General features: G+C 36.3%; 6 protein-coding genes and 1 long non-coding RNA gene across 7 annotated transcripts; 3 read left to right on the forward strand and 4 right to left on the reverse strand.

Moving 5' to 3' along the window:
• The first annotated feature begins 18,770 nt into the window (after positions 1-18,770).
• Positions 18,771-23,199, forward strand: LOC137745293 (dnaJ protein P58IPK homolog). Its single transcript, XM_068485226.1, has 9 exons — positions 18,771-19,023; positions 19,851-20,016; positions 20,787-20,988; positions 21,164-21,321; positions 21,405-21,498; positions 21,703-21,915; positions 22,072-22,152; positions 22,271-22,489; positions 22,627-23,199. Exons 1-9 carry the CDS (start codon positions 18,897-18,899, stop codon positions 22,810-22,812), a joined length of 1,446 nt encoding a protein of 481 aa, XP_068341327.1. The 5' UTR covers positions 18,771-18,896; the 3' UTR covers positions 22,813-23,199.
• A 373-nt stretch (positions 23,200-23,572) lies between these two features.
• On the reverse strand, positions 23,573-24,583 carry LOC137745294 (fasciclin-like arabinogalactan protein 11). Its single transcript, XM_068485227.1, has one exon. It carries the CDS (start codon positions 24,486-24,488, stop codon positions 23,748-23,750), a length of 741 nt encoding a protein of 246 aa, XP_068341328.1. The 5' UTR covers positions 24,489-24,583; the 3' UTR covers positions 23,573-23,747.
• A 3,232-nt stretch (positions 24,584-27,815) lies between these two features.
• LOC137746044 (probable catabolite repression protein creC) lies at positions 27,816-32,741 on the forward strand. Its single transcript, XM_068486094.1, has 11 exons — positions 27,816-28,165; positions 28,551-28,865; positions 28,935-29,043; positions 29,139-29,232; positions 30,011-30,098; positions 30,202-30,285; positions 31,135-31,231; positions 31,349-31,436; positions 31,598-31,703; positions 31,788-31,880; positions 32,052-32,741. The coding sequence occupies exons 1-11, from the start codon at positions 27,965-27,967 to the stop codon at positions 32,445-32,447; spliced, it is 1,671 nt and encodes a 556-aa protein (XP_068342195.1). The 5' UTR covers positions 27,816-27,964; the 3' UTR covers positions 32,448-32,741.
• A 32-nt stretch (positions 32,742-32,773) lies between these two features.
• LOC137746045 (uncharacterized) lies at positions 32,774-36,544 on the reverse strand. The gene is made up of 8 exons (XM_068486095.1): positions 36,293-36,544; positions 35,300-35,788; positions 34,462-34,627; positions 33,983-34,280; positions 33,762-33,834; positions 33,602-33,692; positions 33,397-33,476; positions 32,774-33,203 (listed from the first exon to the last, which is right to left on the reverse strand). Exons 1-8 carry the CDS (start codon positions 36,368-36,370, stop codon positions 32,916-32,918), a joined length of 1,563 nt encoding a protein of 520 aa, XP_068342196.1. The 5' UTR covers positions 36,371-36,544; the 3' UTR covers positions 32,774-32,915.
• An 11,008-nt stretch (positions 36,545-47,552) lies between these two features.
• On the forward strand, positions 47,553-49,709 carry LOC137744940 (uncharacterized). The gene has a single exon (XM_068484761.1). The coding sequence runs from the start codon at positions 48,024-48,026 to the stop codon at positions 49,497-49,499; it is 1,476 nt and encodes a 491-aa protein (XP_068340862.1). The 5' UTR covers positions 47,553-48,023; the 3' UTR covers positions 49,500-49,709.
• A 1,688-nt stretch (positions 49,710-51,397) lies between these two features.
• On the reverse strand, positions 51,398-54,228 carry LOC137744943 (probable E3 ubiquitin-protein ligase LOG2). Its single transcript, XM_068484763.1, has 3 exons — positions 53,564-54,228; positions 51,965-52,460; positions 51,398-51,578 (listed from the first exon to the last, which is right to left on the reverse strand). The coding sequence occupies exons 1-3, from the start codon at positions 54,064-54,066 to the stop codon at positions 51,462-51,464; spliced, it is 1,116 nt and encodes a 371-aa protein (XP_068340864.1). The 5' UTR covers positions 54,067-54,228; the 3' UTR covers positions 51,398-51,461.
• A 10,637-nt stretch (positions 54,229-64,865) lies between these two features.
• Positions 64,866-65,741, reverse strand: LOC137744189 (uncharacterized). Its single transcript, XR_011069602.1, has 2 exons — positions 65,584-65,741; positions 64,866-65,273 (listed from the first exon to the last, which is right to left on the reverse strand). It is a non-coding gene; the product is annotated as an uncharacterized lncRNA (long non-coding RNA).
• Between the last annotated feature and the right edge of the window lie 5,848 nt (positions 65,742-71,589).

Consider the following 71,589-nt stretch of genomic DNA (forward strand, 5'->3'; position numbering starts at 1 on the left):
TTAATTACGCATTTCATATTTAGACGATTTCATTTTTTATTTTATTTTCGTTAATTGAGTGTTAATTATTTAGTTACAAAAATTTGAATTTTCATGAATAGTCATTTAAAATGTGGGGTCACACTTAGTGTTGCACATACCCAATAATACTGAAAGTGAGAGGCGCTTTGGCATCTTTAAGAAGAAATATGAGGCCGTCGATAATTTCAACAGTCAGGAAGAAGGGAGAAACTCGTTGAGGAAGGGCATAAACAAGTTTTCTGATATGACAAGCAGAGAATTCTCTGCAATGTATTTTGAAGGTTAGACTTACGCACCTTCAGTCTCTACCTCGTCATCACTAGGAAATTCTACGCCTTGGGAGTATCTTGTTGTGCATGTTCCTGACAACATTGTCTGGAGGCTTGATGGATTATCACTCCAGTGAGAGATCAAAGTCTTTAAGGTAAGATTTATTTACTTTTAGTTAGTTCAAATTTATTCTTTATTTTGTACTTGTATCTTTTTATTTTGGCCTTTATACATGGTTGGTCCTTGCGTTTAATAAACAACACACACACACACACACACACACACACACATAAATAGGTTCTTCTTGTTGAGAAGTAAGCTTGTTTCAGATCAAACCAAGCTCAAGCTTCTGCAATCTGTTCTTCTTTTTCTTCTTCTTTTTTTTTTTGAAGTTTAGTTCTAGTTGCGATATATGGCTAGGATTAGAACATCTCAATGGCTTGCATTATGTCAGTTGTCATATCAGCTATGTGTGTTTAAGTGAAAGCGTGATGTGCACGTGAGATCACCTCAGATGCTTGACTCGTGTGGGGCATGTGTAGCTCCAATTGTTATGTTATTCCTTTCCTTTTGTTTTGGATCTCAGTGTGAATGCTTAAAGTGTGTGAATGAATAAATAGGAGCTACGAACTCCATCTTCTTCCTTAAGCACAGATAGCAACTTCAATTTTCTTTCATTTAATTTGCACAAAACACTGAGTAATACAATTCAATTTAGTTAACAAACATTAACATGGTCTTAGAGCTTGGTTCGATTTGAATCAAGGGACGTGAACTTTGAATAAATCTTTTGGGTTTTCAACGAAGAACTCAATTGAATCAAAGAACGAGATGGGTTGGATCTTGAGCTGAGCCTCGAGCTCCAATCTTCAGCGGAGTTAACTACGACTTCTGGTGTATTGGAATGAGGGAGATTTTCAAGTCTCAAAACTTCTAAAAGTTCATGGATTAAGGTACCGAAGCAGCTTGGGGTGTCTTGAAGCAGTAGTATAAGGGTGACTTACAAGTTATGGCAGTGAAACTTTAAGGTATCCATCATGACTTTGAATATCCTAGAATGAGAAATGGTGAAGCATTGTCTGATCACTTGACTTTTAGATTATTTGGATTTGATTAATCAAATGAAAATGTATGGTGAAAATTTTCCAAACAAGAGAATTTAGAAATTATTGATTAGTTTTACTCCAACATATGAATGCATCATATCTGTGATTGAGGGAACTAAGAAGTTAAGTGAGATTAGTCTAGTTAGGTGGTTGCTACATTCAAAGGATGTGAACAAAAGCTTATTAGGCATGTTGAGGATGAAGATGTGACTGAGTGACATTCAGTAGCCTTAGTATGCAGGCTAGAAATAGTTCCCAACTTAGTAATTTCAAGAATAAGAAGTTTTGGAAGCATGAGAGATATTTGGGACAATTTTGAAATGTAATGGCAACAAGAAAATACAAAGGAAGGTTGTAAAACTTGTGGAAACTTAAACTATAGTGAATGTTGGTTCAATGGAAAACAAAAGTGCCACAAGTGGGACAAATTTGGTCACATTGCCACGGATTGCAAACGTAAAATGGTTCAACAAGTTCATTATGCCAAGCAAGTTGAGGAGGAAACTTTAATGTTCTTTGCATGCGATTATGCAACCATGGTTAAGAATGAGCATAAATGTTTCATTGATAGTGGTTATAGTAACCACTTGATTTCACATGAGTCATTACTCATAAATGTGAACATGACTGTGAATACTATGATCAAAATGGGTAATGGTCAGACTGTACAAGCCACATGGAAAGGTACTTTACTGATTAAGACTAAGAATGAAATAACATAAATTAAGGAAGTGATGTTGGTTCCCGGTTTATATGAAAATTTGCTTAGTGTGGGTCAAATGATCCCACACGGATATTGTAAAGTTTAGTCTTAAGTATTTGGCTTTACTTGTCAAATATTGTATTTGTGTACCACATGCTCAATTTAGTTTTAGACTACATTATCTAATTATGGGCTATTGCTACTGGGATTAAACATTCAAGAATGTGGCTCACTTCACTTCAAAAGGTTTGGTCATGCATGTGCATTTCATGTCTGTATTCTTGGTGCATTCTGTTTAGTTTTGTTGTTTAGTCAGAATTACTCGCTGCTTTCCAGCTGGTTGGGCACACAAATTAAGAGTTGCCCATATGGGCTTCCTAATAGCTTTTTGCTGATGGTCAAATCTCAGCCCTTAATCTCTTTTGATTAGTTTGTCATACGACAAGTGTCCTTGGTAGGTGAAAAACAATTTGATGCTTTTGGGGTTAACATCCTCGAGCTAAGGTTCTTTGTTTTTTTTTTTTTTTTTTTTTTTTTTTTTTTTTTTTTTTTTTTTTGGTTTTTCTAGTTCAGAATTTTTTTTTAGAAAGAGAGAGAATGTGCCTTCAAAAATTTGAGCTTACCTCTTCTTCATTTATGGAACCCTAGCTGTAAAACTAAGTTCATGCATTAAACACCCAATCATTGTATATTAGGGTTGCATTGTTTTAAGGTTTTGCGTTAAGTTCTTGGTCTAGTTTTAAGCTTTAAATCCATTTTTAGACCAAGCTTTTAGATTCAAGTTAAAATCTTCCTTCAATTGTTTGACTGGAGAATCTAACTAGCTGTTTGAATCCAGATTTTATATGCACATCATAACAACATATCATTTCATTGATCGTGTTGATATCAGTGCCATAAGGTGAAGAGCTCATAAGGAGTTGCCACTTAATGAAGACCAAGGGAGTTCATCTCGTGTAAAGCAAGGTTGCACAAAGGTAAAGCTGCTTAGTAGATAGGGATCTAGGAATTGAGCTTATGTGGTCTTTATATGAACCTTGTTTACACTAATGGATTGGACTCAGTGGAGAATCCCTAATTTTTTAACCCAGAGGTGGGTTTTTCCGACCAAAAACATCTCATGCAATTTATCACTACTTTTTGCTTGTGATATATATTCATCATTATTGGCAAATAGATAAGTCCATGCAACTAAGATTATCAGAGTTAAAAGGTGCACTGAACTGGATCTTAGTTAGTTAGGAACACTTTAGTAAACTGAGCCTTGAATTGACTACTTCCGCTGTGAGTAAACTGACATATCTGATCTTAGTTGATGAGTGTTGCTGACTTGTCAGACAAGCACATATATAGATTTTAAATTGCAGGTTATTCCACCTGGTATCAATTTCAATTAGCATCAGAGCTTTGCTCTAGATATATATAGAGTGATCTCTGAGAGCTACTGGTAATGGGTGGAATCTCACCATGGATCGTGATCGTGCTGCAAGATGTTGCGGGATCTCGCAACTCTTCTCTGTTCTTTGATGGTACAAATTATGCTGCTTAAAATGAAAAGTTTCAAATCTTTCTTGAGGCTTAAGATTGTATTGTTGTTGATTATCTCACCCTTGAATGGAAGGCTTCATCGAGGCTGATGGAGAGTCTATGATTAAGCCAAAAGGTGAATGGACTCAAGGAGAAATTACTTTGGCCATGGCTACTAGGAAAGCAAAAAATGCTATTGTTTATGCCATTCCGTCTAATCAGTTTGCTCATGTTTGATATTGCACAACTGCCAAGAAAGTTTGGGATAAACTCTGAATTCTTCATAAAGGTGATAAACAAGTGAGAGAACTAAAGCTCTAAATGACTATTTCAAAATTTGAGGATTTAAGAATGCTCGAGTCTGAAACCTTATCTGCCTTCTATGAGAATGTTGAAACGTTGACAAATGAAGCCTTAGGGTTAGGGAAACCTATTGATGAAACTACCATTGTTCAAAAGATTTTGAGATATTTACCCAAGAAATTTCAAGCAAAGAAGGCTGTCATTCAAGAGTTTCAGGACCTAAATAAGATCAAGCTTAGAAAATTGGTTGTGAAACTCATCACCTATGAGATGGAGCTTAATATGGATGAAAATGACTCCAAGAAGAGAAAAGAAGTGGCCCTTCAAAGTGTTGTGAACAGTGAGGGTATAACTGGACAAACCTCAGAAGATGATATTGCCCTACTTGTCAAAGAATTTAGAAGGATTCTCAACAATAAAGGAAGAGAGTTCAAAAAGATTGAGGAGTCCTCTAGAACTCAAATCACCAATCACATGGAAAGTTCACTTTTGGTAGAAAACAAGGAAAATTTACAAGTAGAAATGACAAATCTCCCTCAAGAGAATCTGGTCTCTGCTTTTCCTGTGATGTTAGTGGACATCGTGCTGCTGAGTATGCAAACAACAGGGAATCAAGTCAAAAAAAGGATAAAGCAATGATGGGTACTTAGAGTGAAAGTGAAGGTGAAGGGTCTATGCATTTTGATGAGTCGTCAAAAGATAAAGAAAAAATTATTGCTTTTGTTGCTCCAATGAAAGAAATATCTCCAAGTGATGATGATCTTGTGTTGAATGATAATGAGGAGATGAGTTATGATAAGTTATGTATTAAGTATGATATTCTCTTTGATGAGACTTGTGCTACAAAAGTGGAGAAGATTGAGCTGATCAAGAAAGTTGCTAAGTTACATAAAGAAAACAAGTTTGCTCATCTAGTCAGACCTGAACTAGATGAAAAAATTGGTTATCTTGAGGCACATATCGAGGAGATAAATGAGAAGGATTTTCATTACAATGACAAAGAGGAAAAAGATGATACTATTGCTGCTCTTGAAACTCAAGTTCAAAAATTGATGGAATCTCAAGAAAACTTGATGAATCAAATTCTTGTGTTGAAAGCAAATAATATTTTGTATCATGAGGCTAATTGAAAACAGCTACTTGAGCTAAATGAGGCAAATGACAAGGTTATTCGTCTTACCATTGAGGCTAAAAAAATTCACAAGATGCTAAGTCTTGGGAAACTTCATGGTGACAAAAGTGGCCTTGGCTATGTGGAAAACGACTCAAGTTCAACGGGTACCAAATCAAGATTTGTAAGAGAACCTTTTCCTATGACACCTAAAATCAATCCAAGCTAGAAGTCTAGATTTATTCCCACATGTCATCATCGTGGTGAATTGGGCCACATTCGTCCTATGTGTAGGAAACTTCACTCTGGGAAGAATGATACTTTGAAGAAACAGGTAGAATTGCTCAACTTGTGTGGTCATCCAGTATGAAAAGTGTGAAGCCTTGCTTGAATTAGGTTCAAAAAGTCTCCAACAGATGCCTTGTTGTTCTTAATGCTCTCTCTGCCACCAAACCAAATATATGGTATCTTGACAGTGGGTGCTCTCGTCACATGTCTGGGGACAATGATGCCTTTCTATCTCTTTCACCTTTCAATGGTGGTGGCATTGTTTTTTGTAGTGAAGACAAGTCTCAAATCACTAGAAAGGGTATTGTTAATATTCTCGATCTTCCTCAGCTCATGAATGTTAGTAATGTAGAAGGTTGAAGTCCAGTCTTATTAGCATTAGCCAGTTATGTGATAAAGTGGCAAATGAAGTTTGCTTTTCCAAGAAAAGTTGTCGAATTATGGACGAACATGCAAACAATATTCTGGTTCTTCCTAGATCTGGAGACAATTATTACATTCTTGTTGCTTCAAAGGTTGGTGATCCCCCGAAGTGCAACAAAGCTTTTGATGATGTTAGTGTGTTGTGGCATAGAAGACTTAATCATGTTAACTTCAAAGATCTTCAGAAAATGTCTAATCGTGAGGCTGTTAGAGGCTTACCTCATTCTTCAATTTTTGACTCCTATGTTTGTGGATCTTGTCAACTGGGAAAGCAAACCAAAGTGACTCATAAGAGACTAAATGATATTGCAACCACCAAGCCTCTATAATTAGTGCATAGGGATCTTGTTGTCTAATTCAAACATGTCTATTGGAAGGAAAAAGTATATTTTGGTAATTGTAGATGACTACTCCAGATATACCTAGATGTGTCTCTTGAGGGAAAAATCAAATACTTTTCAACAGTTCATCACCGTGTACAAAGTAATGCTAAATGAATCTCTGACTAGTCGGCTTTCTTTCGTTAGAATCAGAACTTATCATGGCACTAAATTTGAGAATGCTTTGTTTGATGAATTCAGCTCAACTAATGGCATCAAATATGAATTTTCAGCTCATACCACTCGTAAAAAAAATGGTGTTGTTGAAAGGATAAATGGTGTTCTAATTGAGATGACTAAGGTGATGTTAAATTGCAAGAATTTGGCAAAACACTTTTGAGCCGAAGACATGAATACTGCATGCTACATTTCAAATCATGTGTTTCTTATGCCAGGCACTGATATGACTACTTATGAACTCCAGAGAGGTAAAAAGCCAATATCAAAGTATTTCAGAGTGTTTGGAAGTGTTTGCTATATTCTGAGAGATTGAAAACACCTAGCCAAGTTTGATACTAACTGTGATGAAGGAATCTTCTCGGGGTACTCCAACACTAGCAAGGCATATAGGGTCTACAACTTACAAACAAAAACCATCATGGAGTCCATAAATGTTAAAGTTTATGACTCTGTTATTCCTCCTGCTCCTAATGTTGAAAAATGTTGATTTCTTCTTTCCTTCCTCGAATGATAATGGTGGTGTTTCTGGTCAATCAGGAAAGCAATCAGAAAGTGACATAGAAAGTCAATCTAGGTCAAATCAAGATTCTTGTATTGTGTTTAGGGATAAGCCAAAGTGGGTCCTACCGGGAGCTATTGCACTTAATTAATGTGGATGAAGCAAATGCTCAGTGACTGGCATCTCTCAATCCACCTTTCTTGTTTATTGTGACAATATGAATGCTATTGATATTTCCAAGAACCCTGTCCAACATTCAAGAACCAAACATATTGATATAAGGCATCATTTCATTAGAGATCTTGTGGAAGATAAAAATCTTACATTAACCTTTGTGCCAACTGAAAAACAGCTAGCTAACATATTCACTAACGCCCTAGATAATCGAAGGTACGAGGATCTTCAATGGTCTATTGATCTTTATGATATGATTTGAATAGGTTGTATAGCCTTGCTTCCAAGAGTTAAATATTTTGTCTAGTCTCTGTGCATGTTTTGTATAGATAGTTATCTCATCAGATAACCTCTTTTTGCTCTATGTATGCATCTCTTATTTGTTATACATTGTTAGTATTATATGGATTAGCCTTGGATAATATTTCGTTGTGATGTCAAAGGTTCTCCCAATTCTCTCTTATGGCCTCTGAAAAATCATTTTTCCAATCATCCAAATCTAGTGGTGTTTTTAAATTTAATGTTGCTTTGCTCCTAATTGAGTGATAGTGACTTTACTTACTCTATAATCTAGACCACGTGCCAATTCTCTTCTTTTTGTCCTCTCCCCAAATCAAAACAAAAATTCAAATGGGAGAGTGTCTTGTGAAAGAGGTGTCTTCAAAAGAAAGTATATATTATCAAATGGGAAAATGCCTTCATTTTGGCATTCCATGCAATGTCATGTGTAGCGCTTCAAGATCCTCCTTCGTAAGTCATTATCAAATTCTCTTAAAATATCAATGGTGATTTAACAAAATTTCACCTTCATTCAAATGACTTTGGCATTTCTCAAATTGGTGCCTCACTCAAAGTTCCACACCAAAGTTGGTTTTTCCTTCCAGGCTTATGCCGTACTTTTTGCGAGTCTTGTCCATTATCCATATTATGTAGGAAGTGTTGTCTCTTAAGGTCAATGGATTATTAAAATCTTGGTTAACCTTGAAAGTTCTTTTGAGATTAAATGCTTGGTTCTATGATTTCAAAATGGTTATCACCAATCCTATCCCCATACCTTGACACATTACAGTTGCATCATAAGCAAGTGTTCGTCTCTATATTACTGTCTTTGTATGCCCTTAAAGAGTTGTCTCTTGAGAATTGCATTGTATATTATTTTGTCAAACACTTGTCTTTTCAATATCTCTTGGAAGCATCAATATTCAAACTACTTTTTTTTATGCCTTTCATGGCTTGTGCTTTAGCTGTAGCTTTCAACTGTTATCTTGATCTCTATCATCTTAATGAGCTGCCTTCGGTTGTTTGGATAAATTTGTCTATACTTATGCTCAAATTTATGTGTCAATGATCATCTCTTTTTCTATGAGTCACTATCCATCATCAAATAAATGAAGTTATGATTTGGAATTATGGGGGAGTGCGTTTTCATGAAGTTCATCAATTTTGAGGGAGTTCAATTTCATTGCATGCATCATTTCTCGGGGAGTTAGATCACTTTTTGTGCTTACTTGTTGCTAGTCTAATTGTTGCTACAATTTGATTGGGCATATCTATATGATCTAGTGCATAGTCTATATCCATTGTGCTCTTGTTGTTCTTATCTTGTGTATTTGCAGCAAATTTGACTATTCTATGTGATTTTCCTTCTTGTCTTTGTCTTACCATGACAAAATGGACAAGAAAAAAAATTTTCAATTGTGTTTAATACCTTGCAAGTTGGTTACCCATGATAAATTTCACTTGTTCTTGTCAAGAGTTGTTCATATGCAAGATTCATTCCTTAGCTCTTTTCTTGAGTGTAAATGAGTGAAATTAGTTTTAGGCTTAAGGTATTTTGTCAAGGAAAACCAAAAGGGAAGATTGTAAAGTCTAGTCATAAGTGTTTGGCTTTCCTTGTCAAATATTGTATTTGTGTACCACATGCTTAATTCAGTTTTAGACTACATTCTATGATTATGGGTTGCTGCTGCTGGGATTAAACGTTCAAGAATGTGGCTCACTTCACTTCAAAAGGTTTGGTCATGCATGTGCATTTCACGTCTATATTCTTGGTGCATTCTGTTTAGTATTGTTCTCTAGTCAAATTTGCTTATTGCTTAATCTTTTATGATCAGTTTGTAGTACGACAAGTGTCCTTGGTAGGTGAAAAACAAACTGATGTTTTTGTGGTTAAGATCCCCTAGCTAGGGTTCTTTGTGTTTTTTTTTTTTTTTTTTTTTTTGGGTTCAAAATATATTAAGGTTTTGCATTAAGTTCTTGGTCTGGTTTTAAGCTTTAAATCCATTTTTAAACCAAACTTTTGGATTCAAGTTAGATTCTTCATTCAACTGTTTGACTGGAGAATCTAGCTTGTGATATATGTTCCTCATTATTGACAAATAGATAAGTCCATGCAACTAAGATTGTCACAATTAAAATGTACACTGAATTGGATCTTAGTTAACTAGGAACACTTTAGTAAACTGGGCCTTGAAATGACTACTTCCGTTGTGAGTAAACTAACATATCTGATCTTAGTTGATGAGTGTTGATGACTTGTCAAACAAGCACGTATATAGATTTTAAATTGCAAGTTATTCCACCTGGTACCAATTTCAGATGTTTCTTGTTGCTTGGAGATAAGATGATGACAATCTTTGAAGATAGGCAATTTGAATATCATGTGGCAACAATGCAAATAACAGAGAATAGATGTTTTCCTTTACTCATGGAAAACATGAATTCAGTGGTTAGAAAAGATGTGATAGAAGAAAATGCATGGGATTGGCACATAGAAATAAGACATTTGAATTTTCAACATCTGCAACTACTTGAAGAGAAAGAAATAGTGAATAAGCTACCAAGACTAAAAGGAAATGGTGGAGTATGTGTAGGATCTGCTGCAAAAAAATGACACAGAAAGGCTTTCAGTAAAGAACATGTATGAAAGGCTTCACAACCATGGAATTGATATATTTTGATGTGTGTGGACCAATACAGGTGACTATATTAGAGGCAATAGATATTTTCTCGCATTCATAGATGATTATACTATAATAAGTTCTTGATCTTTAAGTCAAAAGATATAGTAGAATTGCAGTTTGGTTATCCAATCAAAAGAGTGAGAAGTGATAGAGGAAGAGAGTACACTTTAACTGAATTTCTCAATTTCTAAACACTAGTCTTGAAAGGCAATTGACTGTTATTTACTCTTCATATCAAAATGAGGTTGCAGAGAGAAACAACATAACTATGGTTAAGACGGCAAATAACATGTTACATGAGTAAAAGTTGCCTTACTACCTTTGGGGTGAAGCTGTCAACACAACAGTCTGTTTGATCAATAAATGTTCTACAAAGGTTGAATGATAAAACTCATTTTGAAGCATTCAATGGAAGAAAGCATAAAGTTTCATAGTCATTGGATATGTATGTTACAGTCATATTTCTAGACAATTGAGATACAAGTTAGATGAAGCTTCAATCAAGGGGATTTTTGTTCAATATGGAAAGACAAAAAAGGGTTATAGGGTGTTCATTCTTATGATAAAGAAGATTGTACTTTCTAGAACTATACTATTTGATGAAACAGCTGAGAATGAGGTGTCAAAGACCATTCCAGTGAACTTGTAGGTAAATGATAATTTCAATGAATTTGAAAATATTGAGGTGAATGTGATTGCAGGATCTGCATAGTTAGAAGGGAGTAACTTATAGAGAAGAATGTTTCAAGATTCTATGACTGAGATTGGAGAATTAAGTTTTGCAAGCACCACTCTTATGAAATTAAAATCACAGAGTGATGTGTATGCTAAATGCATCTCAGCATCTAAGAGATATGGAAAAGCTATTGTTGATGAAGCTTGGAAGAGAACCATGAATGCAGAAATTGAAATGATTGAGAATAATCAAATATAGGAGTTGGTTAATAGACCAACAGATAAACCAATTATAACTTAGATGGCATTGTATAAAAGCACACATCTAAATTAGTTGTCAATGAGTATCCTCAGAAGTCTCAAGTAAACTACAACGAGACATTTGCTCCAGTTGCAAGATTGGACACTATAAGGACTCTCATTGCGCTTGTAGCTCAGATAAGTTGGAAATTATATCAACTTGATGTAATGTAACGACACGTCTCAAACTTTACGAAATGAAAAGATAATTTTGCAATTTCACTTTGGGTGGGATATTTTTATTTTAAATTGCAGTTTTTTATTGGTCTTGTTTGGTGTGCCAATTGGGCCTACCCTATTGAGTTGGTTTCCCAGCCACTTTGTAGAAACCAGCCAACCCACGGTTTGAAACTGAATCGACCCAACTCGATACCCAAAAACCGAATTCGAAACCCAAACCCAGCTACCTAACCCAACTTAATATCTCAGCCCAAAATCCAAATGAGTAACCAAATCCAAACCCATCTTTGTTTGCTGGCCCAAACCTTTAGGCCATACTACCTGGCCCAACCCAAGCCTTCAGCCTACTAAATCAAGCCTAAACCCGAAACCCAGATCTGACCTAACCCGATCGGTTCCCAGTTTCCAGGTCAACGCATGGGCTTGCACGTGGGCGCGCATGGGTGCCTGCTATGGCCGGCGTATGGAGCACACATGCTTCTGCCAAAAGTACTGTGCTCCGCCACCGTCCACAACAGCGCTGGTGACTTTTCTGGCGACCTAATTGGAAGCGTGGTTAAGTGTACGGTGGCGCGTGGCCTTCCGGGCCGCCGCCCCCTAGCAGCGATTAGGGGTACCCGAGGTCTTTCCTTAGGTTTTTCGACCTCCTAAATCCGTTTACAATGTCCGTTTTCCCAAATTATATAATTATAGTATAGTTTTATTAATTGGTCCTTTTATGTGCTTAAGTGTGTTTGTTAGTGGCGTTTCCGTCTTCTCTTGTTTGCACGCTCTTCGACAACGGAGTAAGGTGAGTGGACCCCTTCCAAAATGCATTATTTTACTACTAGAAATGCATACATGAAAGCATGATTTTACGACTACTTTTTATGAAACATTTATGAGTAAATTGGATTTATGCCTTATGAAATATCATGCTTTATCAGATTTACGTTTTTTGAAATATTTGTGATTATATACTTATGAACATGGTTTATGATATGATGTTTGAGCTATTGAGCTCTGATGAGTATATTGTGGAAATATTATGTTTATGATTTTATGTGCTTATATATGCCTACGGGCGAAGGATACTTATATATGGCTTCGATCGGGTGATGAGGACCTACGGGCGAATGATTCTTATATATGGCTTCGGCTGGGCATTTGTAGATGGCTTCAGTCAAAAGATACTTATATATGGCTTTGGCCGGAAGATATTTATATATGCCTTTAGCCAAGCATTTGTAGATGGCTGCTAGAAGATATTTATATATGCTTACAGGCGGGTGATGAAGTGCCTTCAGGGGAATGAAGATATATACATATACATACATATATATATATGCCTTTATGATGCTACTAAGCACACTATATACGATATATGTTTTATGAAAGGTTTTATGGCATGCTAGGGTTTTTGGAAAACCTATTACTTATTATGCTATATGAGTTTTCTAAACTGGGGGTTAGTACTAATGTGAAAATTAACTTGACACACAAATTAAACTCTATTGTTAACAATTGTAGTATATATGTAAGTATGGATCGTTCTAGATCGGGGATTAACTAGGGATGCTAATCAACACAAATAAGACTTAAAAACACTAAATTAGACTCTATAGACTTAAAACTAACTCAAAACACTCAAAACAACAACAAACAATAAAAAAGACTCAATTCTAGACCTAATAAGTGATTTTGATGAAAATAAGACTTAACTTGACTCAAAAGACTAAAAGAAAACAGATTTTGGCTCAACTAACAAGACTTAATGAAAGAGGGATTGTTTTTGACGAATTTAAAACTTAAAACAGAAACTTTGCATAAAACACTTTGTAAAAACGAATTTGGTGAATTAAAAGGGGTGAAAGTCTTGTTAGAGGGTCCTTCTCCACATATGACATATGCATACAAACCAATTTCCAGTTATTATTCCTTTAGACTATGAATGACAATGCCCCAAATTAATTGTGAAAAGCACAAATTAACTTTTAGATTTTCCTTAACTCATTGAATTGGACAGGATGCGCATCACAACCAAATTATCCTTATCAAGTTCCCTAACTATGAAAAGTATGATAGAAAGACATATCAAAGGTCATTAAGTTCTTTGAAAACCATAAGCATTGACGAGGCATTCGTAACTATGAAAAGCATGATACTGATGCCAAGGATTTACTTAACACAATCATGAGTAGTGACTTCCACTACTTGTGAATATAAGTTCATAACGATTAGGTGAAACTCCCTTATACTCTAGCATCAAATTCATGCATGCATGCAAACTAAGTGTGCACCCTTAATCAACATACATAAACAAGTTTTAATAACTTAGATAAGCAAATCACATTCAAGACTTAAGAAACAATAACTGGATGTAATCAATTCATATAAAACATATAATCATGGCTTCGAATTCACCTCCAACTATAAAGAAATTAGTTCTTCATGTTCATCATAATTGAAAACCAAATTAAAATAAACATTGAACTAAAACTAAGGATAGAAAGAACCGAGAAGCACTCCACACTCCAATGGCGATTTCAAACCCTCAATGGATGGTGGCAAGCAAGGCACAAGTCATCCTCTCCTTCCTTCCTTGCTGCGGCACTAGGGTGAATTAGGGTGTTTGATGGCTGAATGTATGAATGAATGTATGAGTGAATGGATGGTTGTGTTTTCTGCGACATAAGCATGTATATATATGTGTGATAACGGCTGAAACCCTAGGAAATCAGATTAGGGTGTGGTAGAAATCAAGTGGGAAAAGGACTAGGGTGCATCAAAATCTAAAGGGAAAAGGATTGCACAATCCTAGGGGAAAAGGATTACAGGTTCTAGAGCTTCTAGAAGAGGGAAAGGCGCCACCTTTCTAGGGATTCTAGAAACAATGTGTTTTGTGGCAGAAATTGGACTTCTAGAAGGGATAAAGGGTGTGGCATGCATTTAGGATCATATAAGGTCTTCTAGAACCATATATTTAAGTGTTCTAATGTGGAATTAAGTCCTCTTTGCAGCTGGAATTAAGGTAGCAAAAGATTAGGACAGGATAAGATAGGATAAGGTTTGAAAAAGATAAGGTTGTTTGGATAATGTTCCATGTTTCTTGCTCTTTTCTTATCTTTTTTGCCTTGAACTTATTTCTCCAGATTTGTAGCATGTTCCTAGCCTCTTTTGACTTGAAATTCGTCCATCCACCTTGCTCCATATGCAAGATATCCATTCCAAGCCCAAAACTGCTCCAAATAGCTCCAAAATGCATTTTCTTGCCTCTTTTGCCATTAGGACCTAAAACACACGAAAATAGCTTAACACACTATAATAAATGGAAACTAACTATGTAAATGCAAGAAAACAAGCTAACTAAGTTACATAAATATGCTCCTATCAAGTACGTTGAAGAATAACTGTTTTAGTATTACTTATATATAACTTAGTCCACTCATGTTTTGTTTTACGCCCTCTTAGGATTTAGAATCGAGGCGTACAATCCCAGGGTCAAGTCACTCTCGCAAGTCCTCTCGATGTAGGACCCACTTCTTTGTTCGTACACTTTTATAATATTCCTTCTTCAATGTTCTTGTTTAGTTGTATGCTCTGAACACGTTCCAAAATTGCATATTCATTATAATTAAATTTATGAGTTTTATTTATGTTCGTTCTTTCTTCATAGTTCTCATACATGTATGTATGGCTTTGTCACCTTCGGGTGACAGCTAGCACGTGCTTACCCTGGTGTTTGGAGGATATCGAGGTTGAACGTGTCATCTAAAATCAGATTTCTTGAATGGAGTGCTAAATAAAAAAGTATATGTGGATCAACCTAGAGGGTTCAGTGTTTCAGGATCCGAAGACAAAGTATATAAGCTCATAAAGGTCTTTATGGACTGAAACAAGCTCCAAGAGTTTGGTATGAGGAAATTAACTTATATCTACTTGAATGTGGCTTTCAGAGAAGTCATTGTGAAGCTACTTTGTATATCAAGATCAAATAAGGAGGATAATCACTTATTGTCTTCGTTTATGTTGATGACATTGTGTACACTGGTAGCAGTATGAAGTTGATCATTGAATTTAAAGATTACATGATGATGAAGTATGAAATGATAGACCTTGAACTTCTATATCCACTTTATGGGAATGGGATACTACAATCTCAGAATAGGATTTTCATTAATCGAAAGAAATATGCTCCAGCTCTATTAAAGAAGTTTGGCTTGAAAGATTGTGAGCATGTGAGCATTCCTCTTGTAGTGAATGACAAGCTAAAGAAGGATGATAGTAATGAGCCTACTTATGAAGTTATTGATAGCCAAATTGTGGGAACTGACTATATTTGACAACAGCAAAGCATGATATTATGTTTGCTACCAGGTTATTATCAAGATTCATGTACAATCTAATCAAAAAGCACTTTGGAACTGCAAAGAGAGTACTCAGATACATCCAATGAACTTTTGAATTTGAAATTGAGTTTGTGAATGGAAAATCTACAATTTTTTAGTTGGCTATTGTGACAATGATTTGGAGGTGATTAAAATGACGTGACAGTGGCATCTTTTCATAGGCATCAATGAAGCAACACATTGCTGCATTGTTAACTGTTGAAGCTGAGTATGTTAGTGCTTCACAGGCTACAACTCAAGTAGTTTAGCTTAGATTTGTGCTTGAAGATTTTGGTCAAATACAAACTGATGCATAATAAAATCTCTGCAATTACTATGACAAGAACTCTAGTCTTTCACTAAAGATCAAAACATATCAACCACATATATCACTATATCAGAAATGCATTGCATGAGAGCATAATTGAGTTGATTTACTACAAATCAAATGAGCAATTAGCTGATATTTTCACCAAGGATTTGCCTAAAAATCATTTTTGTTACTTGAAAGGCTGACTATGGGTGAAATCTGTAGCAAACTTAGAAAGGAGTGTTGAAATGTAAGCTTGTTTCAGATCAACCAAGCTCAAGTTTCTACAATCTGCTCTTCATTTTCTTTTCTTTTCTTTGTTTTAAAGGTTTAGTTCTAGTTGCATCGTAAGACTAGGATAATGGCTTGTAATTTGCCAGCTGTCATATTAACTATGTGTGTTTAAGTGAAAGTATGATGTGCACATGACATTACTTCTGATGCTTGACTCATGTGGAGCATGTGTAGCTCCAATGGTTAAGCTATTCCTTTTCTTTTGTTTCAAACCTCAGTATGAGTTATTAGAGTTGTGAACGAATGGAATATGGGCTATAAATTCCATCTTCTTCTTCCTCAAGCACATATAGCAATCTTAATTTTCTTTCATTTAATTTGCACAAAACACAGAGTAATACAGTTTAATTCAGTTAACAAATACTAACAATTCTTGGGCATTTGCTGTTATGGCCGCAGTAAAAGCATTTCATAGTAGTCGAACTGACTTCCACGACAACCTGTCCGAGCAACAGGTTTTGGACTGGAGCAAAAATCCTACTGGGTGCAAAAGTGGTTCATAGGCAATGTCTTGGATGGATAACTGGCTAGAAGCAGTTGTCTCACGATGAAAGGTGTATGACCATGGTTGTGGCCCAAAACTCCGTCGTAGTTGTTCTTTCAATTGGAAATGGATCATCAATGATTACAAGGGTGGCATAATAAGAGGTGGTTGTGAGTTTGATGAGCCAATATATAGGGATCGACACAATACTTAAGTGGTTGGCTATGGGGAAGATGAGTTTTCATGAGGATTATTGGGTATTAAAGAATTCATGGGTGGAAAATTAAGGGGATAATGGCTATTCCAAAATGTACAGAGATGTGAATTGGAGGGGATGAGTTTTCCTCGTCACCTATGTATTTGTGTAAATGTTTGAATAAATGCATATGTATTATAGAGTTTTTGAGTGAATTTTGATCTAAATAGTTTTTTGAACTTTTTAGTCGTTGGATTGAATTTTGGGTCATTAGATCTTTTTTTATCGTTAGATTTGATCATATTTGATCACAGCCGTTGGATTTAATGTATTTATAAATTAAATTTTAAAAAAATAGTTTGAATTTGAACATTTGGATCAACCAACGATCCAATCATGTGGGCCATCAGATGAAAAACTAGTCGTTGGGCTCGGTTTGGTGGCCAACAAAGCTATTAGCTTTGGTTCCAACCCGTTGCAGCTTTGTCACGTGCATGACTGTGAGAGACACCAGTGTGCTGACTGTGGATTTTTTGCAAGCACATGCACGAGCATTGGTGGGCCAGGTTCTTAATGCAATATGGTATTTTTCTAGCCCAATGATTGAAAAAACTTTGGGAGGGTTTTAAAAGTAACCATTGCAAATAGTCAAAGGTGGATTTTGTTCAAATTCAAAGTTTCTTCATTGGAAAAAGAGTTCAAATCTTCTGCAGTCATTTTGTTTGTGGATTGGGCTTGCAGTTCTTTAGAGCATTCCCAATGAGGGGCTCTATATGGGGTAGTGAATATAGCCTAGTTTAGAGCTCTGAGGAATTTTTGGAGCTCTAAAAAAGAATCTATCACAATGAGGGATTATATACCTTTTGGGCTCTATATAGGACTATATATTTATTTATATAGTAATTTGATTGCGCAGTAGATTTATTTTTGTTTCAACTTTTCTTAAATTGATTTTTGGGCATGTATCTTAAATTTTTCTTATGAATTTTCAACCTAAAAAAATTCAAATTCTAACAAAATTAGATTTCATTACTTATGCACTGTTGGATTAGATTCTCTTACCTCAATCTCATACACGGAGAGGCTAAGTCTTGTGTTTGTAGCATTTAAATAACTACATTGTAATGATTTTACAATCGAGGTTCGTTTGCTTGTGTATGATTTCAAATAACAAAATTGTAATGCCCCTACAATTAGGTATGTTGTTTGCTTATGTTTTCGTCTCTAGACTACCTATGTTAAATTTCATCACTTTTTTTTTTATGAACTTTTCAATCTAGAAAATTAAACACAAAGTACAATATTTTTTTTCTTAATCAATAATATACAAAAGATAACAAATTTTTTTCTTAATCATTAATACACAAAAGATAACTGTTGTTTGTTTATGTTTTCTTAATGAAATAAACGGCTAAAAAATAAACCCTTCAAATAATCAACAGTTAAAAAACAAACCCGTAGAATTATGTTTTGGAATTAAAAATGTGACCCACACATTTTTAAACTAAAAAACATAAGTGGAAAGAAAAAAATAAAATAAAACTAATGAAAAAGACTTGAAAACTTTGAGTTTTAATGATAATGACAAAATAAATGGTAAAGTGAATAGTAACGGGATTGACTTTTTAGTGTAAAAATGTGGTTTTTCGTTAAAGTGAATAATACCGTGGATTTTTCATTAAAACTTCCAAAAAGAAAAAAAAAAAAGCAAGATTGGGCCCTCAATTTAGTGTGGGTTTCTTTTTTTTTTTGGAGATAGTTATAACCTAATTTTTGCTAACTCATTTTTTAGCCTATTAGACATGAAATTTTTCACTAGGCTATAAATTTAGTAGCCTTAAGGGGAATAAAACCCGATTTACTATTATGACTTGGCAGTTAGCTATTGGTGCCAACAACACTCTTGGCTAATCGTCGGTCCAAAATACACGTGGAGCTATCCGATAGGTCATAGTAACGTGGAACGAATACACCCGTCTTCCTCTAGCTTCCCATTAAACGCAAAGTTCTGCAATTTCTATGTTTTTGTATTAAGCATTTTTTCACAAAAATACGTTTAGCAGACATTTACGCTCAAAACTCTGCTCGAGAATTGAGCGATAGAAATTTAGTGAGAGAAAGGGAGGGGAGAGAGAGAGGGTGATGGTTTGGAGTTGCTCATCCGCCATGGATATGGTGGCTTGGAGAGGGCTGATATATGCTGGGTTCTTACTGCATTTCGTGTTCGTCTGCCATCTCCTCCTTCTTCAACCTCTGGTTTCAGCTCAGGGTATGTTGTTTCTCTCGCTCTTTGATCTATTTCTTTGTGCGTTGATCTATTGATTTTTGTTGAATTTCATGTTTTTTTCTCAGTTGGGTTGTCTTAATTTTTGCGCCAAATTTGAAAGATTCTTGCTTTTGGGCTGTTTTTAAGGTTATTGGTGTTCTGGGCTTTAGCGGACATCAAACTATTTTGCTGTATTTATTGTGTTTGGATTCTTCAACGGCTCTGTCGGTTGTCACTTTCCATTGTACTAGGAAAAGTGCGAGGCGGCTTTGTGTTTGACAATGTTGTATTCTGGGCTTTAATTAGATTGCAGCACTCATAGGACTATGTCAATCAAAGAATCATCTTAATACGTGGGATGGGACCTAACCTGGTACTATTTGCATTAATTAAGTGTATAAAGGTTGAAACTTGAACGAGTGATACAGCTACATGTTCAACATTAGGAATGTTTAGGTTTTAGATGAATTTTTTTGGCATTTTGAAGATTGTAATCATATTGGTGGAAAAAGGCAATAACTTTACGATTCTAATCACGAATTTTACACCCATTCGACTCTTGTATAACGGGAAAGTTGACTGAATCTGGATTATCTATATGCTCTATAGTTTTACTATGAAACTGGGAGATGGAGATTCTAGAGTAAACTCTTGTCTTTATACATACACAATGTCGAGTCGTATGGAGTTGGCATGGTAGTTTGGATTTACTGTAGTGACAGAGATGTTATGCCTGTTAGCCTGCTGTGTTGTGAATTTGTTGAGTTCTACCTGTGGCTTGTCGAGGTGTGTTAATAATGGCTTCCAGAACATGTACCTTGAATGTACAGATGGAAAACCGGGTAATGCTGCCGAGTTGTTTAAGAGAGTTTCACAGAGTATAAAGGTGAAGCATTATAGCGAGGCGCTTAATGATCTTGATGCTGCTATAGAGGCGGACCCAACACTTTCAGAAGCATATTATCATCGGGCATCCATTCTTCGTCAGATATGCAGGTACTTTTTAAATAATCACCATTCTAACAGAATAATTTTGGTTTCGTTGAAGACTGTTTCAGCATGCGTCATTTTCTATTTAAAAATTAGAATGTTACTTAGCAGCTATCTTTTGACTGTATCGAATACATTGATGCATGAATATTTTTGGTTCCCCTACTATGTGTTCCTTTCGGACCTCCCTTCTTAGCATTGTCAATTACTATTTGTGGTACTAGTTTGTTCGTAACAAATCCTCCACCTTTTCCCTGACTGCTATTATTCCTTCTTATTACGGAAACCCCTTTTCTTTGCCGGTTGCTGTGATCACACTCTCTAGCAGCTATCATTTTTTGATCTACTTTGCATAATTAGTTGTCCCAAGGTCCGTTGTCTCAAAGCTTCTAGAATGCAGCACATCAGCTGTGTCTGTGTGTGCTCAAAAGCCAAAAGCAACTGAACCATGGGTTATTGTCGATATCCATTCATGCACTATCCAACTGGGCTACCAAGCCTACCACTAGTCAGCCGCTATGATACTGCTGATTAGACCAAAATTGTTGTTTGGCCTTTAGTTAGTGGTTAATTCAATAAGTACCCCCTTATTCTCTCAGTAGGTGTATGTTGAGACAGACATTCTGATAAAAGAGAACTTATCATAACTTAATAACTTATATAGCTTGTATTAATCTCTTAAGTTTTCTAAAGGTCTCTAGAAATCCCCATCTCCCTTGTCTTTCCAATTAATGATTGGAAACTTATATGATTCAGGCGCTTTTTGGCTGATGTAGATATGAGGAATCTGAGAAGAGCTACAAAAAGTTTTTGGAGCTAAAACCACAAGATTCAGTTGCAGAAAAGGAGCTTTCTCAATTGATTCAGGCTCAAAACGCTCTAGATACGGCTATGACTCTCTTTGAAACAGGCGACTACGCAAAATCTTTGGAATATGTTGAAAAAGTTGTATTGGTTTTCTCTCCAGCATGCCCAAAGGTAATCACATCCATTTCTTTTCGATATGGGTTGTTAATTGTTTAATTGCAATTCCATGTATTTATTGTCATATAACCAAACAGCTCTTTGGTTGATCTTAGAGAGTTAGGAGTGAGGATTTTATAAATTCAGTATTCTTGTGACCTCATAATTCTGAGTGCATTGTTTGTTGCAGGCCAAATTATTGAAGGTGAGATTGTTGTTAGCAACTAAAGACTATTCTAGTGTCATTTCTGAGGCTGGTTACATTCTGAAAGATGAGGATAATCTGGATGCATTTTTACTTCGCGGCCGTGCCTACTACTATTTAGCTGATCATGATGTTGCCCAAAGGTTTGATTGGCACCTTTTTATTTTGAGTAATGTCTTTATAATTTGGCTACAGTTGTATAAACAAATATATAATATTTCTTTAGGCATTACCAAAAGGGTCTCCGTCTAGATCCAGAGCATGGTGAACTGAAGAAAGCGTATTTTGGACTGAAAAACTTACTCAAGAAGACTAAAAGTGTAAGTCCTAACGAACTTCATCTGAACATTTGTTTGTGTTAACTTTCTTCTTCCTCTTCCCTGAAGGGTGCGGAATGGTGAGAAGTTCAGCAAATATAGCAAATCTATTTTCTTACTCAACCTTTTTTTAGAGCTTATGTGAACCATCACCATATGATGCACCATCACCAGGTATTCTCTCTCAGACAATTTTTCTTTATGCAGGCCGAAGATAATGTAAATAAGGGCAAGCTGCGTGTTGCAGTAGAGGACTTTAAGGCAGCCCTAGCGTTGGACCCTAATCATCTTGCACATAATGTACATCTTCATCTTGGCTTGTGTAAAGTTTTGGTCAAGCTTGGCAGGGGAAAGGATGCTTTAAGCAGTTGCAATGAAGCACTTACAATTGATGAGGAGCTTCTAGAAGCTTTGCTTCAGGTTAGCTGGTGCTTCTATTGTCCCTTGTTTTCCTCAGTTCCGTAGTATTTTTTGTTACTGTATTGTTTAAAAATTACCCGTTTGTTTAGTATTTTGTGAACTGTGATGTATTGAGTATGACTGTGCTCAAGTTTGTTTACTATTTTGTGTTTACAGAGGGGGGAAGCTAAACTTCTGACAGAGGATTGGGAGGGAGCTGTGGAAGATCTTAAATCAGCAGCTCAACAATCGCCTCAGGTTAGCCATTATGTTTTACGTCTATAATATGAAATTTATGTAACATGCCCCTCTCACACTGTTGCAGCTACTGTTTTAATGAGTCATTTCTTGGATTAATTGCTTGCTTATTATGCAGGATATGAATATTCGAGAAGCATTGATGAGAGCCGAGAAAGCCTTAAAGATGAGCAAACGCAAAGACTGGTACAAGATTTTGGGAGTTTCAAAGACCGCATCTATATCTGAGATTAAACGTGCCTACAAGAAGCTTGCTTTGCAGTGGCATCCGGATAAAAATGTCGAGAACAGACAAGAAGCAGAGGACAAGTTCAGAGAAATTGCTGCTGCATACGAGGTCTGTATATCCCACTGAAGCTCATTTTAATCTTCCCTTTCAATTGACTCTGTGCTGTAAAAAAAATAAAAAATAATAATAATCCAAAATGTTGGACTACTCGTATCCATCTGACTCTTGTATAAATCCTTTTTCAGGTTCTTGGTGATGAAGACAAACGTACGAGATATGATAGAGGTGAAGATATTGAAGAACTGGGAATGGGTGGTGGTGGCGGCGGTTTTAACCCTTTTGGTGGTGGTGGTGGTGGACAGCAATTTACATTCACCTTCGAAGGGGGCTTTCCTGGCGGTGGCGGTGGTGGATTTGACTTCCAATTTTGATTGCCCATCAAGAACGCGCTCCTTCTCGTCTCATGCTTGCACAAGAGATAAACGGCTGTGCCATTCCAAAGGAGCCCCCAGAGCAGTTTTACTAATCGCTGACAGCTTTTCAGTGAGATATTTTCCGGCCACCCCAAAAGGTTTGATAGGTTTTACATGGATTTTTCGTCCGTTGAGCGTTTGCTACGCGGAAACATCAGGAGTTTAGAACTTATATTAGTTGATGAAACGAAATTTGATGAGACCATTTCTGTATATGTTGCCATGTACCATTTCGATAATGGTTTCTCATCGGACTGTGCATGGTTCTCATTAGGAGGTGAATCCTTTTAGTGAATTTTTTTTTTTTTTTTTAATAACAAAAGAAATATGGTCCTTCAAACTGTATTATCAGATATGATTAGTAAATTGTTTTAATTATTCTTTTATTTTTTGTCGATTGCAAATCATTTTACTGTATCAATTTTAGAACTTGTATTTTTTTATGATATAAAATTACATTAGTAAATGTATTGTTGCGTGTGTGAAAATTAGCTCCTAGGGTAAGACAAATTCTTAGTGTAACTGGCGTCATATGGGTTGATGTGGCATGGATAAATTACAACAAAAATGAGTGAATGATAACGCATGTGACTGTTTGATGGTGACGGAAAAATTATTAGAGCAATATTTGGGAATTAAATGGCATAAATTTCAATTTTACGTGTTAAGTGAGACTGAGTTTAAGTTTCAAGAAGTGTTACCATGAATAAGCCCTTCTAGTTAAAACAGTTTTACTGCCTAAGTTATACCAGTGTTGAGAGGAATAGGTTATTCCAAAGAACATTGTCCAATTAATTTCAAATCATAACAAATTACAAAAATTCTTGGCACAGAAGGCATAAAACAAAAACAAAACAGAAGGTAACGATGATCACAGCAGTTCAACTCGAAAATCACAAAAAGAATGCTGCAAGAATTGCTACCACCCCCACTGATGCAGCTGCTGCAATCCCATGTTGTTCTACCCCCATTGCAGATGATGCGTCAGCAGTGCTGCCGCTACCCGAGGATCCCGAAGGCGAATCAGCACCTTTAATTTTTGTTTCGGGCTTCGATGGAGCAGGAGCGGGTGCTGGAGTGCCAAAAATGCTCAAAGGAAGGAGCACCTGGTCGACCTGATACACCGCCAACTGACTGTCAGTAAAAATGGTATTAGCCACGGTTGCATTCACCACCCCTGTTGTTATGTTCACTTGGTTCCCAGATGTTGTCACATTTAACGGGAACTGCCCATCATCGGTGTTCCCGGCCTGCGTATGCAGAGGGTTGGACACGGTTTGGAATTGCGCAGCAGAATAGAAAGATGGTAGCACATGGAACTGCACAAGCTGCAGCTTTTGCTGCTCGGAAATGGAGTTTAGCGTGCCGGCTTTGATGCTGGAGAAGGCGTTGTCAGTTGGTGCAAAGATGGTCATGCCTTGGTTTGAGGTGCTGAGCTGGGTGTTGATTTGGTCAGCCATCTTGGTGGATTTGAGGAGCTTGATCAAGGTGGTGAATTGGCCTGCCTTCTCGAGGACGGCAGTCACGTTGGTGGCTGATGGCGCGGGGGCTGCTGCCGGAGACTGAGCTGAAATAGTGGATGAGAACGAATGGAGAAACAAGACTAGCAAAATGAAGAAAGATTGGGGTGCCATCTTTTTTCTTCCTCTTTTTTTTTCCTTGGTGATTTTTTTTTATACGTTGTGACTTGGTTTTGGTGTATAAGTTAGGGAGAGATGAAGGTATATATTTTGAGGGTGTGATCAAATGAGAGTGGAGAATTAGGTGAAAGGAGGTGGTTTTAAGGTGGCTAGACAATGCCATCTGAACAGAATGTGCATCTTTTTCTTGGCAAATAAGAGGAATAGTGAAATATGGAGAGAGAGAGAGAGAGAGAGAGAGAGAGAGAGAGAGAGAGAGAGAGATTTTGCTTGGCAGGAAAGGAAAAATAGCTGGAAATGTGAATGAAGGGAGTGGGGTATGAGGGAGAATGATGGGGTTTTTTTGCTTTTGTTTTGGTCCAACTTCAAAGAAGAAAGCTTTCAGTTAAAGTATTTTCATTACAAGTAGTTAGGATGGGACCAATTTCTGGCATTCTTTGATTCTTGGTCACCCTTGAAATTGATATGGCATTCAAAGAAGGAAGGGGAAGTGTCACTACCGCAAAACAAATCAATGCTAACACTAATAGTAACTCTCGGAAACTATTATTAACGCTTTAAAATAGTCAACGGTCATTTTCTTTTTTTTCTTTCTTTTTATTGAGAAAAAAAATGTATAAGATGACTATTTTGAAGTGTCAATAACAGCCCTTGAAATCTAGCATTTGATTATGAATTTTTCATGGGAGCATTACATGTGAAACTTTAATTAACAAACTAAAAAAGTGCAAATCTAGAATTTGGAACTACAACTATGCCTTTTTGAGATTAGTCTTAGCACATCATTATAATAACTACTTCTCATGTTTAACATGGCCCTTGGAAAATTTAGTGTTCTTCATTAAGCAAACAAATGAAAAACAGTTGAGCAGGCAATTTCAACCATTTAAAATGATTTAAATCTTTTTAATTCCAAATTACAGATCCAATAACCACCAGTGGGTCTATTAACTTTATAAATAAAAAAACATAAAAAATAAATAAAAAGAGAGAAGACATTTCTCAAATCCAAATGCAATGTTGTGTCAAGTGGGCTAGAAATCCAACCTTCTTCAAGTTTGAGAACAAATTGGGCCAACCCTATTAATCTTCCATGTGAGCTTGATATATCAAGGCAATGCCCAATATTATCAATCCAAAAAGCCTATCAATCTTTTCTCTTTGTTGTTTTTTAGGTAATGAAAACTTGCTCTCTCTCTCTCTCTCTCTCTCGTTAAGTTTCTTGTTTCTTTTGGAAATTGGCCCAGATGGATCACAAGATCCATGTGAAGTATTTTGTTAAAAAGTAGACTAATTCTATTTGGAGGAAAAAATCTTGTGTGCAACATTCGGATCGCATAGGCTGTTTAACTTATCACAAAGTCACAAGGTGCCAAGTCTTTGTATTTATATACCACTTTAGTCTCATACAAGTACTCTTACTTTTGTGAGTGAATTAGACAATCCACTTGATCTGACTATTTTACACTAAAATCTCTTTGTTTGGAGATGGTAGCAGATTTGACGTCTCCATATTTGTGTCTCTTTTCTAATTATTGACATGTGTCTCTCAACTTAACTCTATATCTAACAGTGTTAAACGTTATATAAAATTAATAAAAAGAATTAAAGTTAAAGGAAAACAAGCATCAAACAACCATCCAATAGTTGAATATCAGATAACCGTACATACAAAGAATAACAGACTAATAAATCATTAATTGGATGACGACTACGTTGTGAATGACTTGTTCTTCATACAAAACTATAAGCTATATTTATAGAGAGCAAAATCTAGAAAATCGAACTCGGATGGAAATGAGTTGAACCCTTACATAACAGTGTGAGTTCGAACCGCACTGGTTACTAATCTAACATTTAATCTAACAAAATTCATTGTTTGACAAAAAGAAAAACCAAAAACCAAAAACTAAGAGACGCGTGTCAAAAAATTACAAAAACATAAAGAAGACATGAAAATGACATCAGATCCACACATGTGAAGTTGTGAACCTCAACTTTGATCTTTATTTATTTCCAAAACCCAAGAGAAACATACCATCCAAGCATGATGCAGGTGCACTTGCATCCACTTCTGCAGTGGTCCTAATACATCCATTTCTTCTGACAATAATTCCAGACTTAATATTTTCCAAAATTTTAATCATACAATAATACTAGAATTATCGAAAAAAATCATCCATAGTTTCCAAAAAATAGAGGTAAGTGATGTAAACCTAAAGTAAATTTCAAAATAGAATGATAAATATTACACTCTCTTCAAATAATGTGACACTTGCATTTCATGTTTGACATCCTTACTTATTAAAAAGGAATTGTTTTTTTTTTTACTTCTTTTCATTTTTTGTCAATAATTCCCTCTTCTCATTTAATTCTTTATTAAGAAGTCGGAAATCCGAAATTGTGACTTCTTTCAAGATTGAGAAGAGAACTAAGTGGCTTTTCCATTGTATTGATTAAATTACAAATAAATTTAGAACTAATTACAAACTTTTAATAATGTATGACACTCACTTTCCCAACCTCTTTCCCCAGTTGAATCATCAAATCCAATCTCCTGTTATTTGCTGCTTCATCAAACTCTCACTATCTAATCACTTAGTACTACAGTCTAGTGGTATTTCTCTTCATTCATAAGTGAGAGGTCTAGATTTGAATCTCGCCACAGAAGAATTTGAACCACATTATTGCTAGCCCATTGTGAGATTAAGTCCACCCCCTCCCTCCCCCTTTAGACAATCTCCAACCGAAATGGTTAATTTATAATCTCGTCCAAAATTATAGCAGTACAAAAAAATATTTTTAAATGAACAGTGTTAGACCATATTCATATATCATCTCCAACCGAAAGGCTAAACATAGCCCCTTCAATAATTTATTAGTTTTAGCTTTGTACTTTAAATTTATGGGTTAATTTAATTAAACTAATGTGGATATTTTCAAATCTAGTTATTGAATTTGAAACAATTACTTAAACTGAGAGGGCTACACTTGGCTAGCGTGATGTCTCTTTGGCCAGATAATGGCTTGGTTGGCTCAATAGAATTATAGTCAAGCCATCAGTTGAAGATGAGTTTTAAAACAAATCAGGATTTTATTTTTATTTTGGACCTTTAACCCTCCTCATTGGAGAGGTCGAGCAGATAATACCAGTGAAAAAAAAAAAAAAAAAAAACCCTCACTATCCAAAGTTACATGCCCTCCAAAATAAAGGTACCAGGATCCTAGCCGTTCACTGCATTGACTGGTAGCACAAATCAAATCTTCACCCTCAAAAATTTACCAACAAACAATTCTCCCATAAGCCACAAACCAGACAGTCCAAGCCATTTGATCCGGAAGCCATAGAAGCCCCCGCGAGAGCACGATAACGCAAAAACAGAGCAAAACCCACGTTTCTCCTATCAATTTCGAACCAAGAACAACCAAAAAGTTAAAGCATTTCAAACCCTAGGAGGGGTCATGATCGTATGCTCCCAGGGGTAATCGCGGACGACGACACCATGATCAACACGGCCAACGGTATGATGCAAACGACTTCGTCTAGCAATGCTCAGTCGCCGGGCCTCAAGACCTATTTCAAAACCCCTGAGGGGAAGTACAAGCTTCACTACGAGAAGACGCATCCTTCGGGGCTCCTTCACTTCCCCAATGGCAAAACCGTCACTCAGGTGCACTTGATTTTCCGCCATTAATTTCCTTCGTTCCCCTTTTTAGGAATCTTGCTTTTTTGGGTAGCCATTTTTTGGGGTTTTCTTGGAAAGCTGTGAGCTTTTCTGCTTTTGGTAATGGAGATTGTTTAGGGTTTTTGCCAGTGGTTAAAGAAGCATGTGGCAGAACATTGAAGATTGGAATTTAATTTTCTGGGTTTTGTTTGTAGTGTGTAATTTTTGAAGTTAATTGTTCAAAGAAATGTTGAATGCTGGATATGTGAGGTGCTTCAAGAGCCAGTATTCGAAATCATTTATCCTACTTCAACATTTAATCTTCAAATGTTTTCGTCATTTCCATATTACGGTATATAAATTAAAAGCCTTCTGGGTTGTTGATTGTCAGGCAATACTAGCACAACTTAAGGACAAGCCTGCTCCATCAACCCCGACTGCGCCATCTTCAAGCTTCAGCACTGGCAGTGGCGTACGTTCGGCTGCAGCACGGTTTTTGGGTGGTGCTAATGGGAGCCGGGCGCTTAGTTTTGTTGGAGGGAATGGAGGGAGTAAGAGTGTCAGTGCAAGTAGTAGAGTTGGGTCTTTGGTGGCTTCCAGTTCGAATACTTCAACATCTACTTCGAATTTTGATGGGAAAGGGACTTACTTGATCTTCAATGTGGGGGATGCGATCTTCATCAGTGATTTAAATTCTCAAGACAAGGTATTTTAGGAGTGATTTTGTAGGTTTAGGCGCTGGGATTGGTTTATGATAGGTTTCTTGTGCATGTAGGATCCAATAAAGTCTATACATTTCAGTAATTCAAACCCTGTCTGCCACGCATTTGATCAAGACGCAAAGGATGGTCATGATTTGATTATTGGGTTGAGTTCTGGTGATGGTACAAATGTTTGCTTGCACTTGAAATCACAATCTTTTTATTTTATTTGGTATGAAGTTCAAATATTTTGAATGGTTGTATGTTTATCTTTGTAGTCTACTCAGTGTCACTGAGACAGCAATTGCAGGATGTTGGAAAGAAGCTTGTAGGTGCTCAGCATTATAATAAAGATGGCTCTGTTAGTAACAGGTAAGATTAACTCTCTCATATTTTAATGATTTGATGAATATTAATACAACTGTAAAAGTTTTACTCATTTTTAGCTTATCTACTGTAAAAGGATTATATATTTCAAAAACTGCATGAAACTAGAAGTAGATTAAATACATTCTTTATAGAAGGTTTGAACGTAATGGTTGTTTCTGTGATGTCGAATTGTTTAGAATAAGCTGCAGAGCTACCTACAATTTGTTCATTGATACAGTGTGGGTTGATATATTTGAATTTTTAAATTGGCTTTTGTAGAGATTAGAAAGTTGCTTAACTATCCAAAAAGGAAAATAGAGCATATAAGTGGCTGTGGATCTTAGTCTATCTCTGGTTTGGTAGGCTTCACATTGACCAGTATAATTTTCTCTCTACATGCAAGTTGGTGGTACTCTCTTGTTTCATCACTCTTGCAAGGACTGATTTCTTACTCTCACTTCGGCCAATTTCAGAAGTCCAATGTGGATTCTGGATCTTTTGGTTTCAAGAATGTTCTAGTAGAAGCTTGGCTGAGGCCCTTTTGATGCCTTATTGTACATTTTCGATCTTGTGTTTATAAAACAGTAGCTTACATCCCTGTATCCTATGATCTGGGGTCTAACTGAACTGATGAGTCCCTGTAACTTAGAGTATTGTGCATTTGTACTGATTTTTAGCTTGTGTGTCATTTCCTCAATGGGCATCATTTGAGAGCATTGTGACTCTTTGAGTTTCGTGGGTACTTTCATGGAGTAGCTTGATTAATACCTGTTTTCAACAGCCGTTGTACTAGTATTGCATGGGTTCCTGGTGGTGACGGTGCTTTTGTTGTCGCTCATGCCGATGGGAATCTGTATGTATATGAAAAGGCAAGCCTCTATTATTTGAAAATACTTTTCCCTAACTTTGCTTTTATGTTCCATGTGTTTGGGTAATTTGAGTGTATTTTTATTTATCTTTATTTCTTTCTAGAGCAAAGATGGGGCTGGTGATTCTTCATTCCCTATTATCAAAGATCCAGCTCAATTTTCAGTTTCCCATGCACGTTACAATAAGGTATTGAGTTATGTTCCCCATGTTATTTCTTCTGAACGTGGCTCTGCAAGTTTTTCTGTAATTTAAATAAGGCATGACATGCAGCTGTTCTGTCACCATGGTTATTTAAGACTTCTGACAGTTAATAGACTCTGTTTATCTTTCGATATCACAGCTTGTATCATATTCTAGGTGTAAATGTTTTTAGGTGCTGTGTTTTGGTTAATAATCGATAGTGTAGATTCCTATTCTAATACAGGCATTGTTTGAGACTTGTGAAACTCGGTCTTCAATCTGCTAGGCTGTTTTAACCTACAATGTTCTCAAATGTAAAGTTGTTCGTGCGCAACCTATCAGATTATTTAAGTTCTGTTTGGCGTCTATACAATTGTATGTGTATTTACGTAACAACTCTAGTATGTTCAGATGGGGTATTTGTACCATATTTTAGCAGTAGCTACTGAAGTTCATACATCAGGTGGGTTGACAGGAGTTTGCCTGCACATGCAAGTTCTATTCATACATCGGGTCATTGGCTGAAAATATGCTTATGTTCTCATCATGTCTGTTGAAGAGACCTATTTCCCTTGTGCAACACCAAGCAGGATAAAATTGGTGGTCCATCGTGTATTATTTATTTCTTCAAATCATATTTAGGGGTCTAGCCTCTAGTAAATCTCCATATGTTCGCCGGTTGAGATCTTACAGGCTTATGTGCAGTATACTGGAATATCACTATGGTTTCTAAATACTGCATTTGCATCAACATATGTCAGATAGTTACAAGGAAGAAATGTATATCTGAATTTCTTTTTCTGTTTCCGTCACCAACTACCATTTTTTCATTAACTTCCTGTTATGCGTATGCAGAGTAACCCATTTGCCAGATGGCATATCGGCCAAGGTTCAGTTAATAGTATTGCTTTCTCGACTGATGGGGCCTATTTAGCAACTGTTGGAAGAGATGGTATAATGTCAATACAATATTGTTTGCATTGTGCAATTGGTCTTTGCTTTCCTGGTTCTTCAAGGATCCTTCTATTCGTTAGGTTAGATACAAGCTAAATTTAATTACTGAATGCAGGTTATCTACGTGTTTTTGACTACTCAAAGGAGCAACTTATATGCGGTGGAAAAAGTTACTATGGTGCTCTCTTATGTTGCGCTTGGAGGTGTGCACCGTTACTGGTTTTCTATTGAAGCTCTTGCTGGTTTTTTAATCTGATCTTGTAAATTACCTATAAATTTTAAACTTCTTTTGTATTTGTCTCTTTCTGCATCAATATATTATTATACTTTTAAGATGATAATATGACTGATTACAATGCAACAGCATGGATGGAAAATACATACTCACAGGAGGCGAAGATGATTTAGTTCAAGTTTGGAGCATGGAAGATCGGAAAGTTGTAGCTTGGGGAGAGGGTCACAACTCTTGGGTTAGTTTCTTAAATAGCATTGTGCGTATTATAATTACCTGATTGTGGCTGGCTTACTTAGTTCTTACCGGATGATGTTGGCAGGTCAGTGGAGTGGCTTTTGATTCATATTGTTCATCACCAAATTCAGATGGCATGGGGGAAACTGTCATGTACCGGTTTGGTTCCGTCGGTCAGGTATCAGAAACTATTATGTCAAAAATTATGTATTTACATTCATAATCAGATAATCTCATGAATAAGAATGCCGTAATGCAATTGGTTGTAAATGAATATGTAAGATTGATGATGATCTTTTCTCTATAATTCTTGTTAGCGTTTTTGTTTATACTTTCCGTTTGACTGCAGGACACACAGTTGCTTCTGTGGGACCTGGAGATGGATGAGATTGTGGTGCCATTGCGACGATGCCCTCCTGGTGGCTCCCCCACATATAGTGCTGGAAGCCAGTCATCTCACTGGGACAATGCGCTTCCAGTGGGTACCCTGCAGCCTGCTCCAAGCATGCGAGATGTTCCAAAAATCTCACCGCTGGTTGCTCACCGGGTACACACTGAACCCCTCTCTGGCGTAATGTTTACCCAAGAATCCGTTCTCACTGTCTGCAGAGAGGGGCATATAAAAGTTTGGGTGAGACCCGGCGTTTCAGAAACCCAATCAAACAACTCAGCTGAATTAAGTACCAGCTCAAAGGAGAAGCCTTTGTCCTTTGTCAAGGTTGGCAGTTCGAGTTACAAGCAATGACCAGACTGTCATCAGACGAACCTAAACGATCTTCTCTTTTTATCTTTCGATTTTTTCTCCATCGGGTTACAGTTCTAGCTATTTGCCTGTGTGGCATTTTTCTCTTGTTGTCCAGTTGGTTTTTCCAGAAAAAAGCACTTTTGTGAGCGTAATCTGATTGGCATTGCCATGCAACCAACTGATTCTATTGTATAGACAAAAATGTCATTGAAGGCAGTAAGAGGTTGGGAGGGAGAAGCCCCCATTTGTAATTACGAAACGGCTTTTTGCTAGAATATATTTCCTGACCTACAGCAATAATATGATGTTTGATACGAAGAACAGAGGAAGACGTTTTGGTATTTTTTCACGAAAATTTTGATCACGAAACCATAAACGAAGGATGAGCCAAACTATGTATACAAAACAGTTAATGTACAACGCTTAACATGTGCTATATTTTGGGGCAGTTTACAGCCAGGCTTTCCTTTAGCATGCAGCGGTGGTATTCATGCATACAGAGGTAGGGCCATGAGTAAGTTCTGCACCTTCAGGTTCATTTTCCCGCTGTTGGGGATTCGTTTGTGTTTGTTGTGTATTCTGTGGTGATTGATTCGGTCGTGTCACCTCCTGAGAACCATGCTGTTGATTTGACTGCCGAGAACGCCATCTTCCCCTCCATCTCAAAGCCTCAACAATGATAGAGCTTCCACACATTGTAATTCCGAACCCTGAAAAGGTGGCGAGGAGAAGAGCCAGAACTGCCTGCATGTGAATCTGTGGACCGGACAAGAACATACAAACACCAATATTCAACAAGTGCATTCACACGACCGTCGGTGTTTTGATCAGTGGTTCTAAGCATTTGTAACCAAAATTTCGAAAACTTTCTCAAATTAAGCAGGGTCATCACATTATCAGGTTTACTTGCCAAATCCTACCACCGCTTGATTACTAGAACAACTCTTACCAATGAATAAAGTAGATGTGCTGCAATAACGACCAGTGCAAACTGTGTAGTTGCATAAATCCAGACATATCTTCTTCTCACTGTGCACGAATTTCTACGTCAGTATAACAGAAAGATCGTTCTCTTGGTTCTACTGAAAGGAAAATCGCTGAATGCATGCTACGCAAAATATTTGCATGAACAAAGAATTTCAAAGTTATCTTACCCATTGTGGTCGATGTCATGGATGCCAGAAGACCCAAAATGCAGGAAAAAGGAAGAGACAGAGTGATTGCGTGTGATCCCATTTTCCCCACCTGTCCATGTGATTTGATTAGAATTTGAAAGGCTAAGAAAGAAAAGCATAACGAAGTTGCACGACGTACCAGAAGCTGCTCCAGAAGACAGAAGTAAGCAAGCATGCTGACTATGGCAAGGATGGGAACATCCTGCCAAGCCCTGACAAAATTTGTATAAACTGTTAGTTATACCATACTATGAGGTGGTACCGAACGCAATAAGAAAATAAACCCGCACAATAAAGACACTGCAAGCGCAGAAATTTTCGCTTCCTGAGCATTATATCAGTTGAAAATTTTCAACTTGCCTATATTGAGTAACCTCAGCCTGCTGTGCTCTACTTGCTCGAAAATTAACAGCCTGAGAATTTTGAATTCGTAGAAGTGTGACCGGTAGGTTCTGAACATCTTCTCCGCACACATCGCATGTTTTATTACCCTTAATGCTGAACCATTTTACAGCACATTTTTGGTGGGCAAGAGCAAGGTCGCCTTTACAGCTGCATTCCATCTTGAGGGTGTCGGCATCTTCACCCAGCTCAACTAAGCAAATTCGACAAACAGCTTCTTCTTCAGCAATATCTTCACCACCATCATCACTTCCATCTGAACCACGAAACTAAGATAAGGCATAGGTTGGTTATCACAAGTTACAAAACTAGGGTCAAAGGTAGCTAGAATCTGAAAATACAGACAATTAGCATAACATGGTACTCAGGTGCATTCGCAAAGGAATAGAAGAGGTTTTTTGTCGATATGGACAAAGACAATTAGAAGCAGAACTTACTAGTGACATTTATTGGGGATGTGCTTGATGTAGTTGTGACAGTCCTCTCAGCCACTCGTGGCGTGGTTGGAATTACACGAATGACACTGCCTGCATATATACTTCCATCTTTCTTAATCGCAGGAACTGAACGTGAGCGGCTAATAGGTCGTTGGGCCTCTGCTTTCTACAAAGTCAAGAACCAGGTGGAACAGCAGAAAAAGATATCTGACAAAATACGTTCAACAAGTAGACGCACCCCAATGCCATCTCTGGATGCAGAGCTCAAGGCTTGAAGTGATAGTTCTATGAGAAGTAACTCATGGAAGTAATTTTAAAAGCAACAAACGTCTCAAACATCATAAAATGAAAGGGCAGTACAACCCACTGTAGGATTCAAACGGATAGAGGAGAGAATAGGAGGAAATGTTTAGCCTCCGCTTAAAAAATGTGTTGCACCGAAGGACAACTTACGCTGCTAATCAGTCTATAAAACTAAATATTATATCGTATCAACTGTTATTAACACCCGCTTCATTTATTCTCTAAGTCATCAAGAACCAAGGCGAAAAGGTTGTCTTTCTGGTCTAATTGATATTTTCAGTAGAAGCAGTACAAGAAGTTAAGGGGGGAAGTCAGGGAACCCATCATAAAGACGGTGCACTGCCACCAGACCATGCAACATTGAGGAAACCAAATGACTGTAAACATATACAACAAACTTACACACATTAAAAGCACAAGACTTCAAATTGTATTTAAAAAATTTTGTTATTATAAGATTTCTGTAAACTATGGTCAACTTGAATTCTTCTCAACAAAACAGTTATTGTCAAACTAACAAGTGATAGATACTCACCAGATCAATTGTGTTCCTGCCATGCATAGACTCTAGATTTGAGTGAGCAATTGGAGTTGCAGGCAAGGATGATCCGGTTTTCGTCCTGGGAGTTAAAAGCATTGCAAAGGACCAGGCCCTTGGAGTTGAAGGCTTCTCACGTGTCCCTGCAGGCAAGCCTCCTAGTGCTCGAGCGGCAGCCTTCTCAATATCCGAAGTGGTGTTCCAATTTTTGAAACTTAGTCTTGGAAGGAGGCTTCTTTTTGTGGTCGATTTAGTTTTTGACGACGAGGGACCTGGGGACTCATTGATTTTAGCTAAACTAGGGCTGGGTAATGGGGAGAAATTTACTCTTTTGGGAGTGGGGCTCGGCGTTGGGGGCATGTTTATTCTCACAAAATTCTCTTTGGCATCCTCAAGAGTTCTTGAAGGTATCTGTAAGACGAGGTTCTGTCGTCTCCACAGATGGCCAGGAGGTGCTTCTTCAATTATCTCAGTGGAAACTCCATCCTGTGGAAAAAGAAAGATCATCCAGGATCAGCAAAACACAATAAAGCATTCTACAAACATGATCAACTACTACTTATACACCAATATCAGACAAGCACATGTATCATGCACAACAACATAAGATGTGAAAATTGAAGAACTAGAACTAGAAAGGTAAGTTCTTTTTTACCAAAAAATTAAGAAAAAAAATATGGAAATATAACACGAAAACAATAACAGCATAAACCCTGACTAGTTCTAAGAGTTTCATAGTTATACAGATACCAACTTAGTATTGAAAATATGATTAATGGCAGTTTAAGCATGCATTAACCCAATTTATGTAAAAAGGAACAAGAAATTAAAGGAACAAAACCTAATACGAAGTCAAAATTTCATAATTCACAAACAAACATCTGACAAAATCATCAAATGAATTGAATCAACTAGTAAGGAAAATGGAAAGCAGGAAAACGAATATATAAGAACAACGCATGAACGAATTTTCAACAAAAAATGGGACACCATGTAGGTTGAAGGCTCAGCTTCGTTGGTGAAAATGCCGCCACCGTTTTTAGCAAAGGTTCCATCTTCAGTCGCCATAGCTCAAAGGCCACTGCTACAGGTTCTGCAAAACCACTAAAACCCAGTAGAGAGAAAAGGTAGAGGAGCTGGAAAAACAGAGAGGTGTGTTTACGTTAACTCTTGAAGTGGCAGCTGAGAGAGAGAAAGAGAAGGCAGCTGAGAGTCTCTCTCCTCAGACTGAGTCTCGAGCAATTCAAGGGCCCCCAGTTACTGCAATGGAGACGGGGAGGGAAGAAATTGTTTAGCATGCCGGTAACATGCCTAGGTAAAGTATTCAATTTTTTTTTTTTTTCAACTATTCAACTACTTGTATTAAGAATAAAAATATCCGACGTAAAGTAAGAGTGACTGCAATTAAAGAAAAGATGAGAGAAAATTGATAGGAGCATATTTATGCGACTTAATTGGCTTGTTCTCATGCATTTACGTTGTGTTTCTTTAGTTATTTTAGTCCTTTATGCCATTTTCGTGTGTTTCTAGGTTCATATGGCTAAGGAAGCAAAAAGAAGCAATTTGGAGCATTCTAGAGCATTTTTGGGCCAAGATTGGATAGTGCAAGCATGGAGGCATGAGGATGGACGAATTTGAAGGCTTGAATTCAGTTAGGGAGCTGCAAGGGGGCCTAAAAACCTTATTTCTAGAAGGCTTTATCTATTCACACATGGTGCCTAATTCCTACCTTGTCCTAGCCGTCCTACCTTGTCTCTTAGCCGTCCTACCTTGTCTCCTAGCCATCCTAGCTTGTCTCCTAGCCGTCCTAGCTTGTCACTAGCCGTCCTACCTTGTCTCCTAGCCGTCCTAGCTTGTCTCCTAGCCGTCCTAGCTTGTCACTAGCCGTCCTACCTTGTCACTAGCCGTCCTACCTTGTCTCCTAGCCGTCCTAGCTTGTCACTAGCCGTCCTAGCTTGTCACTAGCCGTCCTACCTTGTCTCCTAGCTGTCCTACCTTGTCTCCTAGCCGTCCTAGCTTGTCACTAGCCGTCCTACCTTGTCTCCTAGCCGTCCTACCTTGTCTCCTAGCCGTCCTAGCTTGTCACTAGCCGTCCTAGCTTGTCTCCTAGCCGTCCTAGCTTGTCTCCTAGCCGTCCTAGCTTGTCACTAGCCGTCCTACCTTGTCCAAGCTACACACATATATCCTTTAAGTGTTTCATGTATAGAATTTCTGGTACAAAAAACCTTTTGGTTTCAACTAAGTTCAAAACCTTTCCTAGCCCTATAAATAAGGCTTTGCAGCAAGGCACTAAGGGGATCACTCATTCATTCAATTTTCGTCCATTCATCTATCCTCCATCCAATTCCATAATCCCTGATCCTAAAACACATCCCAACCATCCCATCCACCTTTGTGCCGTAGCAAGGAGAAAGAAGGAAAGACTCTTGGATGCTCAAGCTTCGTCGTTGGTGCATTCTAGGTGTAATTCGTTTTATGATTTCAATGTTTAATTTATTTTCCTTTCATTTTGCTATGAACATGAGTGGCTAAAACCCTATTGGTTAGGGGTGATTTCGAAGCCATAACTATGTGTGCAAGTTGATTTGATAAATTCCAGTTATGAGTTCTTGAATCGTGAATGCAATTGGCTTAACTGTGCGAGTAATAACGTATTTGTGTTTGTTAATTAGGGGTCGACACTTAATTGGCTTGCATGAATATGATGCTAGAATATAAGTTTGTTTCACATAATTGTCACACACTTATATTCACAAGTAGTGAAGGTTGCTAGTCACAATCGCGTTAAGTTCAATTCCTAGCATAAGTGTCATGATGTCATAGTCACAAGTGCTTTGTCAATGCTTATAGTTTTCATTGAATGTAATGATCTTTGATTGTATCTTTATTATGATGTCATGTAAGGAACTTTTGAAGAATGCTTTGGGTTGTCGTATGATGTCATCCAATTCAATAACACAAGGAAAACTTGAGAATTAACTAGTGATGTCACGGTTAATTTGGGGCATTGTCATTCATAATTCTATGAAGGAATAACTAGAAATCGAGTCATTTGCATACTTGTCATGTGTGGAGAAAGAACCCCTAACTAGTCCATCATCCATTAAAAACCCCAAAAAACGTTTCAAAATCAGTTTTACTTTGCAATCTATTTTCTCAACTTTAATTTCGTCCAAATCAAATCCCCCTTTACTTTGAAGTCTCAATTTAGTTAGAAATTGTTTTGGTTCATGTTTTTAAGTGTTTTGAGTCAAGTTTTCAACCAATTTCGTCCAAATTAGTGTAGGTGCTCATAACTGCCCAGAAAGTGGTTTTTAGGCAGTTTTGAGTCTTCTAGTTGCTGTTTTGAGTTTTTGTTTTGTTTTAGTGTTTTAACTTTGGTTTTTCATTCTTTGAGTCCAAATTAGTGTTTTTAACTTTGTTTTGGAGTTCTTAGGTCAGTTTTCAAGAGTTTAGCAATCCCTCCTAATCCCCGGTTTTGAACGATCCCTACTTATATACTTTGCTACAATTGTCAGAAGAGGGTTTAATTTGTGTGCTTAATATATTTTGCATCAAAAATCGGTTAAGATAGTTTGAACACGTAAACCGAAGACTTACAGATTCTTAACTTAGCAGATGCAACTATGAGACGAAAGTTCAGAGCAAAGGGGGTAGAGTAAAACTTAGGAAGACTTGAAAAGAGGCTTTAAAGAGATATGTAGTACCTGGAGCTAACGGAAGATGGTCGCAAAAACCAAACACAGTGGTCTTCTAGGATTCATACAGCCGATCCCACTCAGTGGGATAAGGCTTGATTGTTGTCATTATATCCAACCACTTGTTGCCGAAACAAAGATCTCTCAGAGAAGGGAGGGAAGGGAATAGGAAAGATGGTTCGACATCGGCAACAAAGAGTAATGCTAGGTAGATCAACTTTTTTAAACCAAATTTATAAATCATATGATGTGTTACAAATAAAAAATAAAAACGTTAATCAACATAACTTACTATCTGTATCCATATTACGATTAATTAAACGATCAATATCTCTTTAAACCAAAATTTACTACCTAAACTTTGATGTTTTTGTCTTTGTTAGCTATCTGAACTAATAAAATTTACAGCCTTCAAGTTCATTAAGGCCTTGTGAACTGAAAATATTTTATTCAAATGTCAAGCAAAAAGAGGGTACACAAATATAAGAAACTCCACGATCATCGAATTCTTGTTCCTAAATCCTAAAAAATTGAAATCAAACGGAAAACCTTACATGAATCGATTAATACCTTAGTTAGAGGATTGAAAACTTCAAAATCACAATTCATTGGTCAAAGAGAGTTTGTTTTTCTTTTTGGAAGTTTCTTAAGGTTTTAGTCAGAATGAACATAGGATAAATATTGCATGATAGTAGAGTTTGATTTAACTACTATTAGGTATCAAACCCGCACGCACATATATTTGAAAACTCAGTTGCAATTTGTCCTAGGATTAGATACTCTTTTTATTTTATGTCTTTGTTAAAGTCAAAATACAAAATGATTCTTTCAAGTACTGGTTCAGGTTTATCCTCCAATTTTTTAATGTGGCACTTTGGCCAGTATCAACCTCGTTGTATACATAAATTATAATATCTACATATATATATATAAGGGGCTAGAGGATTATGACTAGTTTTTCACATATTTTTTAATACATTTTAATTTTTGAAGAATCTGAATCCTCTATCTTTTAACCTATCATTAAAAAATTATTTAAAAAAAATAAAAATTGAGATAATTCAAAATAATTAAGACATTTAGTTATAGTGAAGACAATTGGGGAATACATTTTGCTAAAATGACTCCTATTAAATATAATAATCATATGGTTTTGAATTTCGATAATTTTTTGTAGAGATAAACTTTGAAAAAACTATAATATCGTTGGAATACATTATCGAGTTAGGCACTAACAAATTGTGTGTTAAAAAATGTGGCCCCCATCCTTACGCATATATCACGCCAGAATATAATGAAAGCTTAGTCTCCACCGCTCTTTTGGTCAAAGAAAATATTAGAACTTGTTGCTTCTGGTAGAAGTGTTCGATCTGGCTTGAAAAGAACTTGGAAATCTTAATGCATGTGACCACACACCACCCAATTAGGTTACTCAGTGATCGGAATCCAGTGGTCGCTGTATTGCACTTTGTGAAATGCAATATATGGAGAACCTTGTCAAAATGTTATGATAATAATTGACAAGTTTGTTTTTGTGCGTGCTAGCCGAGTGCAACTTGCTCTTGGTTTGATTTGGGTTGGTTTGGTCCCGTATTTTATTTAGTGGTAGTGACCCGCTTACCTGCCACTTTGTGAGTGCTACATCAACTAGGTAGGTATGTGTAAAAAGTTTGGATAACTCTAGGATGGTCGTCCACGATTGGGTGAGCGATTGTCCGCTGCTAATACATTATATTGTGAAATCCATGTACATCGATGGTACTCACAAACATGGACGTGGAAATTTTTTTCCTACTTCCTAACACTCCCTATCCGAGTTTAACATGTCACATCCCGGCCCGGGACAGATCACTTCCCGGGCCCGCTCCACCACCGTAGCACGATATTGTCCGCTTTGGGCTTACCATTCCCTCACGGTTTTGTTTTTGGGAACTCACGAGCAACTTCCCAGTGGGTCACCCATCATGGGATTGCTCTAGCCCCCTTCTCACTTAACTTCGGAGTTCCTACGGAACCCGAAGCCAGTGAGCTCCCAAAAGGCCTCGTGCTAGGTAAGGATGAGAATATACATTTAAGGATCACACCCCTGGGCGATGTGGGATGTCACAATCCACCCCCCTTTAGGGGCCCGACGTCCTCGTCGGCACACACGCGACCAGGGTTAGGCTCTGATACCAATTGTCACATCCCGGCCCGGGGCAGATCACTTCTCGGGCCCGCTCCACCACCGTAGCACGATATTGTCCGCTTTAGGCTTACCATTCCCTCACGGTTTTGTTTTTGAGAACTCACGAACAACTTCCCAGTGGGTCACCCATCATGGGATTGCTCTAGCCCCCTTCTCGCTTAACTTCGGAGTTCCTACGGAACCCGAAGCCAGTGAGCTCCCAAAAGGCCTCGTGCTAGGTAAGGATGAGAATATACATTTAAGGATCACACCCCTGGGCGATGTGGGATGTCACATAACATCACTACCTTGAAGGCTAGGCTTTTCAATTTAGGTTGTTAAGTTCTCACAAAAATTATGGTGAAAACCCGATTCACTCCAAATCCCTCATATATATGACAATTTCCTAACGAGCTAATGCTAAGAGATTTCACAAATGAACCTACTATAGATCCGTATACGCTCTTAATTTCTGGCAATCAAGTATGCTTTTGTGGTTAATCTTATTGTGAACAATACTTGGTACACAAAAAAAAAAATTCTCAAATTTAATGATTAAAAGGAATGATATATAGGATTTTTTTTTTTTTTTTTTTTTGTTTTTTTTAACAAACGTATTACTATACTAAGGAGAAGGTAGTGGGCTTAACCTCATAATGACTTAGTAATAATGTGGTTCAAATTCGCCTTTAGTAAGAATCAAACCTAAAATCTCTCATTTACAAATGAAGAAGAATACCACTAGTACTATGCGACAGATATATAGGTTTTCAGAATGCAGGATCAACTTCCTAATCTATATCCTACTAATATTATTCCCAATTAATATTAATGGGTTTTGTGATTGGGGCAAGGAAACATGTTTCTAAAAACTGTTCTTGAGTCCAAGCCTACTAAGCTTATGAAATCTATCTAGTTTTAGGCCCAATGACTCATCTTATGGTACCAACTTGAGTCCATTTCTGGTTATAAAAAGGGAAAATGGTATTTCCACCAATAGGCAATGGTATATAAAGATCATACAACTTTCATTTACCACTTGGTACTACGGTCTAGGTATTCCTCTTCACTTGTATGTGAGAGGTTTTATGTTCGATTCTAGCCAAAGGTAAATTTGAACCACATTATTGCGAACCTATTGTAAGGTTAAGCCCATCCTTACCCTGCCCACCCTACCTCGCCCCCATAGGGGTATACTATCATTTGTTCAACAGAACAAAAATGGCATGGTACTAATTTGTAATCGGGTGAGGCTGATTGAAGTGGAGGTGACTTAAAATGGGGAGGAATTTGATTGGGAAGATTCGTAATTCATATTTTAATTGAAGTTATTTACTAAAATATCTGGAATTAAACATGAATCTTCATAATCTTATACAAGTTGTTCAGTAATTCACCTAACATAAATTAAAAATAAATTTGACCTAAAATGTCATTGCTCTAAATAAGTTAATATGTATAATAGTTAATGGACAAGCTTGGAAAATAGAAATAGAGAGCGTATAATGGGTAGAAAATGGATTCATGTGAGCTGGTTCTCTAGGAATTAAAATACTACCTCTCACCCAAAAAATAAATTTCTCCAAAAGATAATACTGGAGATACCAAATTTTTAAATCAATTTTACAAACCAAGTGATGTGTCACTTATTGGAAATAAGCACGTTAATCAACACTTAAGTAATAATACAATCATCAACTTTCACATCATTTGGTTTACAAATTTGATCTTCCTAACATTACCTCCAAAAAAAAATATAAAGTTGAATTATTGCGACCCTACTTGTGGTCTCATTCTCATATAATTGATCAACACCATGAGTGCTCCGTAATCATAATCCAACTGTTTACTTAGATTAACGGATAACTAAGCATAAGAAGCTCTATTTATAGGCTTACATGATAGTGTCGGAAAATATTAATATTTTAGGTTTATTTTATTGTTTGAGGTTTTTTTGGTATTTTATGTATTAGGGTTTTCTTGTAGGTTAAGTATTTGGATTCTTTGTCTATTAGGGATTATGGTTAATTCAGAAGATGGTCTGTAATTTAGTTGAATAAGTTAATTATAATGTAGTTTTTTGGGTTATGAAGTTGTCTTAGAGAATTTATAGTGTTCTCTTTCTTTTCAATTAATTAAGTATTATTCATGATTGTGTATTCTATTCATTCGTCTGTTCGTTCGTTTGTTCATTATGCGTACTCTGATTTTCAACTTGGCATCAGAGCCGATTTGATCATTCAGGGTTTTTTGTTTTCAACTCCCATTGATCATTCACGGTTAAATTTGCTCTCGTTTGGTATTCCTCTATTAGTCACTTCTCATTCTCTTTCGCTTCTCGTTGTTCTAGTTTAAATCCGTAGGAATTTGCATTCTTTATTTGAATTTAGGCGTTTATTTGAAAATGAACTTTTAACACAAATAGTCCCTTATGCTTTGACAAGTCATCAGTTTGGTTCTTTATGTTTCAAACTCATCAATTTCGTCATTTATCCATTAAGTTGCTCATCACTCTTGTTCTTATCATCCAACTCCATTAAAAACTCTATTAGTTTGCTGATGCAGCAACATGTGGAACCGACAAAGTCAAATATTTAGAGCCACATGGATTTAATGTTACTGAAAATAAATTTGAAATGAAAAATAAGAAAAACCAGTGGCCCCGTGTTTCAGCTACACCCTCACCATCACCCCAGCCCTACGACCCCAATACGCTTCATCTGCACATGCCACCCCAATACCCTTCATATTACTCGTGTCGTTTATGGATACCTTTACTAAGATATATAAAATCAAGTTCAAAAACAAGCAAAGACAACACAAATGTACAAAACTCATCCACTGTTCTTCAAATTATTGTAGTAAAAGTGTAGATAATGGTGGTTGTGGTGGGTTGGGAGATGCAAGAGTTGGGGTTAAGTTTTTATATTTTATATTTTATGATTTCATGGTTTTAGGAAAATAAAAAATGTATTCAATTCAAGTGGTGCCAAATAAATTGCCTTCGTATGTCTTACATGTTGCCACATCATGAAATCATCGATCGGATTTTATAATGGAGTTGGACGACAAGGGCGAGCAACTCAAAGAGATGACTTGTAACAACGTAAGGGATTATTTGTGATAAAAACTGTTCGAACCAAAAATAAAACAAAATTCTGTAAAACAAAATTTGAAATGCATTTGAAGACCGGTTCGTCTCGCACCCGTCAGCAGCTACACCTATGTCAACTAAATCATTACTTGTTTGACTTATTAGTGTTATTAGAGAAATACAAGGAGGATTTGTGGAAAATTAATTTTTTGACCTGCAGCATTTGCAAACTCATTCAACATCTTCAAAATATTCCTTGCGCATTCAAGTAGCCTTAGCAAAAAAGAGGCAGTCATTTGTAAACACTAAATTTCAACGGCGGAGGCACCATAAGCCTAGGATAGGCCTACCTACCCTCACTTTTTCATCCTTTCTAAATAATTTGTATTATAATTTTAATTTTTTGGTAAATGTAGTAATTTTTATTTTTAGTTTACACAAAATTCTTAAATTCTATTCACCAATAATTAAAATAAGAGGTCTCTTTTTCTTTTCAATTCCAATTGCACTCATCTTAAAACTAAATTTAACATCTTATTTTATAAACAAATCAACTCTTAAAATTAAAATGTAAAATCTGATTTAGTTTTATCAAAAAATATTCTTTCACATTGTCCAACCGAAGAATAATAAACTTTGAGTTTTCCTCCTCTTCTTAGTGAAATTTCATATATTTGTCCTCCAAATTCCAACCCACAACAATATTAAGGTTTATAAATCTCTCTGTTCTCTCTAAATTTTTACTAAATTTATAAAATTTCATATATTTTGTTCTCTAAATTCTCCCTAATTTTTTTTTATTAATTACTCTCTATATTGACTTGTTAATTTCAATATGAAAAAAGATTTAGCGTCTCAAAAAGTTGAATTAGTTGACAATTCAAGCATGTATTCTACTCTCCTATCAATACTATCCATTTGTTTTACATTTTTGACATTTATGTAAGGTCCCTCCTCACGTAAAATCCTGGCTCCACCATTGCTAAATTTGAGATTTTAAATCCTCTAGGAGAAGTAGACCCACATTTGTCTTGATTAGTGGTTCCACACAAGGAATGAAAATATAAGGAGACAAAGGATCTCCTTATCTGATTCCTCTAGTAGGGTAAATTTATGAGAATAGAAAAAGAATTGGAAGAAACGCATTCTAAAACTAACCTTATCCAGTGACTATGAAATCCAAATTTCTGCAACACAAGTTTAATATAATCCCAACTTATAAGACCATAAGCTTTTTCGAGGTCTAATTTAACTGCCATTACCCCATTTCTACTTCCTTTTTTTTGTTTTAAAAGAGGAAAATATTTCATGGGAAATAAGAATATTATCATTGAGTGATCTTCCAGGAGCAAAAGCACCTTGGTTCCTAAAACTAAAACTTTCAAGTAGAGGTTTTAGCATATTAACAATGATTTTAGCTATAATTTTGTAAGTTACATTGCAAGGCTAATAGCTCTAAAGTTAACCACAACTTTAGGGAAATTTACTTTGGGGATTAAAGCAATATTAGTATGATTAATCATCCTTAAGCTTGAACAATTTCCCAAGAAATCTCTTACTAAATCTCTAATGGAAGGACCTACAGTATCCCATCATTTTTTATAGAAGGAAGCATGATACCATGAGGACCCGGGGCCCTTAGGGCACCGATACTGTAGACAACTTTCCAAATTTTCTCATCCTCAATTGAACTAATGAGATTATCATTTTGTATATTACAGATGCAAGTTCGATAATATCAACAAACTTGGACATTTTAGTGGAGTTAGGGCAAGATTGAGCAGTAAAATGCAGCTTAAAATCCTGCACAAAAATATGCTCATGCCCCTCACCAAAATCCCACTAGTTACCAAAATTAGCCTTCAAGGGGTCTTTAATTTTTGTAATTCAATGTACTGATTTATATATGGAAGCTAGTAGCTACTCATTGAACTTATAAATGCCATGGAGTTGAAAAAAGCAATGGAGTTGAATAGAAACCGAGCTGAAGCAGCGCAAGCATCAGCGAGGGTTTGAGGAGGAAGAGGCAGAAGCAACAACAAGGGTTTGACGTTCGGGGTAAAATCGGAAGCTCAATAAATTATTTTGTCCGGACCAATTTTATTAGGCTGCTTTGATATTGGGTTTTGTCCTAACAATCAAATAAAATTATTACATGATTTTTTGTTAAAACTTAAAATATTAAAATCTTTTCATTAGTTTTTTTTTTTTTTTTAATTAAATTGTCCAGCTCTACTTCACTCGATTCTGATTCCTACTGAAGTCAATTATTTTTTAATTTGATTCCACGCGATACGATTACAAATTAATAAAAGGAGACTCGTGCATAAATTACTTTGCCAAATGATGGTAAAGCCTCAACCTTTATTTAATGGAAAAGCAGAAGCCTGTAGCATCCACGTCAAAATCATAAAATCATCATAGGACTTGCTACCTAGGGACTACTCCGGACCCACTCGGGCTGAATCCCATCATCTTCATCTAAAATCCTAATTGATACAACTGCGTGCTACCAACCGTTCGATCCCATCAAACGGCTGTGAAAACATCCCCAAAACCACATCTTGTTAGTCCCAAGATCATTAATTCATTTGTATGAAACCGCCGACAAATTTTTTATTATGATCCGAACACGGTTGCTACACTATATATTTTTATATAAATGATGAGAAATTTTATTTTTTAAGATATTCACTTTTTAAAACATATATTTCATCATTTGTGTAAAGACACGTGGTATACCAATTTGTGTTCCGATCACACTGAAAAATAAATCTCTCGAAACCAACAAATACCTGTGGGGACCACACGCTTTGCTTTGTCAGATCCATGGTAACGCCAACTCATCATCCTTCCCTACTTATTAGATTCCCAATCGATGGAAATCGAGCCGTCGATCCACCTAGGGGTCCCACACAAACCAACGGTTAAATATCGTCCCCTTGCGTCACTAGCCGTCCCCACAATTATCGATCATTGGCGCTTTATACATGAGAGATTTTTTAATGTGATTGACATACGGGATGGTAAATTACGTGTTATTGTATAAATGATGAGATATGTGTATTAAAATTTTAATAATTTAAAACATAAAATTTCCTATCATTTACATAAAAACACGTATTGTACCATCTGTATTTCTGTAAAAATTTCTCCTTTATCCAATTGGGCTCGCGGTAAAACTGATTTCAAGCTGAGAAGCTTCTGGTGTCGACACGTGTTTACTACCTCGTCGGTGGCCTTATCAAATCATAGCCCACAGATACTAGCAGTGGGAGCCTAGGAGTGTTTTATATTATTACTAAAACCAGATCTGCAGTACACACCCACCGTCTTCTGCATCACTTCGCTCAGAAAAAGCTCTGAAAATCGCTAATCCCCAATTTCCAAGTTAGGGTTTGTGTTCAGCGGATCCACCCGGAACGAATCAAGATTGGTGATGCTCCCGTGCGCCATGTAATGTAGATTCGCAATCGGAGGGTAAATATGGATCGGGTCGTCTGGTTCGAAGCGAAGCCGGCGAGAATTTGGAAGAGGGTGTTGCTAGTAATCAAAAAATCGATAGTACTCCTCGTGGGTGGGAATCACACCTCCTCTAGGTTTTGCAGTCGCTAATCTACTCTCTCTTTCTCGCTTTGGCTTTTTCCCTCTCTCGAAATCTGTAATTGATTTTGCAAAGTTCGCAACTTTTTTTTTATATATTTTTTATAAAACAACTCGTATTTGATCGGAAACGAGAAAACCCAATTGCTTGAACGCGATATGATTCGGGCCCGAGTCATCACGAAGAGAATCATGGATTTGAAGGGCGTGAGAATGCAGATCCTTCATGGGCCTTTGGTCCGGCGTGTGTTTTTCCGGGCATTCTTTATCGCCGCGGCTATGTCGATCATACCGTTGATCCACATTTTGTCCGGGACCTACATGACAATGTTCACTTTTGTGAACCCCGGCGACTGCGCCGCCGAATTGGGCCACGTCGCCCCTATCGAAGTGACCGCGGGGAAGTTTAATTTCCAGAGTCCGTTCTTCGTGCCCTTCTGGAGATCTAATGGTTCGGAGCAGTGCAAGCGGGATGTGAATTTGACCGTCAGTGTGGTCAGAGAGCTCATGGGTCAGAAGCTATTGAAATACGGTACAAGAGCTCTCTGTGTCGGAGAAGGGTCTGCCTCGGCCGGGCTGGCATTGCAAGATTTGGGATTTCCCGATGCTCGTGGTGTTTACAAACACCGGTTCTTCTCGCTCAAGCACAAACAGTTTGTGTATGAAATTGACTATGAGGACAAGTCCTTTGATTTTGTGCTTTCCAGGGATCTCGATAAGGTTTCTGTCCCTGCGCTTCTTGTGCTTGAGATCGAGCGTGTTCTTAGGCCCGGTGGAATTGGGGCTATGCTTGTGGGTAGCAGTGTTTCCTCCCCGAATAGCTTGATTAGGTCTGCTACCCCAATTTCCTCACTGCTGAAAAGTTCCAGTGTTGTGCACGTTAATTACGTCAATAACTTCACACTGGTTGTGTTCAAGAAAAATTATGACAATGCCGGGCTCTTTAAGCAGTATCACCTTCCAGCTGACTGCCCATCGCTCACAAACAATCGACCTTTCATTGGGAAAATGGAGCCTCTGGTGAAGGAAAAACCAGTGGAGTATGGAAAGAGGTTTGCATACTTACCTAATTTTGTTGATGTTTCCTCAAAGAGGCGGTTGGTCTATATTGATATTGGGGCAGCAGCGCATCTGAACGCAAATGTTACAAATTGGTTCCTGCCTTCTTATCCCATCGAACGCAAAGATTTCAATGTTTATTTTGTTGACCATAACACTTCTGTTCTGTTATCCTACGTCAAAAAGCCCGGAATCACCTTTGTTTATCATCCAGGGCTGGCCGGAATCAATCCGCAAGTCTATGTTCCAAATGATGGGATCACAGATCCATATGTCGGAGATGAAGGGTTTGATTTCCTCGTTTGGTTCAAAGAAACTGTGGGGTTTGCAGATTTCGTGGTGCTCAAGATGAATGCAGGCAATGTAGAACTGAAGTTCCTCACGGAACTGTTTGAAAGTGGAGCCATATGCTTTGTGGACGAGCTGTTTCTTCACTGCTCAGGCCAAGTAGAAGCTGGAGGTGAAATGCCGGTGGACTGCATGGACATCTTTGGAAGCCTGCGTAGCAGTGGAGTGTTTGTCCATCAGTGGTGGGGGGACGGCAACCCCGGTGACGTTCTCCTATCTGTCGGTTGATCACGATATGATATCTTGATCATCTGGTTTCTATGATGTTGCTTTTATGGTTGGGCACTTAGGCTAAATAAAACAACCATAATTATCTTGTGTGGTGTGTTTATGTTATGTCGGAAGATGATAAACATCTAAGTTGTTGCTTTATGGCTGGTTGGACACCTGAGCTTTCCGGCTTAGTAACTTATTAATGTTATGTTTGATTTGTGTTTATCTGTTTGCTTTCAGTTCCTTTTCGTCGACTCTCGTTAATTAAGCTTATTAGAGTGGTCCATGGGACCTTAATCTTTTTAAATTTGATTGCGGAAGATTGATGACCCTGCTTTACACGTTCATTTCTTGTGCAGCATCCTTTTAACCCCACGAATGAATAAAGAGTTCATTGTTTCCTCACATTAGAGGTTTGATGGAGGTTCCCTGCGTGGGTACGAGTCCCGTTTGGCATGAGAAGTTTTTGTCTATTACACCGCCAGGTGATGTTATTATTCCGTTCGAGTTTTCATGAATGACGAGTTTATATTTTAAACTATAGTATGTTAAATATCCGTGTTATATCTATTCAGGATGGGCTTCCTTCTCTTTTGCATGAGAAAGGTATGGAACATTTATATGATGGGAAAGGAAATGATTTCTCATTCTCTAAGTTCATTTTGCCGCGAACCAAACGGCACCTATATGTTTATTTTCATCTCACACTTACTGGATGAGAAATATTTTAAAGTGCCCAGTATTTAAGCGAGTACTCTGCATGTCATAAAAAAGAGGTCGGATACAGACAACCGAATGATTCAAGCTTGAAAGCTTTTGGAAGCCAATCACAGACAAGTTGAGATGCACACTTTGAGGCTACCTTGAGAAAAGGTCGACGCCCTTGGTTTAAAGAAAGAGAAGTACCATGTTTTGTGATTGAATAAAATAATGAAAGTGATGGGGGATCTACCGCACTACATTGTTTTATTACTTGCAATTATTTAGCCTCTGCTCCACAAAGGTGGTCAACTGCTAAACTTTATTGAAGCTTTCTCTAAATGAATAAACATCCAACCATCCATGGTGTTTCAACTATTTTTTCACTTGTCACAAACAAGTCAATTTAAGTACGAGGTCTTAAATTTGACTCGTGTCAAAGACGAATTTGAACCACATTATTGCTAGCTCATTGTAAGGCTAAACTCACCCTCTCTCCCCTTAATATAGATAATATCGTTTGTCACACTATCCATAGCTCAAGAAGAGAAAATAGGCATTGGTCTCTCTAGACTTTAGTCTATGAACTAAATATTTGTGAATATTGGTCCACGAACGCATCACAATCCACTAATCGTTTTCTGTCACAATATTACACAAATGGGTTTTGCCCCACGTAGTGACAAGTATAGGGTACAATGTGCATGAATTTTAGTTCAGGAAACATTGCTCCAATACTCTTCTACAAGGAACGCACAAGAGACCAAGTCCCTCGATCCCATCCTTTTAATCCCTTCTGTGAAAACTAAAAATCTGAGCAGACAAAAAAAAAAAAAAAAGAAAAACACCAGAGGAACTAGTATGTACATACTTTAATCTCTCTGCCCAAATACCTAAAATTCATCGGAACTGGAACGTTCATGGAAAAATACCTGATTACCTCTACATTATTCTTTCTTGAAACAAATAATTACAACAGGTAGAAGCAAACTGTAGATTGACCTACAACGGTACAACCAATTCAAATGCAGAACATGTATGGTCAAGAATTGCCACTGAACACTCGGCATGCGTGTAAAGAGCATCGTTACATACCACTGGTGCAACACATCATGTTGCACATCGTACAGCATATAATCTGCCTCTTCAATTCATTGAAAACCGAAGTGAGGGACGGAAAAGCAAGTGCAGAAGGAAAGTCGAGAAAGAGGGCCGGGCGGGGTGGGGTGGGGTGGGGTGCCATTAACTTACAGAATGCTAGTGGCAGAACACATCCTCTCATTCCTCAGGGCCATTGTTGACCTTTATCTCCAAAAGCCTCTCAACTGGTTGCCGGCAAATTGGGCATCGGTTTGTTTGGAATCTCAAGACCTTGGCACACCCACTGCACATGCACTGCAGGTAGAAAAGAAATCCAACCAAAAGTCAGTCACAACGAAAATCCAACATAAATTACACTCTGCTTGATTCAAGCACATTAGTATGCAAATATGATAACTAGATGGACACAAGTTAATGTAATCCTATAGAATCTACAAACGAGTCAAAAGGAATTTTGAACCCAAATAAAGCACTTCTCTTTAAAAAACTCGCTTTTTCCTTTTGTCAATTACGAAATTTAAGCCCAGTGATGTGAATGCTAAATCTGCTATCAGTTACAATCTTTCTTTTGGCAACAAACTAGCTCTCACCAATCACAAACTTCTCTAAAGATTAAGATCAGCTTTCTCCACTAGCAACTATGACAAACTTTGAAAAGAAAAAGTGCAATGTATAATTACCATGTGTCTGCATGGAAGAACAGTTGTGTCGCGTGGTTCAGACAGGCAAATTACACATTCTTTTCCGGGGTCATTCCCGTCCACTTCACCTTCAACTGAATTACCAATGCCATATATCTCCTGTAGTTCATACCTCATCCCATTCACCCAAAGAATCTGTTTGACAACCCTAACTTGGAATTCACCTTTCTCCCTCTCAAATATAGCCTGAGTTATCTGGGAGTTTGTTGTTACAGACGCGGGGCTTCCCTCTGATCCATCATGGGCAGGAGGGGATGCCTCGGCCTTCACAGCTATAGGATAGATATCCAAGTCAGCTACTTTCAGTAACTCAGCATCCTCAAACATTGAGAAGTTAATTCCGGTTCCCGAAGGCTGCCTGAACTTCTGGCCCAGACCTTGTTCAAAATGTACCGTCACAGGTGGATGAAGGTTAAACTTCATTGGTGTCAGGTTACAATCCTCGCCTTCTTTTGCAAAGAAGATAATGGTGATGCTGTTTCACAAAGCCATAAATTAAAATTTAAAAATAATCTGATGATCATATACAACCATGCCATCCAAGTTATTCATGTAAATTATATGAATTGTTTATACCTTGGCCAAGAAAAAGATACAACTACTACAATTCTACATGAAAAATGCCATCACAGCATGGTGTTTGCGTATGATATATAATGCAAAAAAGATCAATCCGATTGCGTCGCAGCTGAGGGAATGACTTTATACCGCAGAATTGAACTACCAAAAGGCTATACCAATCTGAATGAACAAATAAATATACTGATTGCAAAGAGAGCCTACGGTCCTCATCTTATATTTCCTAAATTATCATTTTTGGGATACACCTCTTCGTTGATCAATGTTCACTAGTTAGAAAAAAAAGTTGAGTAAATCCTTGCAGCTAAACAATAATTTAAGGTGAAAAAAATCAAACAGATTGCTTTCACCATCTATGCTCTTATCGTCTAGAAACTTCTGCCCTTTCACTTTTGTGAGGTTCCCCGGCAGCTTCTACTTTCATCCATTAGAATCCTCTCTAGCAGTAAGAAAATCCTTGTACCACAAGAATGATTTTGTATCAAACGGTACATACCACACACAATGTCAACGAAATCATATTTTAGAACAAACAGTTGGTAACATCCTAATGGCTCAAGTTTCTCGGATTTAACAATTATCCATGAAAAAAAATAAAACAAAGTTATCAATCATAAACCATAGTTCATCAATCGATCATGTTAACCTATTGCAGTCCCACAATTCCATCCTTCGACGCCATTACCCGTCATCATTATAACCGGATCAACTACAACGGCAATCACTTCAGAATGGCAAGTACCTCAAAATACTTTTCAATAAAACTTCGACTGCCGTAAATTGTTTCTCAATCTTTCGGTATCTAACAATCCACTGTCTAATTGATTACCAATTTAGCACAAAACGCTTTCTTTTTCAAACACTCCAATTCCATTTAAGCTAATCCCACATAAAAGCAAATAATGATCACAATTAGGCACTTAATACAGTAACAAATCAGAAGTTAGTAAAAAAGTTAGACTTCAAGTTCAACACAAAAGCTTCAAGCTTGAATTTTACCTCCCTGCAACCGTGGCATCGAAAATAAAAGACACGAGGAAGCTTCCAGGGTTTTCCTCATCGGGCTCGACCTTCAGAGTCTCCTTCTTCAGATTCACATCGTTCCTTATAGTAACCGCCTTCTGGTGCTCCACGTATGGCGTTGGAGCCTGCATTACCCGGTACCGCCCGCCGGCCCAATTCGGATGCACCGTGTCCACGTGGGGATGGGGAACGCGGTGGTGGTGATCGTACGGAGCGGGCAGAGGCACCGGCATGGGCGGCGGCGGGTAGTAACCCGGGTACTGGTAGTACTGGGGCGGGTTCGGGTTCGGGTTCGGGTTCGGGTACTGGGGCGGGTTGGGGTTGGGGTACTGAGACGGGTACGGAGTCGCCGCTGCGAATACGTAGCGGTTTTGAGAGATTTCGGGCTGAGGTGGGGCCGGAGGAGGCGGAGCAGGGTGGTTTTGGCGGGAGCTGTGTCTCCGGCGGCCGCCGTTGTTTCTGCTCCCGCTGTTTCCCATGTTGGGTTAAATTTTCTTGGGAATTTTCTTGGGAAACAAACAGATTGGGGCTGGAAAATCAAGAGCTGTCGTCAGACAGGTTGAGAAGATGTGAAAGATTGGAACTTTGATATTGTATTCTCCTGGTTTTGGGTTCTTCTGTGCGTTGTGAAGTGAAAGGGAACTTTGGATGGTAACATAGCAGTTATAAAATAATAAAATACTTATTTTAATTAATTAATAAAAAATAATATAGGAAAAGACTGTAACAAGAAATAATAATAATATAAAATAAATAAATAAAAGAAAAAAAGGAGAAAAATAGTTTCGAGAATACAAGTCATGTAATATAAAATAGACGTACAAAAATATTGATACAAAATCTTCTTAGATAAAATAACAAATTTGAGTGAAGTAGTAATAACATGTTAAAAGTGGCATTTTTTGTCGCTCAAATTTTTACAAAATGTTTTATTACATTGAAATATAAATTAACGTTAAACTATAAAGTAATAAAAAAATTTTAATTTCTTTAGTATTTTTCATTTACTAATTTGAGATATTATAATTTAAAAGAAATAATATAGGACCTCTTGAGCTGCATCGAAAATTTGATGGGAAAAAGGGAGAGGAATCTTGATTCGCTTTGTTATTGGTATTTGGAATGGTTGGGTTGGGATGAGTGGGTGGGTAATGGGATTGCGTAAAGAACCACCCAAACCAAAGGCACCATCCATATTCCGTATACCCCATGACATGATGAAAATTGAGACAGAAAGAAGTGCTTATGCTCAACAGCTAAAGCTGACACCTTTTGCCTTTTTTTTAATTTGTTTTTGTTTCTAATGATCGACATTATTGGATTGTATTATTCGCACGAATTAGACCAAGAAAAAGGATATGATCATGGATTCATGCCCATCAAATGGATGTCCTTTCAGCCTCCTAACAATCCACTATGCTACTGCTTATGCTAATGTCGTCACCATTTGATCTAATGTCATTCAATCTTAATTTGATTGAGATGTCATACGTTTAGCCTTGCGTGGCTCAATCATTAAGTTGTCGATGTTTGAGTTCAAATCTTAACGAAGAAATCTCAATGGATAATAAAGTTGGCTTGGGGCTTGATCATATGCCTTATTTTGGTTGCCAAGTTGCTGTTTATAGGAAGCTGTGAATGATGATGTCATTCTGTTAGCATTGGAGATAAGCCTTACTAAGACCAACTCCACCTCAAGCAAATTGCTCAGGCTATTAAGCGAAGGTGATTACTGTTTTAGTGAACATTAATTGTTCAAATGAATATCTACTTCTAAACTGAATTGCTCAGCCTATTGGTACTAAAATTTTTTTTTTTTTTAATAATAACAGTTAATTTTATATTTAATTTCAAATAGAATTTTTAACCAATTATGTCACGCCATTCGGATACAATTTTTGTGAATAGATTTTCGAGTAGATTTTTAACCAATTCCATAACGTCATGTGTTTTGATTTTATAAGAATTTTGGGGATAGATTTCCGATAAGATTTTTATCTAATCCTGTCGCGTCACATGTCACTATCTGTTTAGAATCATTGTGGATAAATTTCAATAAAACATTTAACCAATTACGGCATGCCACGTGACAATATCTACAACCTCATCCCTTTTTTTTTTCTCTGTATAAACCCTACATCCATCTTAAAGTCACTTACCAAAATCAAAATGTCCAATAATCATTCTTCATAGTTTATAAATCTTGAGTTCTTACAATGTCTTCTTCAAGGATATTGTTAGAAATCAGTGAGCAAGAGAAATAATTGTTCGATCTCAAGGAGGAAGAAAATGAGTTGTTCGAAATGGAAGAGCAAGAGGATGAAGAATATGATGAAGTAAGAAGCGAGAGAGCCTCACACATTGTCGTGTCATGCAAACTATGGGGGTAATCTCCTGACCCAATCGTTCCGCAAACCTCAATAAAAAGAGAGAACAATGAGGTAAGGATCTCTTGGACAATGAGGCTAGGGCAAGTAGCCAAAGGAAAATGAAACAGAAATTAAAAAGGGAAACTCAAGTGGTAATATTGTAAAAATTCTACTATGTTACTGTCATTCTTATACGTTGGAGTTTTTTACCGTGAAATCTTTACCAACATATCTTTGACTAAGAATATTTAGCATCAAATAAAAATTTCATAGCATATTAAAAATTTTCGATTATCGTGTTTGTTTTTTTATCGTTGAAATTGTTTAAAACCCATGTAATAATAATTTATTGCTAAAGCAAACGAGGAATAATTGTTTATGTCTATGTGGATGACTCCAATCTATATTCCAGACGTGTGTTTGTTTGCTATCCACTCATAGTCCTTATTAACCTGAATAACTTAAAGCGTGCTTAAAATGACTTCATAATACCACGTGGTCGTGAACTATATTAAAACTCAGAGATTACTAAAGATAGCAAATGAAAAATTACAGATATTTCATTATCATCATGCTTTCTTTGTGTAAGAGAAGAAAAGAAAACCTCCACACATGAAGCATATTGTAGTAAATTAGTAGAATTTGAGGTCTTTTTTGGGCAAATGAAGTGTAATTCCCACTTTACAAGCAACTAGGCAGTCCTAGTGTGTTCCCAATATTAGTGTGACTCATACATACATGATCCAGTTGTATATGCATACATAATCTTTGTGTGATATTCTTTTGCTGTCATCCGTTCAAGTTTAATAATTTATTAACATATTTCAACACTAATTAAATAAAGTTCAGTCCAAATCGATATCATTGTCAGCCTACCAAGTTGAAGTTTTAATCTCACAGCGATCATATTAAAATCGATCTTTGCAAGTTACAATTAATCAAGAATATATGTAGTGGTAGACACAGAGAGAGAGAGAGAGGCTGAAGTTTTTAGCAGAACATCATTGTCCAGAAGAATGTCCATCCATTAAGCTCTTCCTTCACCCTCTTTTTACCATCTTTAAGTAACCCTACCGTCTGCAGACTCAGAGTCAAACAAATCTCCATCGCCATCTTGAAAGTCATAAACTTAGAGTCAAGAAGAAGCATTTAACCATTAAATTGGGTACTATGCACCAATTCTTTATCCCAAAAAAAAAAAAAAACAAAAAGAAAAAACCAGCAAAATTGCAGTTGTTTGAAGTGGCATTACAAAAAAAAAAAAAAATTATCGTGTCATTTACTTAAATAACCATTAGTCTTGCATATCAATTGGTGTTTAAGAGCATATGTCTAAATTTTAAAAATAAATTTGACAACCTATATAACATTTTCATAATTTTAAAAGATTTGATCTCTACCCGATTTGTCAAATCAAAAGCATCTAATAATCAATTGAAAACAATTTGAAGTTAATGTCAGCTTTGGTAGTAAAGGTGATGGCTATCAATCGATGTCATACCACATCAAAATTGGTGTTTCGGTTGGAAAACGTTGTTGCTGTCAATTTTGCCCCTTAATGTTGATTTATACCTTTTGGTGTCACCTTTGGAGATGCTTTAAGAGGCGTACTTTATTTGGATTCTAAGGTCATCTCCAACCAAAGGAGGGTCAGAGAGCTCGTTTTAGCCATCTGGCTCTCACAATAAATTAATATTTTAATGAACAATGCAGGACTATATTTCTTACCATCTCCAACCGAGGGCCAAAGGGCGATAGGACCAAACATAATTTATTATTTAAATTTAAAAACTACAACAACTTAAATTTAAAAATTACAGCTAAAATTTAAAAACCTTATTAAGGACTTAAGTTTGGATAAAGTTATGTCATTAAGAGTTTGACAATAATATCTCTACTCTGATAATGAGATTAGAAGTACTGTATTAGAGAAAAATCATACCAATTTCAATTGAATAGGTTCTTCATACCAATTCTATGTTGGCTTAGGGGCTACGACATGCGGCTAGACGTCACTTGTAGTCTTTGAGACACCATAAATAGGCCTGGCAAACAGATCGTGTCTGTCGTATTCATGTCATTTTCATGTAACACTGATTAGCTTAACGGGTCGTGTTGTGTGACACCCTTTATCTTAACGGGTCCTTAATAGGTCGGGTCACTTTACCCAACTGTTCTGACCCGTTAAGAAAATATAATTTTTTTCTTAAATTTGCACATACCACACATTACCACATAAATATTACTTCAAAGCATTAAAATACATTTGTCGTTTAAGTACTACATCTACACTCGAAAATAAGAGCCTAATAAACAAACATCCATACTCTACTAGTCTATTACAAAATATTAAATGTGCAAGGATATGCAAAATGAAAGAGTTTTTGTTTTCAAGGTTGTGAAGCCTTTCTCAAAAGTATAAACCTTGTCAATGGAACTCAAAGCTTGCATGTTATTCCTTTTACAAAATCCTCAATTTTCATCGATCATCATGACATAAGATTTTGTGGTATCCACTAGTGTGAATATTTAAATTGAAGATCGAATACATTCATTGTATTCATACAGGGTCAAGCAGTGTAGCTGTAAAAAAATCATCAAAATCGGAGTTAAAATAACCGTTAAATCATGATTTTTCGTTGATAATCGTAGAAAAGTTTTGTCCCGCTACTTGATCTCTGAATTTTTTTTTTTTTTTTTGTGATTTTTGGTTTATGTGATCTTGAAGCATATATGAACAAGTTTAATGGTTGGATTGTTGAAATTAGTTTTGTAAAATGCGTATCCCATGAAAACGATAGATTCACTAACACTTAGAGTTTATTCATACTTTCAGTAAGTATAACATAAGATTTTGTGGTATCCACTAGTGTAAATATTTTAAATTGAAGATCGAATTCATTCATTGTATTCATATAGAGTCAAGGAGTGTAGTTGTAAAAAATCATCAAAATTGGAGTTAAAATAACCGTTAAATCGTGATTTTTCGTTGATAACCGTCGAAAAGTTTTGTCCCGTTACTTGATCTCTGAATGTTTGTTTTTTTGCAATTTTTGGCGTATACGATCTCGAAGTATATACAAACATGTTTGACGGTTGGATCGTTGAAACTAGTTTCGTAGAATGCGAATCCCATCAAAACAATAGATTCACTAACACTTAACATAAGATTTTGTGGTATCCACTAGTGTAAATATTTTAAATTGAAGATCAAGTTCATTCATTGTATTCGTATATGGTCAAGGAGTGTAGCTGTAAAAAATCATCACAATTGGAGTTAAAATAATGGTTAAATCGTGATTTTCGTTGATAACCACCGAAAAGTTTTGTCCCATTACTTGATCTCTGAATGTTTGTTTTTTGCGATTTTTGGTGTATGTGATCTAGAAGCATATACAAAAAAATTTGACGTTTGGATCGTTGAAATTAGTTTCATAGAATGCGTATCCCATCAAAACGATAGATTCACTAACACTTAGAGTTTGTTTATACTTTAATTAAGTATAACATAAGATTTTGTGGTAATTTTAAATTGAAGATGGAAATCATTCATTGTATTCATATAGGGTCAATGAGTGTAGCTGTAAAAAATCATCAAAATCGGAGTTAAAATAACCGTTAAATCGTGATTTTTCGTTTATAACCGTCGAAAAGTTTTGTCCCGTTACTTTATCTCTGAATGTTTGGTTTTTTCAATTTTTGGTGTACGTGATCTCGAAGTATATATAAACATGTTTGACGGTTGGATCGTTGAAACTAGTTTCGTAGAATGGGTATCCCATCAAAACAATAGATTCACTAACACTTACGAGTTTATTCATACTTTCATTAAGTATAACATAAGATTTTGTGGTATCCACTAGTGTAAATATTTTAAATTGAAGATCGAGTTCATTCATTGTATTCGTATAGGGTCAAGGAGTGTAGCTGTAAAAAAATCATCAAAATCGGAGTTAAAATAACCGTTAAATCGTGATTTTTCGTTGATAACCGTCGAAAAGTTTTGTCCCGTTACTTGATCTCTGAATGTTTGTTTTTTGCAATTTTTGGCGTATGGGTTCTCGAAGTATATACAAACATGTTTGATGGTTGGATCGTTGAAACTAGTTTTATAGAATGTGTATCCCATCAAAACAATAGATTCACTAACACTTAAGAGTTTATTCATACTTTCATTAAGTATAACATAAGATTTTGTGGTATCCACTAGTGTAAATATTTTAAATTGAAGATCGAGTTCATTCATTGTATTCATATAGGGTCAAGGAGTGTAGCTGTAAGAAATCATCAAAATCAAAATTAAAATAACCGTTAAATCGTGATTTTTCGTTGATAACTGTCAAAAAGTTTTGTCCGGTTACCTGATCTCTGAACGTTTGTTTTTTTCAATTTTTGGCGTATGCGATCTTGAAGTATATACAAACATGTTTGATGGTTGGATCGTTGAAACTAGTTTTGTTGAATGTGTATCCCATTAAAACAATAGATTCACTAACACTTAAGAGTTTATTCATACTTTCATTAAGTATAACATAAGATTTTGTGGTATCCACTAGTGTAAATATTTTAAATTGAAGATCGAGTTCATTCATTGTATTCATATAGGGTCAAGGACTGTAGCGGTAAAAAATCATCAAAATCGAAGTTACAATAACCGTTAAATAGTGATTTTTCGTTGATAACCGTCGAAAAGTTTTGTCCCGTTACTTGATCTCTGAATGTTTGTTTTTTGCAATTTTTGGCGTATGTGATCTCGAAGTATATACAAACATGTTTGACGGTTGGATCATTAAAACTAGTTTTGTAGAATGCGTATCTCATCAAAACAATAGATTCACTAACACTTACGAATTCATTCATACTTTTATTAAGTATAACATAAGATTTTGTGGTATCCACTAGTGTAAATATTTTAAATTGAAGATTGAGTTCATTCATTGTATTCATATAGGATCAAGGAGTGTAGCTGTGAAAATTCATCAAAATCAGAGTTATAATAATTGTTATTTTTCGTTGATAACCGTAGAAAAGTTTTGTCTCGTTACTTGATCTCTGAATGTTTGTTTTTTGCAATTTTTGGTGTATGCGATCTCGAAGTATATACAAACATGTTTGACGGTTGGATTGTTGAAACTAGTTTCGTAGAATGCGAATCCCATCAAAACAATAGATTCACAAACACTTAAGAGTTTATTCATACTTTCATTAAGTATAACATAAGATTTTGTGGTATCCACTAGTGTAAATATTTTAAATTGAAGATCAAGTTCATTCATTGTATTCGTATAGGGTCAAAAAGTGTAGTTGTAAAAAATCATCAAAATTGGAGGTAAAATAATCGTTAAATCGTGATTTTTCGTTGATAACCACCGAAAAGTTTTGTCACGTTAGTTGATCTTTGAATGTTTGTTTTTCACGATTTTTTGTGTATGCGATCTCGAAGCATATACAAACAAGTTTGATGGTTGGATTGTTGAAATTAGTTTCATAGAATGTGTATTCCATCAAAACGATAGATTCACCAACACTTAGAGTTTGTTTATACTTTCATTAAGTATAACATAAGATATCCACTAGTGTAAACATTTTAAATTGAAGATCAAAATCTTTCATTGTATTCATATAGGGTCAAGGAGTGTAGCTGTAAAAAATCATCAAAATCGGAGTTAAAATAACCGTAAAATCGTGATTTTTTGTTTATAACCGTCGAAAAGGTTTGTCCCGTTACTTGATATTTGAATGTTTGGTTTATGCAATTTTTGGTGTATGTGATCTTGAAGTATATGCAAACATATTTGACGGTTAGATCGTTGAAACTAGTTTCGTAGAATGGGTATCCCATCAAAGCAATAGATTCACTAACACTTACAAGTTTATTCATACTTTCATTAAGTATAACATAAGATTTTGTGGTATCCACTAGTGTAAATATTTTAAATTTAAGATCGAGTTCATTCATTGTATTCGTATAGGGTCAAGGAGTGTAGCTGTGAAAAATGATCAAAATCGGAGTTAAAATAACCGTTAAATCGTGATTTTTCATTGACAACCGTCGAAAAGTTTTGTCTCGTTATTTGATCTCTGAATGTTTGTTTTTTTCTAATTTTTAGCATATGCGATCTCAAAGCATATACAAACAAGTTTGACGGTTGGATTGTTGAAATTAGTTTCGTAGAATTCGTATCTCATCAAGTTCAATGGTATGTGTGCGTATATATATATATATTAAGTAGATTTAAATTTATTTATTTTGTACGTATAACACTTAAGAAATGGAATGGTATGTATATTTAAGCTGATCCACTGGTCACCAATTTTTAATATTTAATTTATATATATATAATTATAGTTTTTAGGGGTATAAAATTGTTAAATTAATACATATAATTATTATAGTATTTTGTTAGGGTTATAAAATTATAAAATTAATATTTTGCTTATCGTGTATCATATTACCCATGTATATACCCGAATCAACCCGTTATCTTAACAGGTGCTTATTGGGTTACCCGATAACGATCTGATTCGTTATCATGTCGACTCGAACACCTATTAATTTCATGTCGTGTCGTGTCGGATTATCGGGTCGTGTCAGGAATTGCCAGAACTAACCATAAGTGATAATGTATTAATTATCATTGAAGTTTAATTAAATGAGTTTAATTAATCTCATCACCTTGTCAAATAAAACCTAATGGACGGCACACTCAATCATGTGAGTTTGAGACAACATGTTTTGTTGAAATATATTAATAGAATTGTTGATTAATAATATTTTGAATAAAATGATAAAAATATTATTCTTACCATCTATTTGTATCATTTTTCTAATAGAAGATGAGATTAACATGTGTTGATGAACTCTACGCTTACTAGAGATGGTACAAAATGAATGAATTGTAAGTTTAACACTTCTCATAAAATAATTAAAAGAGTCGTGTATTCAAAAAGGACGATAATTGGAACACGGGACTTGAAAATGTTTTGGGAATGTTTTGGTTTTGGACAGGGTCCACATTGGACTTTATCACTTAACACAAGGGTCAAATACGTGACAAGGCCCAAAAAATGAGCCCAATGGCTCCATGGCCGATTCTCTTTCAAGTGGGCAGAGACTTGGATTGTTTTAATATACAAACTTTGTCGATTTAAGCATGGGTAATATTAGAGAGATTAAAATTTTAAATCAAATTTTGTAAATCAAATAATTGGGCTGTTGATTGAATTATTACTTAAATGTTGATTAACTTACTTATTTTCTATTAATGACACATTATTTGATTTAAAATTTTGATCTCTTTAGCATTATCCTTTAAGCACACTCCATCTCTCGCTCACAAAGGGTTGGTTTTCATTTGGGTTTTCACACAATTTTTGAGAACCTAGAAACCAAGAACACTCAGTGTCCCAGAGAGTGAGAGAAAAAGAAAGAGAGAGAGAGAAGCAAATGATTTTCAGGAGTTGAAAATAATCATTTGCTAGTTGCGATTGTGAATACTAAAATCACCATCTCTTCCTCCTCTTCCTTGTCTTCCCTCCCTTAGAGAGAGAAAGTGTGTATGTTTGTGCTAGCCTCTCAAACTCTCTCACGCCACCACAACCTCAAGCTCTTGGAGGTGTCGAAACTTATACGATGTCTACTTTGAGATCTCACAAAGTACCACAAGTTGGAGGAGCAGTTAGCAAGGTTCAAAGAAAATCGAACCTACAAGAAGTCTCTCTCCTTGGATTCAAAACAAGATCCAAAGGTTACATCTAAACCTTAATCTTGTTATTTCAATGTTACGTATAAAAGTGTTTATATGCATGTGGTCCAATATTCTAGTGGACATGGTATTGAGTTTTTACCCATACTCCGATCACCACCATGTTGCCACCACCATCTTACCATGATCATTACCACTACTCCAATCGCTACCGCTACCACCATCGCCACCATCAAAATTTCCGTGACCATCACCAGCACTCCATTGCTACCATTGCCACCACACCACCTCAACTACTATAACTTGCCATGACCTCACCAGGACCCATCACCACCTCTTCTTCCACCACCGTACCACAATGTCATACGATCACCTTTATGTTGTCACTATCACCACCACCATAACTGACACCACCCCCATCTTGCAATATTGCCCACTACTACGATCGCCGTCACCACCATCAACGCTACCTCTACTACAACCAACTTATCACGATTATCACTATCACCTTTACAACCTTGTACGACCACCTCATCGCCGCCACCCCCATCGTGGCGACCACTGATACCACCATCACCACAACTGCCACTTCTACCACCGTCTTACCTTTCCCATTACCACCGCCCCTGCCCCCACTCCTCCACTTCTCCACCATAGCACCACCCCGGCACCATTGTTTCCCCTACCACTGTCACAACCCCAGAAGACCATGTTGGGACAATATCTTGCTAGAGAGTGAGCTATAACACATCAAAGTAGGTATGCACAATGGTATATGTTTGCATAAGTGCTCTGTCAAACTCGAGAAGGGGTATATGACTCTTGGGAAATTGTATGAACGAGGGTAAACTGTAATAGAACTCTATCAACTACACAATCCAAACACTTGAGAGCAACTAGCTAGGTATAAAATGTCACTTTTGGTAAAGGATATCATGATGCATTCTCTAATTAAGATATGGATCCTAGACAACCTTGTATGTCATTCATCAAACGAATACATGACATTTGTCATATTAGAACATCAACATGCCTAGTAGCTTGGCTCCCCATTTCACGGGTTTGATGCCACAAAATGAGTATTGTTCTTTTGCTAAGATTGATTCGTGGCATTGATTCGTGAGTCGCAAAGTCTTTTGCTCTAGTGAGAACCCTGCATCCTTTTCGCGTGGTCAAGCGATGCACACATGTTTGACCCTAACATTTATATGGAGAGTAATAACATTATGAAAATGCTCGTTGATCCATGCTGTCAGTAAGGCAAAATATCCACCAATTTGCCTACATCTCACTCGAGAAGCAAGTCCAAACTGCGGACACAAGAACGCTAACCCTGCTGCGCGCCATGCATACCCCACAAACAATATTCAAGTCTCGTAAAAAATTCAAGTACATGCCAGTAAGCTTTAGCCACAAATGAAGGCAAAAAAGCACCCTTACAAGAAGAACACACTTTCACAAGTTATCAAATCGGAATAACCTAACCATGTGCAACTTTTCATTAATCTTCAAGCGAACTTATTCCTCTTATCTTCTTGAAGTGGTAACAATCTTCATGATGCTCATAAGGCACAAATTTCACATGCAAGTGATGACCTCCTTCCTTCCTGGCTAATTCACAAACACAGAATGTATGAGATGATCAAGGTTTTAACAGATCAAAAAAGCTACATTTGTCAAGAGCAACTCAATCTCTTACGAATCTAGATGAACTAAGTCAACATGTGTGTATACAGTATATGCAAAACTAAAGAACTCGTAAAATGAATCAACAAAGAGAGATGAAGAAATCTCACTTGCGCTATTCCAAACGACTAAATCGATTAAGATAGCATGGGCATGACCAAAACCTCAAAGTTCAGTTAGCATATAGAACAAAACCAACAAATAAGACATGATCAATCTCATATTTGACTCCTACCATGAACCAGATGAACTAAGCTAGCATTTGTGTGGGAAAGAACTCCAAGTTTAGCATCTTGACCAATTAGCAAAGTTGAGATGGAGCAATCCCTATGCAGGCAAGGCAGCAAGGCAGTGTGTGATGGAGATGGGAGAGAGGCTAGAGGATGAAAGGAGGTCACTCTACAAGGATAGATAGATATTTTGAGAGCTAATTTACGTGCTCATAAAGGCACAACAAAAAAATCTATGAAAAGATGTTGGTCTAACTAGACAAAACACGATCCAGTCATCCAAAAGGTACTAACCCCTTGGCATCACGGTAGAAATAATACTGGAGTTTTATTTTTTATTTTTTATTTTTATCTCCTCTCTTTTGTCCAAATCGACCAGTCGTCCAAAGGGTACGACTGGGCACACGTATGATGAAGTGCAATTGAAACATAAAAAAGGATCATGTTTTAACTGTGATGAAAATTTAGGGTCCAAAAAACCAACTACTATGTGTACGATGAATTAAGTAATTTTGATTCTGAAAATCAAGAACTACAACAAGTTGAGGTATGGTACTTCCGCTCCTCCGTCTATTAAGACCGTGAAGGTACTTCGAATGATTAAACCTGTTGTTTTATCGTGTTATTTAATTCGGCAAGCTCTCACAACTTTATTGATTACTCATTAATTAGTATCTCATTTGTCTATTAAGACCATGAAGGTTCTTCGAATGATTAAACATATCGTTTTATCGTGTTCTTTAATTCGGCAAGCTGTCACAACTTTATTGATTATTCGTTAGTTAGTACCTCCTTCGTTTATTAAGACCATGAAGGTTCTTTGAATGATTAAACATGTCGTTTTATTGTGTTGTTTAATTCGGCAAGCTCTCACTAACTTTATTGATTATTCATTAGTTAGTACCTCCTTCGTCTATTAAGATCGTGCATGAAGGTTCTTCGAATGATTCAACATGTTGTTTTATCGTGTTGTTTAATTTGTCAAGTTCTCACAACCTTATTGATTATTCATTAGTAGCCAGGTCAAGGATACGGACAATGTAACAGAAAAAATGGCAAATTAGTACAAAGCCAGACAAACTAATAATCCAAATGCTGATTTGTGTCTTCTAGATATAATCCTGTGACCATGATTGAAGATTTCTTTTTCCTTTTTTTTTTTTGAGAGTTTTAACGAAAAACCTACGGTACTGTTTACTTTAAGGAAAAACCATATTTTTACACTAAAAAGTCAATCCTGATACTATTCATTTTACCCTTTATTTTGTCCTTATCATTAAAACTCAAAGTTTTCAAGCCTTTTCATTAGTTTTCCTTTTTTTTGTTTTTTTGGTCAAAATAAGGAATTGCTCTATTCATACGCAATCTATATCGTGCATAATAATTCGTTTTCTTTTAAAATGACTGAAAATGCTTTTAAAAAATATGTTTACCCAAAAACAAGACTAGGCCAAATATATGAACAAGACATGATCAGGATCACCATTTCACCAAACTACCCATACTTTTTAGTGTTAGTTTAACTTGTATAATACTCAAATGCCAAAAAAAAAAGAAAGAGAATCATATAATTAAGAATTCAGTCCAACTCCAAGCCAACATGTTACATAACGCACCTAATTCACCTAACACACACAAAATGTAATATATATATCCACGTCCAATATCCTTTTATGTATCGACATATAATATCTTAAAAAACTTTTCTTCGTATTTTTATATGGGAATAGTTGGAGTCTTGACACGTTAAATTGCTTATTTAAGATATATTTAACTTGCAACTGGCTCCAAACCTAATTTTATTAAATTGCTTGCTCGACTTTTGCCCTACTAAATTTAACAAGTTTGGGAGTAAGATACTTTGTTAATTGCTTTGACCTGCCACAACAAGCCATACACTTTCTTCTACGGTTGACGTCTTCGTCAAGTGGATCAGTAATTTAAAGGAGTTTAAATATAGATCAAGTATCTAATTAGTTTTAAGAGTAAACCTCGAAGGATTCGTGTTAGTTGACACGTTTGCAAATCAAATTTTTACTGCATGTTTATCTTCTACCTCAGCTGAGGACTGTAATTTGCTGTTAGTGTGTTTTTGGTTTATTGCCCTCTACGTAACAAAAAATAAAAATAAAAGCTGCCTAATGTTAGGAAATCCTTGTTAGGAGGATGACCAACAATAGTAACTGACTATTTTAATATTGTTGGTGCTATCCACATATTATTTTATTATTATTATTATTTTACTATTTACACACTTTTTGTTAATCTTTGTCATTTAATTTTTTTCAATTCATTTAATCTAACGGTCGAAAATTAAAAAGAGCGTGTGAAAAGTAAAAAAATGGTGTAAATAACACCAACCTTTCAGTAGCAACATCATTGAAGTTCTGATTATCTTGAAATTAATAAAATACTTAAAAGTTGTTAACCAAATAAATACTTATAAACAAGATGATTTTTTATTTTTTATTTACTCTAATTAGGGTTACCTTTTGTGTATACTACAATATATTTACGTTAAGGAGTGGAAGATAAACAAGTATCAAACTCGTTATCCACAATATTTGAATATAAAATTTCTCACTTACCGAGTTTAGTCAAATTGATTAGAGTAACATGTTTCACCCTCTACACCTACGTTCGAAACTTCCCAATAGTTTAGATAAATTTAGTGTAACTACCACTAGGGTTGGGCCATAATGGTCTCTTAACGCCTTCTTTTTTTCTTCTCATCGGAGTTATTTCACAAAGACTTGCCATGGTAAGGAAGAAGGGAGGAACAAGCACACTTGGAGAGCACAATACATTGGATCTCTGTCTTAGTTAAGAGGAGTCTTGGAAAGAACAGGTTCAAAATCACGATCAATTCCTTTTTCAAATCGTGCTGTAGCTGCATGAGCCCTTTCCACGTGCCATAAATGACCTACGAATAGGAAGAATCCTAGAACAAAATGAGAAGTAGCTAACCAACTTCTAGGAGAAACATAATTGATTGCGTTGATCTTGGTAGCTAAACCACCCACGAAATTTAAAGAACCTAAAGGAGCATGAGTCATAAATACCGTAGAACGTCGTTCTTGCCAAGGCTATATGTGACTACTACAAAACCATTTATTAATATCGCTATGTTAACGGACAAGAAACGTATATTACTGTCGGATATTAAGCAAAATCCGACAGAAAATGGATGCAGTGGTGGATATAATAAGCGACAGAATTGATAATGTCAGGAAATGAATTTTCCGATAGAAAATATTCTAAAACCGATAGAAATTGTGTCGCATATAACCAACAGATAATATATTAATAATGAATAAATAAGAGTATTCTCTATCGGATAAAACCAACAGAAAATACTCTAAAACTGACAGAACTTGTGTCGGATATAACTGACAAAGAATTTATAAATAAGAGCATTCTCTGTCGAATAAAACCGATATAAAATATATTAATAATAATAAAAATATAAACTAATTTTTGAATCATTTCTTTTCCTTTCAAGTTGGCCTCCCTTGCATTCACTGCATTTTCCAGCTTTGAGATGTGTAACGTTCCTCTAAGGTACACCATATTCTTCAAATTTTCAAGTTTGTTTCCTAGGGAAATAAATGAATAAAAAGAAAGGAAGAAAAGTGTGAGAACAAATGAAATTTGAACCTATTAGACAAACAAAAGCACTTTAGAAGAACTAGAGCAAAAAAGCAAAAAGACCTGGAGATGGCTTTTGACATGAGAAATAGTGAGCCCTTTGACATCCATCAACTGAAGAACAAGTTTTGCAGTAGCCTCTGCAAGAAAATAAAGAAAAAAAAATTAAATAAAAACAATAAAATTTTCTATAAAAGAAACAAAAATAGAAGGTAGGGTTTCGTAATTGCTCACTTTTATGGCCTCTGAACCTTTCGATGGCCTGAAGAAAGCAGCGATGAAGTTTAGGAGTCCATCTCAAACGAGGCACATTGGACCTCACAGACTGCCTAACGGCGATGTTCCTTGCACTACAACTACTTGAAGTCATTATTCTTCCTCAAATTTGCTTCTTTTGCTTTCAAAAGTCCAAACTTTCCCAGCCACTTGGGTCTTCCTCAAATTTGGTTCTTGTTAATAACAAAAAAACATTAGTGATGCATATTTACAAACTCGAGTCAAGATTCAAAATACAAATTCGATTTAATAACATAATCAAAATTAAAAACACAAATTGAATGTAATACAAATAATTTAAAACGTACTGGTTTCAGAATGTTGCTTCTCGAATTGTTCATCCATGGTGATTGAAGCGAGAAGAAGAAAGGGAGAAGAGAAAGAGAAGGAAATGAGGAGAGGAGAAAAGGGGGAAGGAAGGGAGAAGGCACCGGTGCAAGGAAGAAATGAAGGGGTTTTATTTTGGAAAATTTTTATTACTGTCAGTTATAACCGACAGAAAAAAAAATGGCCGCAAAAATCCCCCCAAAATTCCCTCCCAAAATTTGAAATTCCCCCCCCCAAAATTTTGTTACGATTTAAAAAAAAAAAATTGTTTGGTTTAATAAATAAATAAATAAATAATATGTATTTAAATAGAATACGTTTTTAAAAATTAAATAAATAATTGTTTGGTTTAATAGATAATAACCCATGTAAAATATGTGATAAAGAAACAAAAAGATAATTGTACAATGAAAATGTCATCACACAAACTAAATATTACCTAATCAATGCTTGAAAAACATAAATAAAAATTTAGCACAAATTAATTTTCCTACTTCAAAATTTAGGCAAATTTAATGAAGATATGCACTCTACGAAACTAGTTTCCATGATTTAACTGTCAAACTTGTTTGTAAATACTACAAGATCACATACGTAAAAAATTGCACAAAAAAAAAAAAAAAAACATTTAGAGATTGGGTAACGGAACAAAAGTTTTCGACGGTTATAAACGAAAAATCATAATTTAACGGTTATTTTAGCTCCGATTTTAATGATTTTTTACAGTTACACTCCTCAACCCTATAAGAATGTAATGAATAAATTTGATCTTCAATTTAAAATATTTACACTATTGGATACCACAAAATCTTATTTTATATTTAATGGAAGTATAATATTAACTCTAATGTGCTTATTTAATCTACCGTTTTGACGCGATACACATTCTACGAAACTTTTTTCAATGATCTAACCGTCAAACTTGTTTGTACACACTCCGAGATCGCATACGTAAAAAATCACAAAAAACAAACATTTAGAGATTAGGTAACAGAACAAAAGTTTTCGACGGTTATAAACAAAAAATCACAATTTAACGGTTATTTTAACTCCGATTTTGATGATTTTTTACAGCTACACTCCTCGACCCTATAAGAATGCATTGAACAAATTCGATCTTCAATTTAAAATATTTACACTAGTGGATACCACAAAATCTTATTTTATACTTGATGGGGAAGTATAACATTAACTTTAAGTGTTTGTCTAATCTACCGTTTTGATGTGATACACATTCTACGAAACATTTTTCAACGATCCAACCGTCAGAGATCGCATACGTAAAATATCGTACAAAACAAACATTCAGAGATTAGGTAACAGAACAAAAGTTTTCGATGGTTATAAGCGAAAAGTCATAATTTAGCGGTTATTTTAGCTCCGATTTTGATGATTTTTTATAGGTACACTCCTTGACCCTATAAGAATGCAATAAATGAATTCGATCTTCAATTTAAAATATTTACAATAGTGGATAAATGACACACCTTGATCGAAGTCGAGGCATGCTGGCAGTCACGTGAGGGTGACGTAGCCAAGGGCGCAACAGAAGTGATAGTAATAAGAACATGTGAATAAATAAAAACCAAAACTAAATTTATTTAACTAGAGATAATATATAAGTTTGCGAACGTGATCAAGTATATGATACACACATATCAGAGCATAGGTAACACGAAAGTGCAGTCGAACTAACTAAACACTAATTATACAAACCGAGAAAGGATCCCTACAATATTTAATGGAACGTCAGAACCGCC

This window comes from Pyrus communis, chromosome 9 (assembly GCF_963583255.1).
Source record: "Pyrus communis chromosome 9, drPyrComm1.1, whole genome shotgun sequence".
NCBI classification, from domain to species: Eukaryota; Viridiplantae; Streptophyta; class Magnoliopsida; order Rosales; family Rosaceae; genus Pyrus; species Pyrus communis.

Coding starts and splice junctions, on each gene's coding strand:
- LOC137744940 (XM_068484761.1), top strand. CDS start 48,024: ATGATTCGGGCCCGAGTCATCACGAAGAGAATCATGGATTTGAAGGGC.
- LOC137746045 (XM_068486095.1), bottom strand. CDS start 36,370: ATGGCGACTGAAGATGGAACCTTTGCTAAAAACGGTGGCGGCATTTTC. Junction 34,628..35,299: donor GCAGGAACACAATTGATCTG/GTGAGTATCTAT, acceptor TTGACTTTGTAG/AAAGCAGAGGCCCAACGACC. Junction 33,835..33,982: donor GCTGAGGTTACTCAATATAG/GCAAGTTGAAAA, acceptor AAATTTTGTCAG/GGCTTGGCAGGATGTTCCCA.
- LOC137745293 (XM_068485226.1), top strand. CDS start 18,897: ATGGTTTGGAGTTGCTCATCCGCCATGGATATGGTGGCTTGGAGAGGG. Junction 21,322..21,404: donor GATCATGATGTTGCCCAAAG/GTTTGATTGGCA, acceptor ATATTTCTTTAG/GCATTACCAAAAGGGTCTCC. Junction 22,153..22,270: donor CAGCTCAACAATCGCCTCAG/GTTAGCCATTAT, acceptor CTTATTATGCAG/GATATGAATATTCGAGAAGC.
- LOC137745294 (XM_068485227.1), bottom strand. CDS start 24,488: ATGGCACCCCAATCTTTCTTCATTTTGCTAGTCTTGTTTCTCCATTCG.
- LOC137746044 (XM_068486094.1), top strand. CDS start 27,965: ATGCTCCCAGGGGTAATCGCGGACGACGACACCATGATCAACACGGCC. Junction 28,166..28,550: donor ATGGCAAAACCGTCACTCAG/GTGCACTTGATT, acceptor GTTGATTGTCAG/GCAATACTAGCACAACTTAA. Junction 28,866..28,934: donor ATTTAAATTCTCAAGACAAG/GTATTTTAGGAG, acceptor TTGTGCATGTAG/GATCCAATAAAGTCTATACA.
- LOC137744943 (XM_068484763.1), bottom strand. CDS start 54,066: ATGGGAAACAGCGGGAGCAGAAACAACGGCGGCCGCCGGAGACACAGC. Junction 52,461..53,563: donor GATGCCACGGTTGCAGGGAG/GTAAAATTCAAG, acceptor TTTGTGAAACAG/CATCACCATTATCTTCTTTG. Junction 51,579..51,964: donor TTCTTCCATGCAGACACATG/GTAATTATACAT, acceptor TTCTACCTGCAG/TGCATGTGCAGTGGGTGTGC.